Source organism: Oryctolagus cuniculus, chromosome 8 (assembly GCF_964237555.1).
Source record: "Oryctolagus cuniculus chromosome 8, mOryCun1.1, whole genome shotgun sequence".
NCBI lineage: Eukaryota > Metazoa > Chordata > Mammalia > Lagomorpha > Leporidae > Oryctolagus > Oryctolagus cuniculus.
In genome coordinates this window covers 96,986,983-97,059,071 of record NC_091439.1, presented here as the reverse complement: position 1 = coordinate 97,059,071, position 72,089 = coordinate 96,986,983, and the positions used below count along the sequence as shown (strand labels likewise).

Genomic DNA, 72,089 nt, shown 5'->3' with positions numbered 1-72,089 from the left:
CCAATATCGTATTGAATGAGATTTGGAGCAAGTCAAGGATGTCCATTTTAATCATTCTTATTCAATACAGTTTTAGAAATATTAGCAAGAGCAGTTAGGGAGGAGAAAAAAATAAAGGGCATCAAAATTGGAAAGGAAGAAGTCAACATACCCGTATTTGCAGATGACATGATGTTGTACATGGAAAAATCTAAACACCCAACAGAAAGCTGTTAGAATTGATAAAACAATTGAGTAAAGTTGCAGGTTACAAACTAAACATACTAAAAACAGCAGATCTTTTGTGCTGATGATGAGCTTGGTAAAAGAGAAATAAAAAACATTCCATTAACAGTAGCCAAAAATATCAAATATTTAGGAATAATGATTAGAAGAATGGATTAGAAGAATGAATATTAAAATATCACCTAAAGCAATTTACAGATTCAATGCAGTCCCTATTTTAAAAATGACATTCCTTACAGAAATGAAAAAAAAAACCTAAAATTCATATGGAATCACAAAATACCCAGAATAGCTGAGCTATTCTGAGAAAAAAAATCAAGCTGGAGACACTAAGATACCTGAGTTCAAAGCATACTACAAAGCTATAGTAATTAAAGCAGCATGATACAGGCTAAAAAATGACACATAGATCAGTGGAATAGGGAGCCAAGAAATTAAACTACAAACATATATCCAACTGAGTTGGGACAAAAGTGCTCAGACCATCCATTGGAGAAATGATAATTTTTTTCAATAAACATGCTAGCAAAATTGTATGCTTGTATGTAGAAGAATGAAATTAGATCCCTACCTCTCATTATATATAAAAATCAACTTGAGATATATCAGGAACCTAAATTTAAGACCTAAAACTGTGAAGTTACTAGAAGAAAATGTAGAGAAAACACTGTAAAACATTATGGAGATTTCTAGAAATAGACTTGCCATATGATCCAGGAATCCTACTACTGAGTACATACTCAAAAGACATGCACACAATGTATCAAAGAGATATCTGTCAAACTATGTTTCCAACATCAGATGAATGGATAAAGGAAATTATATACACAATGGAATATTATTCAGCTATAAGAAAAACTGAAATTCTACCATTTGCATCAAGATGAATGCAACCAAAGGATATAATGTCAATAAAATAAACTGGACTCAGAAAGACAAGTGAATTTTGTTCAGTAACTATGGTCCATATTAATTGTTATTTTCTAAGATGAAGTTTCACATATGATATAACAACTATTATTTATTTAAATTTTATTTAAGGTATGCAAATTTCATGCATTTCATATACATAGATTTAGTTTCATGGTAATTCTTTCCACCATATCCTCTCTCCGACCCTTCTTTCTTCTCTCTCTTGTATTTCCAGCCTTTTTTAAAAAAATATTTTTAAATAAATTTTTTAAATAAATCTTTTTAAAAAAATTAATTTATTTGAAAGGCAGAGTTACAGGGAGGCAGAGGAAGAGGCAGAGAGAGAGAAAGAGAGAGAAAGAGAGAGAGAGAGGGAGAGAGAGAAAGAGGGAGAGAGAGGAAAAGGGAGAGAGAGATATCTTCCATCTGCTGGTTCACTCCCCAAATGGCTGTAATGGCCAGAGGTGGGCCAATCTGGAGCCAGGAGCCAGGAACTTCCTAAAATCTCTCACATGGGGGCCTGCTTTCTCAGGCCATAGCAGAGAGCTGGATCAGAAATGGAGCATGTGGTACTTGAACTGGCACCCATATGGGACGCGGGCACTGCAGGAGGTGCTTTACAAACCACACCACACTGCCAGCCCCACATATTCCCACTCTTAATATTTACAAAGATCTATTTTCAGTTTACTTTATACTTGTAAGATTAACCCAAAAGTAAGTAAAGAGTTAAACAAGTAGTATGGGGGGGGGCCACTGTTCCTCAACAGCAAGACAAGAGTTGTAGTCATTGAATATCAAAATATCAATTTCACTCTCTATACATTTCATTTTAGATACTCTATTAGTTACCACAGATCAAGGAAAACATATGGTATCTGTTTTTTGGGGACTAATTTCACTAAGTATAATTGTTTCCAGTTGCATCCATTTGTTGCAAAAGACAGGATTTTATTTTTTTTTTAATTCTGAGTAGTGTTCCATAGTGTATGCATGCCATAATTTCTTTATTCAGTCATCAGTTGATGGACATCTGAGTTGATTCCATATCTTAGCTCTTGTGAACTGAGCTGCAATAAACATGGGGGTACAGATTAACTCTTTCAGATGCTGATTTCATTTCCTTTGAGTAAATTCCCAAGAGTAGAATAGCAGGGTCATATGGTAGATCTATTTTCAGATTTCTGAGGAATTTCCATATTGTATTCCATATTAGATGTACCAGTTTGCATTTCCACCAACAGTGGATTAGGGTACATTTTCCCCCACATCCTAGCCAGCATTTGTCATTTGTTGATTTCTTTATGAGAGCCACTCTAACTGTGGTAAGGTGAAACCTCATTGTGGTTTTGATTTGCATTTATCTGATGGCTAGTGTCCTGAGCATTATTTTCACATGTGTGTTAGCTATTTGGGTTTCCTCTTATGAAAAATGCCTATTCAAGACTTCGGCTATTTCTTCACTGGATTGTTTATTTTGTTGTTGAATTTCTTGAGTTTTTTATAAATTCTGGATATTAATCCTTTATCAGTTGCGTAGTTTGCATATATTTTTCTCCCATTCTGTCAGTTGCCTCTTCGCTTTGCTGAATGTTTCTTTTGCAGTGCAGAAGCTTTTTGGCTTGAGGCAATCCCATTTGTCAATTTTGATTTTGATTGTCTGTGCTTCAAGGGTCTTTTAGACCCAAGAAGTCTTTGCCTATGGCAATGTCTTGTAGGGTTTCCCCATTGTTCTCATTGATAGTACCTGGTAGTAGATTTAGGTCTTTGATCTGTTTTGAGTAGATTTTTGTGTAAAGTGTAAGGTAGAGGTCTCGTTTCATAGTTCTGCATGTGGAGATCCAGTTATCTGAGCACCAGTTGTTGGAGACTGCCCTTACTCCCAGGATCACATATCAACTATTATTGTTGTTCTATTTGTACCATACTAGTTTCCCCAGGTAGATTATTATCTCATGAAGTATATGGCTTATGTTATGTTTTCTACTAATTTTTGAAATAGTCCAGATTCTCAATATGCTGCTGTAGGTTGATTATCCAATTTTTTGGTGTCTCAAAGTTCAAGATAATGCAGGCCCCATAAGTCCAGCAATCTGATGAGGCTGGAGAATGGCAGAGTATGTGCAGAGGAAGGATCACATGGAAGGAGTGACTAGGGCCAATTCAGTTTTTATAACCAACTTTCTTGCTAGAACTACTTTCTGAGGCCATGCTCCCAATGGTCTAGTGACTCCTGCTGGGCCAACCTCCTAATATATTACTATACATAATAAAAACATTATTGCAACAAGCCTACATCCTTCACTTAATGATCTTGGGATTTAAATATCTGCATGTATACAGCGTTCATAACCTATTCAAACCATAGCAATTTCTACAAAATATTTGGTTCATGTCAATACTATTTTCTTTTTCACTTATGATGATATTTTGAGTTAACCTGACTGGCATGATAACAGAGGTCATTTGAAATTTGTTCTTCTTAATGGACTTTGTTTTTCAGAGCCCTTTTAGGTTCACAGTCAATTAAGTAGAAGGTACAGAGATATCCTTTACACTATCTGCCTTCATACAGATAACTCCCCTCCCCCACCACCAACATCCTCCACTGGAGTGGCACATTTGTTATAACTGATGAATCTATTTTGACAACATAATTCTCACCCAGAGTCCATAGTTTACATTTTTTTCTGTTGATTTTGTCCATTCTATGGATTTGACAAATTTTTAATGGCATGCATCTGCCATTATCATATAGAAATGTTTCACTGTCCTAAGAATCAACAGAGGCCTTTTTGATTACACTGTTCCTTAATAATTTTATTTCTTTTTTAAAGATTTATTTTTATTTATTTAAAAGGCAGAGCAAGTGGCAGAAGGAGAGGAGGGAGAGAGTCAAAGAAAGAGATCTCTATCCTCAGGTTCACTTTTGAAATGACCACAAAAGCCAGAGCTGGGTCAGGCCAAAACCAGGAAAACTCCCCCTTGGTCTCCCACATCGACAGTAGGAGTCCAGAGAATTGGGCCATCTTCTGCAGCTTTCCCAGGCACATTAGCAGAGAGCTGGATTGGAAGCAGAGTGTCTAGGACTTGAACCAAACTGGGGATCTAATGTAGAATTCAAGCATCGTAGGGAGTGGCTTTGCTTGATATACCACAATGCCAGCCCTGATCATCTCACTTCCAACAGGACTTGGTTCCCAAACCCAAAGGATAGAGCTCCATTTATCAATATAGTCCCCCAAACTCATGTTGAAATTTAATTCCTCAGGGGGTGAGTCTAGAGGGAGGTGTTAGGATCATAGGGTGTTAGGATCATAGCTCTTGTGAATAAAATAATGCTTTTCTCCTATGAATTCTTAGTCTTTTATTTTCTTTCTTTCTTCGTCTTTTTTTTTTTTTTTTTTGACAGGTACAGTGGACAGTGAGAGAGAGAGACAGAGAGAAAGGTCTTCCTTTACCATTGGTTCACCCTCCAATGACTGCTGCGGCTGGCGCACCGCGCTGATCTGAAGCCAGGAGCCAGGTGCTTCTCCTGGTCTCCCATGCAGGTGCAGGGCCCAAGGACTTGGGCCATCCTCCACTGCACTCCCGGGCCACAGCAGAGAGTCGGACTGGAAGAGGGGCAACCGGGACAGAATCTGGTGTCCCAACCAGGACTAAAACTCTGTGTGCCGGCGCCGCAGGTGGAAGTCTTTTCTTCAAAAAGATTTCTATATTTACTTGTGAGTCAGAGTTACAGAGAGACAGGGAGATACTGAGAGAGAAAGAGAGATTGCATCCTCTGGTTCACTCCCCAAATGGTCACAATGGCCAAGACTAAGCCAGGTCGAAGCCAGGAGCTTCATCTGTGTCTCCAACATGGGTGGCAGGGGCCCCAGCATTTGGGCCATCTTCTGCGGCTCTTCCCAGGCCAGTAGCAGGGTTCTGGAGCACCCAGGACATGAACCAGAGCCTATACAGCACACCAGTGCTGCAGGCGATAGTTTAATCTGTGCCACATCACTGACCCAAATTCTTATTCTTGTGGTCTAGATGAGCTACTGTGAGAGTAGATTGTTATAAAGGGCATTGAATCCCTCAGCTTTCTTTTGCTTCTCTGCCACAGCTCTGGTTGCCTGTCAGCTTTCTGGCATGAGCTGAAGCAGCACGCACTCCTCACCAGAAGCTGAGAAGGTGCGCAGGTCTTATTCTTGGACTTCCAGGCTCTGTAACTGTGAGCCATAGTCACCCAGTCTCAGTTATTTTGCTATAGCAGCAAAAAAAAGTACTAAGACAGTCATGAATCAGCTCAGGGGAATTGTTTCACATTTACCAGATGCATGAAACACATCTATATAACCAAGATGTCACTTGGTTAACTAAAAATGGAACTATCCCTTTCCATATGTATAGAATGCATGACTTTCTAACATGGGAAGCTTTATGGAACCTAAGAAATGTTCTCAATAGGACTGTTTGGGAGCCTGACTTTCCATTTCCAATAAATCTAAGTTATATCACCGTTTCTCTATATTTTTACAAATTTTAGTTAATAAAAAAAAACGGCATTCCCAATCCTTGTGATTGGTAGTTTTACACTGAGGTCTTTTCAGTTTTCCAAAAATACTATTTGATACTAATTTTCTTGGTATTATATTAAATACGGGTGCATTCTCACATGAAAATTAATTTATGTTCTTTTATTATTATTTTTAAATAGTTATAACTATACTCTCAGAATTGTATCATCTGTAGAGACTGATCTTTTGTTCTGGCTTAAGCTCTGATTTCCAGATTAGTAGCGCCATCTAGAGTCCTACTTACACATTTCTCTATAGAAAAGCATCTTCTTAATGACACACTAAGTGGAATTTATATAATACAATCTTCAAGACAATTGAGTTCATAGAATATCTATAGGTATTAATCATATAAGCCAGCTCTATGGTGTAGTGAGTAAAGCCGCTGCCTGCAGTGCCGGCATCCCATATGGGTGGCTGTTCAACTCCTGGCTGCTCCACTTCCGATCCAGCTCTCTGCTATGGCCTGGGAAAGCAGTAGAAGATGGCCCAAATCCTTGGTCCCTTGAACCCACATGGGAGACCCAGAAGAAGGTCCTGACTCCTGGCTTTGGATCGGTGCAGCTCCGACCTTTGCGGCCATCTGGGGAGTGAACCAGCTGATGGAAGACCTCTCTCTCTCTCTCTCTCTCTCTCTCTTTCTTTCTCTCTTTCTTCCTCTGCTTCTCTGTAACTCTGCTTTTCAAATAAATAATAAATAAATCTTTGAAAAAAGTATTACAAAACTATATTTGCAGCAATACTGATACAAACAGAAATTTCTTTTTTTTCTTTCTTTTATTTTAATTTTTTTTTTTTTGAATTTTAACTCCCACATACAAGAGAGAACATGTGGTATTTGTCTTTCTGGGTCTGGCTTATTTCACTCAACATGATGTCCTCCAGCTGCATCCATTTTTTATGCAAATGGTGGAACTTCATTCTTTTTTGTGGCTGGATAATATTCCATTGTGTATTTATACCACATATTCTTTAAGGACACCTTCCTTGATTCCAAATTTTGGCTATTGTGAACAGTGCTGCTGTGAATATGGTGGTGCAGTTAATTCTTTGATACAATATATTCAAGTCTTTTGGGTATATACCCAATTATGGGATTGGTGAATAATATGGCAAGCCTATTTCTAGTTTTTTAAAGAAATTTCCACATTGCTTTCTACAGTGGCTGCACTAGTTTACATTCCCATCAACATTGTATAAATGTTCACCTTTTTCCACATCCTTACCAACATTTATTACTCTCTGTGTTTTGGATTTTAGCCATTCTGACAGGGATAAGGTAATATCTCATTGTGATTTTGAGTAGCATTTCTCAGGTTTTAATGTATTTGTTGGCCATTTGTATTTTTTCTTTTGAGAGCTGTCTGTGAAGTCCTCTGTCCATTTCTCAACTGGATGGGTTGGTTTTTTATTGTTGAGGTGTTTTTAAGTTGTGGATATATTTAGGATATTAATCCTTTGTCAAATGGTATTTTGAAAATGTCTTTTCCCATCCTGTCAGATGTCTCTTCACTTTATTTATTGTTGCCTTTGCTGTGCAAAACTTCTTTCTTACTTTTTGAGGTAACATTTCTAATTTACATTATAGCCAAGGGCTAAATATTCCACCAAATAAAAAGTTTAACAGGTAAAGGAAAAATGACCCTAGTTTCGCTGGAATATCATGCCAGTGGTGAATTATTAAATCAATTCTTTCTTAAGATTTACTTATTTATTTTTAAGGAGAGAGTGGAAATATTCTATCTACTGTTTTACCCCCTCCTTAGCCACAGTTATCAGGTCCAGGCCCGGCTGGACCAGGTTGAAGCCTGGAGCCAGGTAGTCCATCTGGGTCTCCCACATGGATGGCAGAACTCAAGTATTTAATTCATCATCTGCTGCTTTCAAGGCACATAAGCAGGGAGTTGGATTGGAAGCAGAGTTGCTGAGACTCTAACTGATGCTTCAATATGGAATGTGGGCATCACAAGCAGTGGTTTAAACCACTGAACCACAATGCCTGCTCTATTAAGTCAATTCCTGATTAGCAATAAATAAAATATAAAAGCATTTCTAATAATACATCAGTTTTTAAAAACATTTTATTGGATTATAGTTAATCATAGATCAATTTAACAGAGTATTATGTGCACTTTCAAATGATTAACTGTTGACTGCTTTTTTTGTTTTTTTTTTAACTTTTATTTAATGAATATAAATTTCCAAAGTACAGCTTTGTGGGGAGCAACTTGGACTAGACTGTTACTCTAATTAAGACTTATTCTATGCATCTGCTCTCCCACAATATGGCGCTGGGAGAGGAGTAAACAGCTTCTACGCAGCTGCCTCTCGCCAACTTGAGTGATGACCTGCAGGAGCTGATCCTGCTCCTGATTGGAGGAGAGCAGAGTACTCGGCGTGTGGGTAGCAGAGTTGGGATTGGTGGAAGAGGACTATAAAGGAGGAGAGAGACAACATGCACCAAGAACACCTGAGGAACACCTGAGAAGCCCCCGAGAGAGCCGGCCGGCGGTGTGCCACTCCCCCACAGAAGTGGGGAATGTGGCAGGGGGAACCGCCCTTCCACGGAGGTGGAAGGGACAGTAGCCAACCTGGGAAGAACCAGCAGCAAACCCGGGGAGGGCCGAGCAGACAAAAGAACAGCGCAGGGTCCTGTGTCATTCCTCCACGAAGAGGGGGAGCGACAGAGCTTATGGAGTACAATGTCTTTTCCCCCCCATAACTTTGCTCCCACCCGCAACCCTCGCAACTCCTGTTCCCTCTCCCCTTCCATTCACATCAAGATTCATTTTCAATTCTCTTTATATACAGGAGATCAATTTAGCATATATTAAGTAAAGATTTCAACAGTCTGCACCCACACAGAACATAAAGTGTAAAATACTGTTTGAGTACTAGTTATTGCATTAATTCACATTGGACAACACATTAAGGACAAATCCTACATGAGGAGTAAGTGCACAGTGACTCCTGTTGTTGACTTATCCAATTGACACTCTGTTTATGGTGTCAGTAATCTCTCTAGGCTCTAGTCATGAGTTGCCAAGGCTATGGAGGCCTTTTGAGTTCGCTGACTTTGATCTTATTTAGACAAGGCCATGGTCAAAGTGGAAGTTCTCTCCTCCCTTCAGAAAAAGGTACCTCCTTCTTTGATGGTCTGTTCTTTCTACTGGGAGCTCACTTGCAGAGATCTTTCATTTAGGTCCTCTTTTTTTTTTTTTCTTTGCCAGAGTGTCTTGGCTTTCCATGCCTAAAATGCTCTCATGGACTCTTCAGCCAGATCCGAATGCCTTAAGGGCTGATTCTGAGGCTAGAGTGCTGTTTAGAACATCTGCTATTGTATGAGTCTGCTGTGTATCCCGCTTCCCATGTTGGATTGTTCTCTCCCTTTTTTATTCTATCACTTAGTACAATATTTTTCTACTGATCCTTCTTTAGTCGGAAATCAAAGATGCAAAATATCACCATTGGACAAACTCTGTAGGAGTTTTGGTACAGTCCAGAATTACCTACGACTGGATGCTAAAATGAAAGGACAAGATTATCATGAAAACAGGATAAAGTTACAGTGTCAAAGCTTTTCATCATATCATATTCATTAGTTCCAAAAGGGAAAATCATAACTTTACAGAGAAGAGCCTTCAGACATAATTCAATTAACAAATCAAAACCATCCCTCTTACCCAACCAATCGTGAGAACTTCCTCCTTTACAGCGTATAGAACCCGAGACAATCAGCCTACCAAATGGCCCTCTCCTTCAGGGGACCCTCCTGATATTGCCAGGAACTTTTTCCTTTGTTTTTCTTTAACTTCACTGCTTTCATTCTTCATAGACATGAACACAGCAGAGAAGAAGAAATGCAATAGCTGCAGATTCCAGCAACACTGAGACAGATAGTCATCATCCTTAATGGCACAACTCTAAATCCTGTAATCCTGAGTGTGGATTATGATCCAATTATGGTCCCTAAAGTCTAAAATCCAAAAAACCACAATCCTAATTCAAGTCTCAAATGTTCAAATCCCCAAAGCTGAAATTTCCATTTGAAGGAAAAAAAGAGTTGGAGGGAGGGTAGTGCTATGTACTGAAATCCTTATAAGAGCTTAGTGCACAAAGTCATGTTAATGGTATGAAGAGGAAGGAAACGATTCAATTGTGATGTTCACAAATGGGAACTTTGGATGGTGGTTAGGTTAGAGTAGGTCATTAGGGTAGAGCCCCCATAACTGAGTCCTGGTAGCTTTGTAAGGGATCACAAAGATGTAGACAGATATATGTTCCTTGTCTCTTGTCATATGATGTTCTGTGTCACCTGGGACTCTGCGAGCAAAAGTACCATCACCAGTGGCCAAACCAACAGGGCCTGCCTGATCTTGAGCTATGAACCACCAGAACAATGAGCCCGGGTAGACTTCTTTATAAAGTTAAACTTCCTCTAGTATTACTTTATGGTAACAAAAAGTTCATTGATACAGATAGTAAGCCAAATTCTTGGGGGAAGTATTAGTATGTTTTTGGTTATTTACAGGATGATTATAACATACTAGATGGAATGAATACCTGGAAACCCAGTAAAATATTATTCTTGGTGTGTCTGTGAGATGTTTGAATATTTAGTGCATGAGTATGGATGTAGTAGTGAGGAAGATCTGCTACATAGAAAATGTGTGAAAATATTCTCCAAAGGAGAACCATGTGTTAAAAGGGAAAAAAAGTAGTTATTTAAGGTGATGCATGACTTCAAAATATATTTAATGAAGGTGAAAGTTGGCGAGCTCTTACAGAGTAATTGTGCAATTTCCTATAATCAATCTCTGTAATACACTTTTTCATGTCAAATTGAATTTTTAGTTTTGTAATTTTCTATCAGTTATTTTGTTTTTATGTTCCCTCACTATTTTAAATTGATAGCATTTTTTCAGTTCACTTTGCTATGTATTTCACCTTCACATTATTTCTAGCACTAGAAGTATAGACTGTATGAAGAACTTTACAGATATAATTTTATGAATCTTTTTTCAAATTTGACTCCACAAAAGTGTTATGCCAATGTTGACTATATGTGTATATGTAGAAATGTTGAAACTTCCTCACTAATGAAGAAGTTTCATCTTTTTGTACAGCTGCATTTGGTAAATATAAAATCTCTTGGGATCTCAGCTCCTTGTGTGACTGTGTAAACAGTGGTAAACAGCCATGGTTTTTCAGCAATCTTGCCAAAAGACAGGTATTTACCTGTGTGTGTTTAAGACTTGGAGGATTTAAACAAATGGTTTAAATCATATAGTGGGGGCTGGCGCCGTGGCTCACTTGGTTAATCCTCCGCCTGCGGCGCCAGCATCCCATATGGGTGCCAGGTTTTAGTCCCGGCTGCTCCTCTTCCAGTCCAGCTCTCTGCTGTGGCCCGGGAGGGCAGTGGAAGATGGCCCAGCTGCTTGGGACCCTGCACCCGCATGGGAGACCAGGAGGAAGCACCTGGCTCCTGGCTTCGGATGGGCGTAGTGCTGGCTGTAGCGGCCATTTGGGGAGTGAACCAATGGAAGGAAGACCTTTCTTTGTCTCTCTCTCTCTATATATCTCTCTATCTGTCAAATAAAAAAATCATATAGTGTAAAATCTGGACATATTTATAAAAATAAAATGTACTTACAACTATGCTTTGCTTACTAAAGTGGGGTATGTTCTGGGAAATGCACATATGGTCAATTTCTTTTTTTTTTAACTTTTATTTAATGAATATAAATTTCCAAAGTACAGAATATTGATTACAATGGCTTCCCCCCATAACTTCCCTCCAACCCACAACTCTCCCCTTTCCCACTCCCTCTCCCCTTCCATTCACATGAAGATTCATTTTTGATTCTCTTTATATACAGAAGATCAGTTTAGCATACATTAAGTAAAGATTTCAACAGTTTGCTCCTACACAGAAACATAAAGTGAAAAATACTGTTTGAGTACTAGTTATAGCATTAAATCTCAATGTACAGCACACTAAGGACGGAGATCCTACATGAGGAGTAAGTGCACAGTGACTCCTGTTGTTGACTTAACAAATTGACACTCTTGTTTATGGCATCAGTAATCACCCTCGGCTCTTGTCATGAGCTGCCAAGGCTATGGAAGCCCCCTGAGTTCACTGACTCTGATCATATTTAGACAAGGCCATGGTCAAAGTGGAAGTTGTCTCCTCCCTTCAGAGAAAAGTACCTCCTTCTTTGATGACCCATTCTTTCCACTGGGATCTCACTCGCAGAGATCTTTCATTTAGGTTTTTTTCACAAATGGTCAATTTCATCACTGTTTGAACACTGACATCCTACTGTGTATTACACAAACTTGGATGGTATAGGTCAATGTGGCCTCTTGATGCAATCAGAAGATATGGTAAACATAAGATGTAAGAAGCTCCTGCTGGCATTATGAACTGCACCTAATTGGATGTGCTATACATCTTATACACTGGTTGTGTAGTAGGCTTGTTTGCGTCAGTATCACCACAAACACATGAGTAATGTGTTGTGCTACAACCTTAGGACAGCTAGGACATCACTAAGCCACAGGAATTTTTCAGTGTCATTATAATCTTATGGGACCACTGTTACAAATTCAGTTCTTCCTAAACAGAAATATCTTTGTCACTATGGCAAGAAATGTTCTACATGAAGGACCTCTGTGAGTGAGAACCCAGTGGAAAGAAGTGGCCATCAAAGAAGGATGTTTCCCTTTTCTCTGAAGGGAAGAGAGAACTTCCACTTTACTTATGGTCTTGTCCATAAGCCTTATGGCCTTGTGTGCTCAAAAAGCTTCCATAGCCTAGGCAGCTCATGTCCAAAGCCTAGGGTGGACACTGACATCATACCTAACAGTGTTAATTATTAAATTAGCAACAGGAGTCACTGTGCACTATCTCCCCATGCAGTACTTCTGTCCTCAATGAATTGTATTGAGAGTTAACTGTAAAACTAGTTCTCAGTTTTGTGTATGTGTGTGTGTGCACAAATTGTTGAAATCTTTACTTAGTATAGAGTTGGTCTATTTAGTATAGAGTTGGTCTTCTGTGTACAAAGTTAACTGAAAGGAATCTTAATGGAGAATGGGACTGGCAAGGGGAGAGGGAGGAGGAAGAGGAGGGTCAGGAATGTGGGCAGGAGGGCTGGTATAGTGGGAAGAGTAACTATATTCCTAAAGTTGTACTTGTGAAATTTGTATTCCTTAAAAAATGAATTTAAAAAATAAAGTCTTTGTGTGATACATGATTATAATATTAAAGCTACATTTTCTTTATAATGTAAAATAAAAGTCATTTAACAACACTTTTGAAAGAGTAATGCACATAGAAATATTTACTAGATGCAAGAAAAGTGGAAACTGTCTGCCCTCTTGTAAAATTAGTCAATATTATGACCATGATTTTTACCCTTCTCCAATGAAATAGTCAACACTGACAAGCTGAAGAATGCTTAAACTCATTATACATTACTTTCCTTTAATTAAAGATTTTATTTATTTATTTATTTAAGAGACAGAGTTACAGCTAGAGAGAATGAAGGACAGAAAGAAAGGTCCTCCCTGCACTGGTTCACTCCCCAAGTAGCCGCAACCATCTGAGCTGAGTTGATCTGAAGCCAGGAGCCAGAAGACTCCTACAGGTCTCCCACAGGGGTGCAAGGTCCCAAGCACTTGGGCCATCCGCCATTGCCTTCTCAGCCAATAAGCAACCTTCCCAGCCGACAATCAGAGAGCCATATAGGAAGAGGAGTAGCCAGGGCATGAACTGGGGCCTATGTGGGATGCCAGTACTGTGGGCAGAGGCTTAGCCTACTACTTCACAGTGTTGGCCCCTATTATACATTGTTTTCAAAAGAAGTAACTTAAAAAATGCTGTTATCTATTTCTCTATGCATACAAAGTTTGAACTATTGCTCATATTTTCAGTGAACTAAATCTCTACTTCTAAAATATTTTATAGAAGGAAATACCAAAAATATTTCTTTGCAGAATATGAAGTGAAACAAAAATTGAACTTATAAAATTTTTTATTAATTTAAATCCCCTCAAACTTGTTTGAAGAGAGAGTTTCTCCCATCATGGACCATAAATTTTTAGTTTGGACTCTAATCTCCAGAAATCTGAAAAATACTAATTATGATTCCAGTTAATGTGAATTCAGCTTAAAATGTATTTACAAACATGAATTATATTCTTTTAGTTTTGCAAGTCCCTAATACTGAAATTTGACTACAGTTTTCATTAGTTCCTAAAGACCCCAACAAACTTCTCAAATCCAGAAATGCTTTCTTTCACATACTAAGAATTTTCACGAAATTTATGGAAAACGCATTTATGACAAATCTATGAATGAATTTCAAAGTTTTTCCCACCAAGGTAAATGTCTAATTCCATTTTCTATGAACTTTTTGAAGTCCTCTTGTATCTTCCTGCAGTTTGAAATTACTATCTCAAGGCTCAGTGCAAGCAAGCATATGCTGAAAGGAAGGGAAGTGATCATTAATGGAGTGCTGAGTATAATTTAGATTGAGATGTACTTAGATATTTGTTTAAAATTCTTTTTTTCTTTTCTTTTCTTTTTTTTTAACTTTTATTTAATGAATATAAGTTTCCAAAGTACGAATAATGGATTACTATGGCTTCCCCCCCATACCGTCCCTCCCACCCACAACCCTCCCCTTTCCCACTCCCTCTCCCCTTCCATTCACATCAAGATTCATTTTCGATTATCTTAATATACAGAAGATCAGCTTAGTATACATTAAGTAAGGATTTCAACAGTTTGCTCCCACACAGAAACATAAAGTGAAAAATAATGGATGATTTTTTTTTAATGATGATGAAATCAGATCAGACCTATTGTCATGTTTAATCCCAGTGAGAGTCAAGTTGGGAGTTGATAGTTTCTTTTCTTTTCTTTTTTTTTTTTTTCAGAGGATCAGTTTAGTATGCATTAAGTAAAGATTTCAACAGATTGCACACCCATAGAAACACAAAGTGAAATATATTGTTTGAGTACTCGTTATAGCATTAAATCTCAATGCACAGCACATTAAGGACAGAGATCCTACATGAGGAGTAAGTGCACAGTGACTCCTGTTGTTGACTTTACCAATTGACACTCCTGTCTATGGCATCAGCAATCCCCCTATGCTCCAGTCATGAGTTTCCAAGGCTATGGAAGCCCCCCGAGTTCTCTGACTCTTATCTTGTTTAGACAAGGTCATAGTCAAAGTGGAGGTTCTCTCCTCCCTTCAGAGAAAGGTACCCCCTTCTTTGAAGACCTGTTCTTTCCACTGAGATCTCACTCGCAGAGATCTTTTGCCAGAGTGTCTTGGCTTTCCATGCCTGAAATACTCTCATGGGCTTTTCAGCCAGATCCGAATGCCTTTAGGGCTGATTCTGAGGCCAGAGTGCCATTCAGGACATCTGCCATTCTATGAGTCTGCTGAGTATCTCACTTCCCATGTTGGACCACTCTCCCCTTTATTTATTCTATCGGTTAGTGTTAGCAGGTACTAGACTTGCTTATGTGCTCCCTTTGACTCTTAGTCCTTTCATTATGATCAATTGTGAACTGAAATTGATCACTTGGACTAGTGAGATGGCATTGGTACATGCCACCTTGATGGGATTAAATTGGAGTCCCCTGGTATGTTTCTAACTCTACCATTTGGGGCAAGTCAGCTTGAGCATGTCCCAAATTATATATCTCTTCCCTCTCTTATTCCTACTCTTATGTTTAACAGGGATCACATTTCAGTTAAATTTCAACACTTAAGAATAACTGTGTATTAATTACAGAATTAAACCAGTCATATTAAGTAGAACAGACAAAAAAACTACTAAGAGGGATAATGTATTAAGTTGTTCATTAACAGTCAGGGCTATGCTGATCAAGTCACCGTTTCCCATAGTGTCCATTCCACTTCAACAGGTTTCCTTTTTGGTGTTCAGTCAGTTGTCACCGATCAGGGAAAACATATGGTATTTGTCCCTTTGGGACTGGCTTATTTCACTCAGCATGATGTGTTCCAGATTCCTCCATTTTGTTGCAAATGACTGGATTTTGTTGTTTCTTACTGCGGTATAGTATTCTAAAGAGTACATATCCCATAATTTCTTTATCCAGTCTACCGTTGATGGGCATTTAGGTTGGTTCCAGGTCTTAGCTATTGTGAATTGAGCTGCAATAAACATTAGGGTGCAGACCGCTTTTTTGTTTGCCAATTTAAATTCCTTTGGGTAAATTCCAAGGAGTGGGATGGCTGGGTCGAACGGTAGGGTTATCTTCAGGTTTCTGAGGGATCTCCAGACTGACTTCCATAGTGGCTTGACCAGTTTGCATTCCCACCAACAGTGGGTTAGTGTCCCTTTTCCCCCACATCCTTGCCAGCATCTGTTGTTGGTAGATTTCTGCTTGTGAGCCATTCTAACCGGGGTGAGGTGGAACCTCATTGTGGTTTTGATTTGCATTTCCCTGATTGCTAATGACCTTGAACCTTTTTTCATGTGCCTGTTGGCCATTTGGATTTCCTCTTTTGAAAAATGTCTATTGAGGTCCTTGGCCCATCTCTTAATTGGGTTGTTGGTTTTGTTTTTGTGGAGTTTCTTGATCTCTTTGTAGATTCTGGTTATTAACCCTTTATCTGTTGCATAGTTTGCAAATATTTTTTCCCATTCTGACAGTTGTCTCTTCACTCTCCTGACTGTTTCTTTTGCAGTACAGAAACTTCTCAATTTGATGCAATCCCAATAGTTGATTTTGGCTTTGACTGCCTGTGCCTCCCGGGTCTTTTCCAGAAACTCTTTGCCTGTGCCAATATCTTGAAGGGTTTCTCCAATGTTCTCTAGTAACTTGATGGTGTCAGGTCGTAGATTTAGGTCTTTAATCCATGTTGAGTGGATTTTTGTGTAAGGTGTAAGGTAGGGGTCTTGCTTCATGCTTCTGCACGTGGAAATCCAATTTTCCCAGCACCATTTATTGAATAGACTGTCCTTGCTCCAGGAATTAGTTTTAGATCCTTGATCAAATATAAGTTGGCTGTAGATGTTTCGGTTGATTTCTGGTATTTCAATTCTGTTCCATTGGTCTATCCATCTGTTTCTGTACCAGTACCATGCTGTTTTGATTACAACTGCCCTGTAGTATGTCCTGAAATCTGGTATTGTGATGCCTCCGGCTTTGTTTTTGTTGTACAAGATTGCTTTAGCTATTCGAGGTCTCTTGTGCCTCCATATAAATTTCAGCACCAATTTTTCCAGATCTGAGAAGAAGGTCTTCGGTATCTTGATTGGTATTGCATTGAATTTATAAATTGCTTTTGGGAGAATGGACATTTTGATGATATTGATTCTTCCAATCCATGAGCATGGAAGATTTTTCCATTTCTTGGTATCCTCTTCTATTTCTTTCTTTAAGGTTTTGTAATTTTCATCGTAGAGATCTTTAACGTCCTTGGTTAAGTTTATTCCAAGGTATTTGATTGTTTTTGTAGCTATTGTGAATGGGATTGATCTTAGAAGTTCTTCCTCAGCCATGGCATTGTCTGTGTATACAAAGGCTGTTGATTTTTGTGCATTGATTTCATACCCTGCTACTTTGCCAAACTCTTCTATGAGTTCCAATAGTCTCTTAGTAGAGTTCTTTGGGTCCCCTAAATAAAGAATCATGTCATCTGCAAAGAGGGATAGTTTGAGTTCTTCCTTCCCAATTTGTATCCCTTTAATTTCTTTTTCTTGCCTAATAGCTCTGGCTAGAACCTCCAGAACTATATTGAATAGCAGTGGTGAGAGTGGACATCCCTGTCTGGTCCCAGATCTCAGTGGAAATGCTTCCAACTTTTCCCCATTCAATAGGATGTTGGCTGTGGGTTTTTCATAGATTGCTTTGATTGTATTGAGGAATGTTCCTTCCAAACCCAGTTTGCTTAGAGTTTTCATCATGAACGGGTGTTGTATTTTATCAAATGCTTTCTCGGCATCTATTGAGATAATCATATGGTTTTTCTTCTGCAGTCTGTTAATGTGGTGTATCACATTGATTGTCTTGCGCACATTAAACCATCCCTGCATACCAGGGATAAATCCCACTTGGTCTGGGTGGATGATCTTTCTGATGTGTTGTTGCATTCTATTGGCGAGAATTTTATTGAGGATTTTTGCATCTATGTTCATCAGGGATATTGGTCTGTAATTCTCTTTCAGTGCTGCATCTTTTTCCGGCTTAGGAATTAAGGTGATGCTGGCTTCATAGAAAGAATTTGGGAGGATTCCCTCTTCTTCGATTGTTCTGAATAGTTTGAGAAGAATTGGAGTTAGTTCTTCTTTAAACGTCTGGTAGAATTCAGCAGTGAATCCATCTGGTCCTGGGCTTTTCTTTGTTGGGAGGGCCTTTATTACTGTTTCAATTTCTGTCTCAGTTATGGGTCTGTTTAGGTTTTCGATGTCTTCCTGGTTCAATTTAGGTAGGTTGCATGTGTCCAGGAATCTATCCATTTCCAATAGGTTTCCCTGTTTGCTGGCATACAAGTCCTTGTAGTAATTTCTGATGATTCTTTTTATTTCTGTGGTGTCTGTTGTTACATTTCCTTTTTCATCTCTGATTTTATTGATTTGGGTCTTTTCTCTTCTGTTTTTAGTTAGTTGGGCCAATGGGGTGTCAATTTTGTTTATTTTTTCAAAAAACCAGCTCCTCGTTTGGCTGATTTTTTTGGAATGCTTTTCTTGATTCAATCCTGTTGATTTCTTCTCTGATTTTAATTATTTCTCTTCTCCTACTAGATTTGGGTCTGGTTTGCTGTAGGTTTTCTAGATCCTTGAGGTGAATAGAAAGCTCATCTATTTGGTGCCTTTCCAATTTCTTGATGTAGGCACCTATTGATATAAACTTCCCTCTTAACACTGCTTTTGCTGCATCCCATAAGTTTTGGTATGTTGTGCTGTTATCCTCATTTACTTCCAGAAAGTTTTTGATTTCTCTTTTAATTTCTTCTATGACCCATTGTTCATTCAGGAGCATGTTGTTCAATCTCCATGTGTTTGCATATGCTCTAGGGATTCCTGAGTTGTTCATTTCCAACTTCATTCCTTTATGGTCTGAGAAGCTGCATGGTATGATTCTAATTCTTTTGAATTTGCTGAGACTTGCTTTATGGCCTAGTATGTGGTCAATCCTAGAGAAGGTTCCATGTACTGCTGAGAAGAATGTAAAATCTTTAGCTGTAGGCTTGAAAGTTCTGTATATATCTGTTAGATCCATTTGGGCTATAGTGTCGTTTAAATCTACTGTATCCTTGTTGATCTTCTGTCCTATTAATCTGTCTATTTCTGAGAGTGGAGTATTGAAGTCCCCCAGTACTATTGTATTGGGGTCTAAGTCTCCCTTTAAGTCCGTTAACAAATCTTTTAGATAAACCGGTGCCCTGTAGTTAGGTGCATATGCATTGATAATTGTTATATCTTCCTGTTGAATTGATCCCTTAATCATTATGTAGTGTCCCTCTTTGTCTCTCTTAACGGTTTTTGTGGTAAAGTTTATGGTGTCTGATATTAAGATGGTTACGCCTGCTCTTTTTTCATTTCTGTTGGCATGGTATATCTTTTTCCAGCCTTTCACTTTCAGTCTGTATGGATCTTTGTTGGAAAGATGTGTTTCTTGTAAGCAGCAAATAGATGGGTTTTGTTCCTTAACCCAATCAGCCAAACGGTGTCTTTTAACTGGACAGTTCAGGCCATTCACGTTCAATGTGACTAATGATAAGTGGTAACTTTGCCCTGCCATTTGCCAAAGATAAGTTCTAATATATGCTTTGAATTCCCTGTGATCTTTTGCTGTGAGCTTTCCTTCCTTGGTTTCCGTCCTTTACCTTCTTTCATATTGATGACCGTGTTTCTTTGTTTCTGTGTGTAACACATCTTTAAGCATCTTTTGCAGGGCTGGACGAGTGGCAACAAATTCTTTCAATTTCTGTTTGTTATGAAAAGTCTTTATTTCACCTTCATTCACAAATGATAGCTTTGCAGGATATAATATTCTGGGCTGGCAGTTGTTCTCTCTTAGTACCTGGGCTATATCTCGCCATTCCCTCCTAGCTTGTAGAGTTTCTGATGAGAAGTCAGCTGTGAGTCTGATTGGAGATCCTCTGAGAGTAATCTGATGTTTCTCTCTTGCACATTTTAGGATCTTTTCTTTATGTTTCACTGTGGAGAGTTTAATTACAACGTGTCATGGTGAGGATCTCTTTTGGTCATGTTTATTAGGGGTTCTGTGAGCTTCCTGTACTAGGATTTCTCTGTCCTTCTCCAAACCTGGGAAATTTTCTGCTAATATCTCACTAAAAAGGCCTTCTAATCCTTTCTCCCTCTCCATGCCTTCAGGAACTCCTAGAACCCGAATGTTGGGTTTTTTAATAGTATCCTGAAGATTCCCGACAATATGTTTTAGATTTCTAATTTCCTCGTCTTTTCTTTGGTCTGACTGTATCCTTTCCTGTTCTCTGTCTTCTAAGTCCGATATTCTCTCTTCTGCTTCTCCCATTCTGTTTGTAAGGCTCTCTATTGTGGTTTTTTTTTTTTTTTTTTGACAGGCAGAGTGGACAGTGAGAGAGAGAGACAGAGAGAAAGGTCTTCCTTTGCCGTTGGTTCACCCTCCAATGGCCGCCGCGGCCGGCGCGCTGCGGCCGGCGCACCGCGCTGATCCGATGGCAGGAGCCAGGAGCCAGGTGCTTTTCCTGGTCTCCCATGGGGTGCAGGGCCCAAGCACCTGGGCCATCCTCCACTGCACTCCCTGGCCACAGCAGAGGGCTGGCCTGGAAGAGGGGCAACCGGGACAGAATCCGGCGCCCCGACCGGGACTAGAACCCGGTGTGCCGGCGCCGCTAGGCGGAGGATTAGCCTAGTGAGCCGCGGCGCCGGCTTCTATTGTGTTTTTCATTTGATCTATTGAATTCTTCACTTCAGTCACTATCCCAGTTTCCTGTTGTACTAGTTGTTTCGTTTCATTTTGATTCCTCCTTAATATTTCATTTTCACGAGAGAGATTTTCTATCTTGTCCATTAAGGATTTGTGTAGTTCAAGAATTTGTTTTTGAGAACTTCTTAATGTTCTTATCAATTTTTTGAGATCTGCTTCTTGCATTTCTTCTATGTCATCATCCTCATAATCTTGAATTGGGGTGTCTTTTTCATTTGAGGGCTTCATGGTGACTTCCTTGTTTTTATTACCTTGGTTTTTGCGTTTGTTATTTGTCATATTGGAGATATTTGGTTTCTTCACTGTGGTGCTTTTTCTTGTTATACTATGACTCTAGATTAAGTGGACTATCTGTTTTTGATGGAGCCTTAGGGCTTGAGATGGGTGTGGCCTGAGAGCTCTGTTTGGTGTGCCAAAGGTGACACTCCCAGGTTAGGCGTGGTAAACCTCTCTCTCTCTCTCTCTCTTTTTTTTTTTTGATTCAAAAGGGAAGTTATTCTGCACAGCTGAACGAAGTTGGAGGTAGTTAGCAGGCAAATGATATACCCACAGGAGCCAGAGATCGGAAGCTCTTTCCCAAGGACCACACAGGGAATCTGTTCTGCCCTCAGAGTGGGCTCAAATTCTCCTTCAGTCTCCCACTGGGTTGCCAAAGTTACGGAATTGTAGCGTCTCTGGAGAGTGCTCACGTGAATTCCGTGAGTTCTCTCCCCCACCGTCTCTTTTTTCACAGTCTCAGTTCAGTAGCACCACAAATTTACTAGGTCCTAATCTCCTGTTAATTCGCCCCGCCCAGAGTCAGGTTTTTCTGCTAGGCTCAGGGCCGGTGCAGACCTGAGGTCGCTCTGCTTATGACGTATGTCCAAGATGGCGCCTGCTCTTTGTCTTGCTTGCCCTTGAGAGGTGAGCGGAGAGAGAGAAACCCGTGTCCGTACCAGTCACCTTTTTTTTTTCCCTCTCTCTCTCTTCCAGTTAGCTTGGTGAAGTCCCCCCCCCCCGGGGGTCGTTTCCTCTAGTCTCCTCTCTCCGCTTGCCTGCCGGTGTCTCGGGTTATTGAGGTTCGGCTCACCTCGCGTTCCAGCGCTGGTGTGTTGAGTCTGCCACTGGTGTCCCGAACTGTGGGCTCCCACGCTCTCCACACAGGTCTGCTCCCCTTCCAGCGCCGATGTGTGGACTCGGAGCCCTGGACGTCCCAAGTCTCCCCGCTGTTGCACTCCCCTTCGAGCACTTGCGCGCAGACCCTGCAGCTTGCGCAGCTCAGTCCCGCGGCTCGGTCCCACGGCTCGGTCCTGCGGCTCGGCTTTCGCGCGCGGTGGGCGACCTTGTTCTCCCAGTAGGTCCTCTGATTCACGCCCACTGGATCCAGAAGAGTTTCGTCTGCAATATTTTCCTGGTTCTTTTTTCTGAGGCTACCGTAACTCCCCTTTTATTAAACTAAATTTTCCCGGACTATCGGTGCGCGCCCTCACTATTCCGCCATCTTGGCTCCGCCCCTAAAATTCTTTTTTTCTACAAAATATTTAATTAAATGAAACAAATACTCTTGTATGTATTATGGTCAATTCATGTCAGCTTTAATATCTTTTTTTCCTTAACATTTATTTATTTATTTATTTGATAGGCAGAGCAATAAAGATAGTGGGAGAGACAGAGAGAAAAAGAGGTCTTCCATTCACTGGTTCACTCTCCAAATGTTCACAGCAGCCATGACTGTGCCAGGAGCCAGGAATTCCATCTGAGTCTCCCATGTGGGTGGCAAGGGAGCAAGTACTTGGCCATCATTGGCCGCCTTCCCAAGCACATGAGCAGGAAGTTTGATTGGAAGCAGAGCAGAGCAGCCAGGACTCATTGACACTCCAATGTGGCTCTACACATTGCAATCAAGTTGCAGCTTAACCATCTGCACCACAACACCAGCCCCCTAATATCATCTTTTAGCCAAGGGTCTGCATTTCATCAGTTCATATTCCAATGTCATTCACATTAATAAAAGTTCATTTTTTCCTGCTAATACAGATTTTCAAAGTGGTTATTGTACAAAACGTATCTCGCCTGATTAGCTGTATACAATTAGGAGAGCAACCCAAAGATTCAATGAAGTCATACCATTAACATGTCCTGACTTACTATGGTCTTAAATCACTTGAACATTGTATCTCTAATATTTCACTAATAATTTACCAAAATTAATATCATAAAGGTGGCCAGTGCAGAAAGTTAATAATTCAGTGTCCAAGTGGATGTGGCAGGGAGGCAGCTTCCAGGTTGTTTACCTGTCCTATCTTCCCATCTCAGCCCAGAGTCCTCTAATATAACCAATATCGTATGTGTACAGTGACAAGAGAAGCAGAGAATCTGCAATCATTTCAGCCTATGGGCTGAGTCCCAGCTACAGCTGCATGACCACAGCCAAACGGGAACACATGGTTTGGGAAAGCTTTAGATGCACAGGCACTCGGTAATAGTCCCATTTCATTCAATACTTTGAACTGATTCCCAATCACACAATTATTATTGTTGATACCGTTCCACATAAGGTATGCCAATGATTCTTAAATGAATTTCAATAAGTTAACTAGTAACCTTTTCCCCAAATTCTCCTTCTTCATGAGTTATCATATAATTATGTCAAGCAAATAGATATTTATTTATTTTATTGTGATTAAATAAGGACAGCCTCATAAGTGCAATGTTAAATAAATATTGTTTGCTTTAACTTGTCCAGGCCAAGTGCATTACAAAGTGTATGTGTGATTGCAGTAGGTCACAAGGAAACAGAGTCTTTCTCACTTTTGTCTCAGCGCTGTTTGGCTGAAAATGAAGGAAAAGCTAGATCGTCTCTCTGTATTTCCTTACTTTAGTCCCCATTCTCCATCATGAAGTATTTGGTATTCTGATGTCTCTGTTTGCTTGACCTTTCATAATGATTATGAACATCTTCCACATTCCACAGGGAGAAAAAGAAAACACATAATACTTCTGTGTACATAAAAAATGTAGTTTTTTCCTTTATATATTTTCTTTAATTCTTTATGCCACACCTTGAAAGTAGAAATTTACTGAAAGGCGAGAAACTAAGAAGATGAATATATGCATGAAAAATTTATGCCAAAAAGCCAAAAGTTTGAAGAATGAAAACTTCTAGAAAACAAATAAATGCAGGTTGGGACAGAGTCCATCTGGCAGAAGCAGGAAGCTCTGGCATGGAGCAGAGCTGGAAGAGATATGCATGCATCAAACATACACTTTGGAGAGATGGATCAGATTCCCGTGAATCACAAGGTTTCCTCTTCGATTCTCTATGTCTAAAAACGGCCTCCACACACAAAGGCATATTCCACTTCACTGGGTTTTTCTCTCTTAAAGGCCAGTTTTGGAAGTGATCCAGTCGCGGAGGGCAGTCACTCTAGTATAAACACCAGGCTTATTGGGTTGCCCGCATTCATCTCCCCAGCTCACAATCCCAGCAATGTACCAGATGTTCCTAGGATCTGAAGTAACCAGCGGTCCACCAGAGTCACCCTGTGGAGACAGGAGAGATTAGTATTTCATATTCTGCTAATTAATGAGGAATTTTGTATTTTTACAAGCAGAGATTGTAATGAGAACGATAGTTTTCATAAAAGTCTTCAGGCATTTTGGGGCCGGCACTGTGGCACAGTGGGTAAAGGCGCCACATTCAGTGCTGGCATCCCATTTGGGCACCGGTTCGAGTCTCAGCTGCTCAACTTCTGATCCAGCTCTCTGCTATGGCCTGGGAAAGCAGTAGAAAATAGCCCAAGTCTGTGGGCCCCTGCACCCGTGTGGGAGACCCAGAGGAAGCCCCTGGATCCTGGCTTTGGATCATCATAGCTCTGGCCATTGTGGCCAATTGGGGAGTGAATCAGTGGATGGAAGACCTCTCTCTCTCTCCCTCTCTGTCTCTCTACCTTACCTTCTCTCTCTGTGTAACTCTAACTTTCAAATAAATAAGTCATTAGGCATTTGAACTAAGAAGTGATTCCTTCCATATATGTCAATTATCCATACAGAGGAGGAGCACCCACATGTGGGATATTGTCTTAGTCCCAGGGTTCAGTGCATGGAAATTGAAGGCCCCATCTCCTTAGGGGAAAAGTACTCTAATCAGACAAAATAAACATTTTGTGCAGGGTGCCTCCTTATCAGTGTTACAAAACTGCCTCCAACCTACAATGAAGACTATTGCTCATAAGGATCATAGACATTAAGGTAGACACTCTGGGCCTTCCAAGCTAAGACCTTCAATTTACTTATTTGTAAATACTCCTAATAATACCTACCTATGATGATTATTTAGAAAATTACATAAGACAATAAATGTAAAGTGCTTATCCTAGCACAAAGCAGAACATAGGAAATACATAGATAAAATGACAAATTCAAACTTTTATATCTTAGAAACTCCAGAGGTCTGTTTCTTTATATGGTCATAAGAACAAAGTATCAGCTGATTATTCCTCAGGATCCTGGGTCTGTGCTTGTTGACTGCCCATTATGTGTTCAGCACCCTGTGAAGTCTCTAATTAAATCACATATTATCTTATCAATTCATGTGATTCTAGCAACAAAACATAGTTAGGTTTTGTTAGGACTGACCCAGAAATAAAAGCTAGGAAAAGGCTGTGGTGAAGCTGGCAGTGAATCCAGCAAAGTAGAGCCAAGGAAAGGGAAAAGCTTAACAGGGAAAATATGAAGAATTTTCAGGTCATCTTTAGAAATTAAGAATATACAATTTTGTGGGACTGGAGAGCATACAGAGCAGTATGGAATTTCAAGGAGCAACATGGGAGTTAGAAAGCACACCAAAGATAGTACCTGTCAAATACAAAACAATAATTATAGGCGTATTTAGTGACACACCCAAGGAATCGGTTATTGGCTCCCTCTAAGGTTTTGTCAGCAAATGAATGAAGACATAGAAGTCAATAAGTTAATATCTGCCAGAGACACAAGGTTGACAGCACACGCCTTCCTACTGGGAGGCAAATTTGGAGTTCACAAAGTTGTCTATATTCCAGTCCCAAATGGAATCGACTTACTAATTTCTTTCCCCTAAAGCTAACCACAGTTAAAACAAACAAGAACCCTGGACATTAGAAATAAAACAAATATCAAAAGATTCTGGAGCTAGAAGGAAGTGGAAGATGGGCTAAGAACCTCATGAGTCAAGGAATGATGTGGCAGTGACCATACTGGGTTTTATTTTTGTGTCATAGATTCTGGATTTGGAGCTATAGAAGCTAGCAACCTGATAACCTGCTAACACATAGAAAATTAAATACAAGCAAACAAAACAAAACAAAATGAAGCAAAACACCTCTCTAGTTAAAGAGCCAGACATTGGGAAGTTAAGGAAGAGAAAAAACCCTAGGAAGACAGCAAAATCTTAGTGGGGCAACTCCCATGCATACCAGGCTGTAACAAGGTCAATCCTGCACCAGACTGGAGGCCACGTAGGCTGAATGGGGAGCCAGACTTTCTTGCCTGTCAGGTAATAATAAAGACCTCTCTTATCTTCCTTGTGGTGGTGAAGTAGGGAGCATGAACTACCTACATTCACTGATAATGAAGCATAACCCTCCCTCCCACTACAGTGATGTTAGAAGAGATGTCATGGGGAGTGAGGACTTTCACCATTGCAAGTAGTAAAACTACTGCTCCCTGATGTCAGTGCACAAGGTGTTCTGTAGCTAGAGTGGTATCAGAAGACAGGTGGTGGGGAACCTGAAACTCTGAGTTCATGCAGCAGTATGGAGGAGCTAGCCCTCAATTTGAGTGTCAAAGGAAGATGACTGGGGATGAGCTGGCACCTTCCTGTATCTCCCCTCACCCAAACAACACAACATAGCAGAGGCCTGCCAAAAGGAAAATTTTAAAAAGACTTACAGTGCTCTAGCATAATATTCAAATTTCCAGGGATATATTTGAAAATCACTCACTATACAAAGAACCAAGAAAATGCCAAATCAAATGAGAAAAGATCATCAACAAATACTGACAAAAATATGACACAAATATAAGAATTATTTGAAAAAAATTTAAAGCATCATCCCAATAATGTTCCATAAGCAATTACAACCATGCTGAAACAAATGGTAAAAGTTAAGAATTCTCAGAAAAAAAAAACAAAGTAGATATAAAAGAAGAATGAATTGGGAATCTTAGAACTGAAAAACATAATAATCAGTATTAAAAACTCACTAAATGAGTATAATACAAGAATAAAAATGATGGAGGAAAGAACTAGTGAACTTAAAGACTGAATGACAGAAATTGCATGATTTAAGAAAATGAATGGAAAAAAAATCAGTGGAACTTCAAGAACATCTGGGAATAAAGAAAAGAGTTAACATTCCTGGCTCTGAAGTCCCTGAAGGAGAGGGAAAAGAAAGTGTGGCTGAAAAAGTACCCCAAGAAATAATGACCCCAAATTTCACCAATTTTGGAAAAGGACATAAACCAACAGATTAAAAAGGCTGAGAAAATCTCAAGCAGGATAAATCCAAAGAAACCCACAGCAAGACAAATAACCAGGCTTAATGAAAGCAACAACAATAAAAAACTACCTTTGAACATAGCAAGAGAGAAATAACTCCACCCAAAGAAAGAAAACAATTCCAATAACAGCAGATTCCTCTCAGAAATCACAAGGCCGTGATTTAAGTGATAGAAGAAGTATTAATCCTAAATTCTATATCTGGTAAAAGTATGATTCTTAAATGAAAGGGAAATACTTTTGCAGACAAAAGAAATCTAAGAGAAGTTGTCAGTAGCAGACCTACACTAAACGAATGGGTAAAGGATGTTTCTAAAACACAAAGAATATGTTCAAAAAAGGGAATCTTATAAAATCAGGAAATGGAAAATAACAAAACTATTAGTAAACAGACTTTTATTTCCCTCTTGAATTTCAAAGTTATGTTTGGCAATAGAAGCAAAACAGTGTCTGATGTGGTTCTCAAAATATATGGGAGATATTTATATTCACACAAGTACTTGTTAATATTCAATATTAAATCAGAAAATGACTTCAAGGAAGCTAAGTTTTCTCTCTAACACTCCACTCAAGCTAGTAAAATATAAATGTCAGGGGTCGGCGCTGTGGTGTAGTGAATAAAGCCACCGCCCACAGTGCTGTTATCTCATATGAGCACCAGCTTGTGCCCTGGCTGCTGCTCTTCCAATCCAGCTCTCTGCTATGGCCTGGGAAAGCAGTAAAAGATGGCCCGAGTGCTTGGCCCCTGTATCCATATAGGAGACCCAGAAGAAGTCCTGGCTCCTGGCTTCGGATTGGCCCAGCTCCGGCCGTTACAGCCATTTGGGGAGTGAACCAGCAGATGAAAGACCTTTCTCTTTGTCTCTCCCTCTCTCTCTGTAACTCTGCCTCTCAAATAAATAGATCTTTACAAAAAATAAATAAATGCCAGTAGACTTTGATAAGATTATATACACACATATGTTCACATATGTATGACTGTATTTCAAAATAAACCATGGAAAAATAGAATTAAAAGACAAATTTGTTTTTGTACAAAAATATTTGAAGTCCATGCATAGTTTTTTATCCATGCATAGTTTTTTTTTTAAAGATTTATTTTATTTATTTGAAAGACAGAGTTACAGAGAGAGGTAGAGAGAGAGAGAGGTCTTCTATCCGCTGGTTCACTCCCCAGATAACCGCAATGGCCGGAGCTGCGCTGATCTGAAGCCAGGAGCCAGGAGCTTTTTCCGGGTCTCCCACATGGGTGCAGGGGCCCAAGTAGTTGGGCCGTCTTCTGCTGTTATCCCAGGCCACAGCAGAGAGCTGGATCGGAAGAGGAGCAGCCAGGACTAGAACCAGCGCCCATATGGGATGCCAGCGTTTCAGGCCAGGGTGTTAACCCGCTGCGCCACAATGCTGCCCCCCCCCATGCAGTTTTTTATAATACACATTTTCTAGGAACACTGTAAGTTTCCTTGTACATAGTCATATAACAGAGAAACCACTAAAACTTTTCTAAAGAGATAGTCAAAACCACAAATAGATTTAAAAATCAAATTAGAATTCTAAAACATATTACTGTATGACTTCAATTATGTAACATTGCAGAAAATGCAAAAGTATGGAAATGAAGAGCAAATTAGTGAGTACCAGATGTTTGGAGGGTAGGGAGTGCGGTGGAGAGCCTTACACGTATAGATATTTGTGGTGATGGAATAGTTCCCCACATTAACTGCAGTGGTGGCTACACAAATCAACGTATGAGAAAAATGCCATAGCACTAGATACATGCTTTGTGCTGCTCTGAGTTTCCTAGGTTTTATATTGTTACATTATAGTTATGTGAGATGGAACTATTGGGATAACCTGGTTGACATGTATATATGATGTCTCTGCAGTATGTTTGCAACTTCCTATAAATCTTTAATTACCTTAAAGATAGTGAACAAAAAATCATGCAGCATACTAGTAGGCAAAACCACTTACCTGACATGCATCTCGTTTGCCTTGTAAGGAGCCAGCACATAGCATTCTAGGAGTTATGGCACCATTATAAACTTGTGGATCATTGCAGGTATCGGTGTCTATAAGATCCACCTGTACTTCTCGAAGGTGATTTTGACTGAAACCTAAAGGAGAAAAAGGTTTTGCAGCTATATAGGTACAGGTATTTTATAAATCTGAAGAAAATCCTCCATAATTATTGAATATGGTGACAATATATACTCCTAGTATATGTACTTTTTAGATGCAATAATGTTTGGAAACAGAATTATTTCCTAACTAACTGCTTTAAATAAAAAGGTAGATGCCTAGGAATAAATCTCAGTTGTTTAAATTATTTCCACTCCATTAAGATCAGAGGAAATTTCATTTGGGGAGAATGGTGGCTTTATGATTCTCTGATCTTCACAATTGTGTGTATTGATGATCTCCTCAGTGGATAATTGCCTAGTAAAAGGTTCAGTGGCTAGGGGACATAGTTTCTGTTTTAGACACCTTGTCCACACCACTGTTGACCAGTAGTGATACAATTAATAGTAACCTAAAGTAAGAATGAATTTTTCTGTCTTCTAAGTGACTTAGTTCATGCATTGGGCTTGACTTGACCCATCTCCATATAACCAAACACTCAACATATTTTGGCATTTATGACATTCTATTCTTTCAATGACTTAGACCATTGAATTAGGTTACCAAAATTTGAATTTTTCTGTGGATGCTCACCATCATTCTGTCGTGCTCCAAATCCTGTCACAAACATCTCCTCACCTGGGCGGAACTCATGACTTGCCTCAGGGAGACAGATTCTATGTACGGCGTTTGTGTAGGGAACAGGCCTAGAAAGCTCTGCCAGTGAAATATCGTAGTCATGCGTTGAGTGATTGTATTTCTCATGGACAATTATCCTCCGGAGGCCTTGTTTCATCTTCAGAGGATTTAGTGTTACTCCAAACGATGCCGTCCATCTGGTTGGGTCCTTATACCTGGAAAGAAATAAATGAAGGATGAATTCCAGCTTACTGTGCTACTGATCTAATAATGTATATTACATAATTTAGCTTGCAAGTATTGATATAAATTTTTCTTCTTAAAGTATAGCTTCTATGTGTAGACACAAACTCTTTTCAATCTGAGAATCAGTCTTGGGGGCAGACTGGGTAGAAAAGCCACCATAGGATTTTTCCTGGGATACACAAATAGATGTAGTCCTCCTGCCAAGCAAGTCTCTCCCTCCAGATCATAGGGACTCCAGGGATAGATGGAGACAATATCCTATACAAATGAGAGAAGTCAATGTATTCTGAGTGCCATGTATGTTCTACCCATAAACAGAGAGTTTTCCTTGAGAGCCAAAAAGGCTACCCAATGATTTAACAAAGCACCACTATTTTATATACTATAGATGTGTTTGACAGAAGATTAAAATGGCTTCTATTCCTTGGAATATAATTAATTAGCACATTCATTTTTATGGTTTACCATTTTCATATTTATTTATACATAATTATCCTTTTTTTGAACATTTTATTTATTTGAATGGCAGTTACAGAGAGAGGGATACAGGAAGAGAGAAAGAAACAAAAGAGATCTGCCAATAGCTGGTCACTCCCCAAAAGGTTTAATGTCCAAGGCTGGGCCAGACCAAAGCCAGGAGCCAGGGACTCCATCCAGGTCTCCCATGTAGGTGCAAGGTCACAAGGACTTGGACTATCTTCCTCTGCTTTCCCAGGCACAACAGTAGAGAGCTGACAGGAAGTGGACAGCCAGGACTTGAATTGGCACCTGTATGGGATGCTGGTGTTGTAGTGGTGGCTTACTCTACTGAGCCGCAGTGCTGAATCTCAAAAATATCTTTCTTGCTATCTGAAATTTATCTTTGGAATTACACCTATAATCCAACTAGGCTTCATTCCTGATAGAGATACTAGTAGAAAGATATGGTTCTACTTGTTGACATCAAACTCTATACATATCACACACATACTTATATGTATATACATTTTTTCATTTTTAATATTATAGAATATGCAATTATGTATATATTCATATGTGTACATAATATAATCATGTGTGTATAATCTAACTGTTGGGTCCATTTAGTCAAAAGTTCAATTTAAATCCTGTATTTCCTTATTTTCTTTTTTGTTGATTTATATTTTTCAATGTGGGTACTGAGATCCTCTACTATTTTTATATTGCTCTCTCTCTCCCTTCATGTCCATCAGTATTTTTTTGCCTTGTGTATTAGGTACTCCAATATTTACAGCAAGTATAATTAAAATGATATATTTTCCTGATGAATTGACTCATATCACTAATTAATAAATCAAGTTGTGTCTTAGTTGTATTTTTTTTTAAAAGATTTATTTAAGGGGCCAGCGCTGTGACTAAGCCTCCACCTGTAGCACCAGCATCCTATATGAGCACTGGTTCATGTCCCAGTTGCTCTTCTCCTGATCCAGCTCTCTGCCTATGGCTTGGCAAAGCAGTGGAAGATGATCCAAGTGCTTGGGCCCCTGAACTCATATAGGAGACCCAGAAGAAGTTCCTGGCTCCTGGCTTCAGATCAGCTCAGCTCTGGCCGTTGCAGCCATTTGAAGAGTCAACCAGCAAATGGAAGACCTTTCTCTCTGTATGTAATTCTGCCTCTTAAATAAACAAGTAAAAATCTTTGAAATAAAAAAAAAGATTTATTTATTTATTTATTTATTTGAAAGGCAGAGTTACACAGAGAGAGAGAGACCGAGAGAGAGAATAAGATCTTCCATCCACTGGTTTACTATGCAAATGGCCACAACAGCCGGGCTTGGGACAGGCAGAAGCCAGGAGCTAGGATCCTCCTGTGGGTCTCCCACGTGGGTGCAGAGGCCCAAGCACTTCTGGTACTTTCCCAGGTGCATTGGCAGGGAGCTGGACTAGAAATGGAGCAGCCGAGACTCAAAGTGGTACCCATATAGGATACTGTCATCACAGGAAGCAGCTTAACCCAGTAGGCCACAATGCTGGCCCCTAGCTGTAGCTTGTGATAGGTTTTGACCTAAAGTATATTCAATCAAACATTGGTATAACCACTCCTATTCTCTTTTCAGTTATTTTCATGGGACGTCTTCCATTTTTCCATTTTTCCACTGTCATTCTATTTGTATCTTTAAACGTTAAGTGGTCTCTTGTGGGTAGTTATCATTGGATCTTATTTTTTTAATCCATTCACCTACACCATGTCTTTTCTTTAGAGAATTTAATTTATTTACATTATAGGTTATTATTGAGTTAAGGACTTACTCTTTTTTCCCCCTACTCTCCAGGGCTTGCAATAGATCGCAATGAGGGAGCTGCTCTGCTAGGTATGGAACCCCGACCCACAAGCAGGTGGTCTAGGAATGGTTAAGTGCCAGGTTCCCCAAGAACGTGCTTTGCATAAAGGGCGAGAGTGCGGCCTCCTTTCCGGCTGCACCCTCTTTCACACCACGAAGGGCGCTTAGCACCAGACCCTGGTCCTGAGCGCTGCCGAAAGACTTAAATCTTACCATTTGGTTATTTGTTCACTTTCTTTGTTTTTGAAGGTCCTTTCTTCGTCTGTTGTTGTCTGTCTTTGTAATTTGATAATTCTTTACAGTGCTAAACTTTGATTCCTTTCTCTTTATCATTTGCATATATGCTAAAGCGATTTGTTTTGTGCTAACCATGAGACTTGTATAACAGTCATAGTATACTATTTTTAGTACTTCTTGTAGCTTTAGTTAATTGTGATCATTCTGATATTTAACTTTTCATGCTGGGGATACATCTAGGTATTTCCTTTTGGTATTTCCAGCGCATTTTTCTCACCCTCAATCATTAGGAAGGATCCGGACTTACAAGATAAAGCAGTGAGCAGCACTCAGAAGCCATGTGCTATTAATTAGAGTGGCTCCACAGCGATGGAACCCATCCCATTGCAGGCTGGCTTGCCACGGCCATTCTCCTTCTTCGACCTCTGTGCCACCAACTATCCTGACACTCTGACCTGCGGATTTACTCCTTCGTGTCCCACAACCTGTCAAAGAGATAGGATGCAGTAATTAGCAATGTTTTATGTATTCAATTGTGCTACTACATCCCAAATTTCTTGTACTTTGAGCTCCAGCAATATGAAGTACTTTTTCGAGTTGTTCCTTACACAGTAGTATTTATTTCATTTAGCTAACTCTAACTCTTCTTCAGCTTTTCAGACTTCAATCTGCCCCAACTTCTTCTGGAATGCTTTCTCTGACATTTCCCTTGCTTCCAAACTGGATTAGTTCTGACTTTCTTGATGCTTTAGTAGTAGTAGTAGTAATAATAATAATAATAATAATACTCTATATATGAGGATACTTTAAAGAATTCACAGAAAAATGAAATGAAAAATATGTATTTTCATGCAAAAATTTGTATTTATTTGTTTATTTATTTTATTTGAAAGAGAGATGGAGGGGGACAGAGAAAAAGAGAAAGAAAGATCTTTCATTTGCAAGTTCATTCCCCAAATACTCACAATAGCTGGTGCTAGGTTAAGCTGAAGACAGGAGCTAGGAACTCAACCTAGGTCAGTCACATGGGTGGCAGGGGTCCAGCTACCCAAGGCACCCCTGCTGCTTCCTAAGTGGGTATTAGCAGAAAGCTGGAATCAGGAGCACAGCTGGGATTTGAACACAGGCACTCCACTATGGGTTGTGGGTTTCATAAGTGGCATCTTATCCACTGCACCAAATGCCCACCATATAGAAAAAGGTTTTTCAGATCAATACAGTTATTTCAAAATATACATTTTTCATGAACTTTTTGAAGATTCCTCATGTACAAATATATGTACATATATGTATGTTTTACCCCAAAATAAGCTTCTCTTTTAATTATATTAGTTCATGAATTCTTTGAAGTATCTTAATATGTATTTATAAAGTTTTATTATTATTGAACCATCAAGAAAGTCACAGCTAATCTACTTTGAAGACATGGAAATTGTTGGAGAAGGCATCCTAAAAGTAGTAATGACAGGCTTAAATCTTATAAGATGAAAGGGAGTTAACTAAATTAAACACACACACACACACTCACACACACACACATTGTTCAACATCGCTTATTGCAGTTACTTAAACTTGGCACTATTCATGTTTTGGAGAATAGAATTCTTCATTTTGGAGCTGGCCAGTGCATCATGGTATGTTTAGCAGGATCCTGGCTTATACACGCTGGTAAAATTACCTCTATAATCATGACAAAAATGCCACAGTGGGAGATGACATTTCATGTATCAAAGTTGTCCTTGACTGAAAACTGTTGTTTTAGATGTGCAATCATGTGCCACACAGTGGTGTTTCAGTAGATGACAGATTACATGTACAATGGTGATCCCAGAAGAAAATAATGGAGCTAGAGACATCATATGCATTGTAACATTACAGTGTAATGTATTACTCATGCATTTGTGGTGATGTAGTTGCAAAAAAAAGCGTATTGTGGTGTAGCAACACAATTATGGATACTACATAATAGTTGGTAATGGTATTAAACCACTATGCTATTGACATATATCTGCTATATGGTCTTTTTTTTATCATAGTGTATCTTAGTTACAAAAAAGTTAACTGTAAAACAGCATGCCATCTTACCCTCATAGCAGCCTTATACAAATGTTTACCATATCTCTTGATTGCATCAACAGGCCATGTTGAGTAATTGACCTATGCCATATAGGCCTGTGTAAGCACACATAATGATATTCACACAACTATGAAATCACCTACATTTCTCAAAACACATCCCTCTGCTAAGTCACACATGACTATGTATTCATGTGCGTGTCATCCATCCAGTCCCATTAGAGTATGAGCTGTTCTAGGCAGAGGATATATCTAATTTATGACTTATCCCTATTGCCTAGTAAAGTACTAGCACATAGTAGATTCCTGATAAATATTGATGGAATGAGCATATGCCAGTCAAGTAATAGGATATGGGATTCTGTTAAGTTTATACATTAACCAATATCTGAGCTAATGAGTACCACATTTGCATCCATCTTTTAAGTTAAGTGTAATTTGCACTAATTCCATAGTGATTAAATGTATTCTCTAAATCATAGTGGAATACTATACTTTGAAGAAAGGAAGGTTTTAGACTAGGGTTATTGCTTTTAAAATATGTATAACATATTAGTTGGACCTTCAGAAATTTTATGAAAAGATACTCCAATCCAACAATTGCCTGGAATTTTCATAGCTTGGGGCTAATCACATCAAGAAGATTTTGGTTAGAATAGAGTAATAACAAGTTTTTTCTTCTAGCTGAAAAATTCCATCATTCAGATTGATTTTAGAAAATCTGTAGGAAACTTTATGAAAATATATCATGGAAATCAGCACACACAACATTGATAAGTGAACATTTGTGTCCCTTCTTTAAAACTTAACGTTCACTTCCACTACACGTTTGCCATAGGCACACAGACATCCACTCCAAAGTTCCCCCTTTTTCTCATGCCAGGTCTCAGACATGAGAAAAAGCACCATCAGCTCTGCAGAAACCAACAAAATTATATCCTGTCCCTGTAACATCAGCACAAAGAAAGCCTAAATGATGTAAAGTGTTAACAATTTGCATATACATAATGGAATTTCAATAAATGTATTAGACTTACAGTTGTTCAGAAATTTGTCTGTTTCTGTCTTGTTGATTTCTGAAACAGAGGGAAATGGTGACTAGAACAAGACCAGAACATCAGAATTACACTGTGCATCTAAGTATTTCACCTACTAAAAGACTGCTAAATTTCATTAATAAGCATCCTAGCTTATAAAGAAAGCAACACTGTTAATTTGTCATAAACATAGAATTTTCATTGCCTTGAGGAGAGAAGACAAGAACAGAGTGTTTGAAACTGTAACAGGGATAAGAGTTACATGGGAGGCGTCAGTGTGGTGGCATGGTGGGCAAAGGCATCACCTGCGACCCTGGCATCCCCTATGGATGCTGGTTGAAACCTCAGCTGCTCCACTTCCAATCCAGTTCCCTGCTAATGGCCTGGAAAAAGCAGTGGAAGAAGGCCCGCATGTTTGGGTCTCTGTACCTGAAAAGAAGCTCCTGGTTCCTGGCTTCGACCTAACCCAGTCCTGGCTGTTGTGGCCATCTAGAGAGTGAACCAGCAGATGGAAGATCTCTGTCTCTCCTTCTCTCTTTAATTCTGCCTTTCAAATAAATAAATAAATCTTTAAAAAAAAAAGAATTACAGGGGCTGGCACTGAGGCACGGTGAGTTAATGCCCTGGCCTAAAGCACTGGCATCCCATATGGGTGCCAGTTCAAGATCTGACTGCTCTACTTCCAATCCAGCTCTCTGCTAAGGCCTGGGGAAGCAGTAGAAGATGGCCCAAGTCCTAGGGCCCCTGAACTCACATGGGAAACCTGGAAGGAGCTCCTGGCTCCTGGCTTTGGATCAGCTCAGCTCTGGCCATTGCAGTCACTTGGAGAGTGAACCAGCAGTTAGAAGACTTCTACCTATGACTCTACCTCCCTCTGTAACTCTGTCAAATAAATTTTAAAAAAATCTTTAAAAAATAGTTTCATAGAAAGCATATTTATAGTGTAAACTCCTGTCCCCTTTCCCAGTACTTATGATTCAGCAGTTTTGTGTTGAAGCATAAAAGTCTGAATTTGGCCGGCGCCGTGGCTCAATTGGCTAATCCTCCGTCTGCAGCGCCAGCACACTGGGTTCTAGTCCAGGTTGAGGCACCGGATTCTGTCCCAGTTGCTCCTCTTCCAGTCCAGCTTTCTGCTGTGGCCTGGGAGTGCAGTGGAGGATGGCCCAAGTGCTTGGGCCCTGCACCCTCATGGGAGACCAGGAGAAGCACCTGGCTCCTGATTCAGATCAACGTGGTGCGCCAGCCGCAGCGCGCTGGCCGCAGCGGCCACTGGGGGTGAACCAATGGAAAAGGAAAACCTTTCTCTTTGTCTCTCCCTCTCACTGTCCACTCTGCCTGTCAAAAAAAAAAAAAAAAAAAAAAAAAAGAGTCTGAATTTTACCCCAGAAATAAGATACAGGTAGTCCATTGCCCATCTTTGGGAAATGCTAACCAAAACCATAGATTGACTGCCCCAATATGATTATATTTTTACTGACAAGAATTTGAGATCACTTTACTAAGCTGTAAGTAGAGTCATGTTTGTATAACACATTCAAATGGCATCTCCATGGATTAGCTTACACTCACATGTACATGGAACCTCTGCTGAGGTTTTATTTTATTTTTTAAAGATTCATTTATTTATTTGAAATGCAGAGTGACAGAGAGGGAAAAAGAGAGAGAGAAATTATCCACACATTGGTTTACTCTCCAAATGGCTGCAACAGTTAAGTCTGGGCCAGGCCAAAGCCAGGAGTCTGGAACCCCATCTGGGTGTCCCATGTGGGTGGCAGGAGCCCAAGCAATTGGGTCATATCTACTGCCTTCGAAGGTGCATTAGCAGGAAACTGAATCAGAAGTAGATTAGTTGGGACTCGAACCAGCATTCTGATAAGTGTGTTGCATCATTCAAAATGCCATATAAAATCAGAATTCTGGTGGACTGATAATGTGTATCAGAGTTCAGCAAGACTCAAAGCAAGTACAAGATAAGTGTGCTACACCTACCGTTAAGTAAGAAGGTGGCCACTGACAGACCCAGGCAAACATGTTTTTCGTTTGAACCAGATCTGATTTACATGAATAATGAAATGGTATTCCAATAAGCAGAAAAGAACCAGAGACTCTACCATATCCTTTCTTTTTCCTGTTACTTTGTATATGAACCAATACCCTTTGCTGAAAATACTGGGGAAACCCAGAGTTCCCTTTCTTTTGAGTCCTTTCTGACTCCTCAGTTAGCTAGAGAACATTGGTAGAATGTGCCCTCATTAAAAAGGGAAATAAAAGAGTCACGTTAGCCCTGTGTAATATTTCTATTGATCAAGCACTGAAAAAAAATATGTGCATGTCTGAGCTATAAAATACAGTTTGCATAATTTTCATGATCTACACACAAATTACATGTCCCTATATTTGCATTTAATATGGTATTGCATGATACAAAGATGAACAATAAAATTCATATTAATGATTTTAAAATGCAACTGTTTCATACTTAGCATAGCATTAATTAGCAAATAAAAACATGAAAATTGAGAGAGATTGTGAAAGAAAGAAAAGTCTTATGATTTGTTCTTTTTTTTTTTTTTTTTTGGACAGACAGAGTGGACAGTGAGAGAGAGAGAAAGGTCTTCCTTTACCGTTGGTTCACCCTCCAATGGCCTCTGCGGCCAGTGCTGCGGCCAGCGCACCGCACTGATCCGAAGCCAGGAGCCAGGTACTTATCCTGGTCTCCCATGTGGGTGCAGGGTCCAAGCACTTGGGCCATCCTCCACTGCACTCCCTGGCCACAGCAGAGAGCTGGCCTGGAAGAGGAGCAACTGGGACAGAATCCGGCGCCCCAACTGGGACTAGAACCCAGTGTGCTGGCGCTGCAAGCAAAGGATTAGCCTAGTGAGCTGCGGCACTGGCCACGATTTGTTCTTTTAACAATTTTTTCTTGCTTTTTTGGCAAAAATGTGACTGGCCTAGACTACTGAAGCATCATTCCTAAGCAAGTAGAGTTTAGGAGTCTACTTACATCTATAAGCTTTTATATTAGCACTGTGTATGCATTCTTTCTATCCGACCCCCTATTCTCTAGTTTCTGGTGCTGCCATATCTATTACTCTATTCACTAGCCATATGTAGCCAGCGAGCTGTTGGAAAGTGGGCAAATACAGCATATTCTTCATTATATGTGGGAGCTAAAACTAAAAAGAAAAAAAAATAAAAAAAAAATGAAAGAAAGGTCTGTGCGTATCAGTATTGGTGCAAATATAGTTTTGTCAAAATTTGTTTTATACCTTGTCAAACCAATGGTTAAGGATGTTCTACTACTGTGGTTTTAATGATGTGTGATTATTTTAAAATTTACTATATATGGGTAAAATAATCATCTTTCCATCTGACTTTTTCATAATTCTTGCTATAACCCCAGGAAACTAGGATCCTTTTTATTTTTACCAGTTGAACTCTTTATCTGCTAGAGAATTAAGCACATGACTGTAATGTAAGTTAAAATATATTATCTTAAAAACTTTTAAAAAGAGGCTGGTTGGGGGCTGGCGCCGTGGCTCACTTGGTTAATCCTCCACCTGTGGTCCCGGCAGCCCATATAGGCGCCGGTTATAGTCTGGTTACTCCTCTTCCAGTCCAGCTCTCTGCTGTGGCCTGGGAGGGCAGTGGAGGATGGCCCAGGTGCTTGGGCCCCTGCACTCACATGGGAGATCAGGAGGAAGCACCTGGCTCCTGGCTTCGAATTGGTGCAGCACTGGCCGTAGCGGCCATTTGGGGAGTGAACCAATGGAAGGAAGACCTTTTTCTCTGTCTCTCTCTCTCACTGTCTATAACTCTACCTGTCAAATAGATTTAGAAAGAAAGAAAGAAAGAAAGAAAGAAAGAAAGAAAGAAAGAAAGAGAGAGAGAGAGAGAGAGAGAGAGAGAGAGAGAAAGAAAGAAAGAAAGAAAGAAAGAAAGAAAGAAAGAAAGAAAGAAAGAAAGAAAGAAAGAAAGAAAGAAAGAAAGAGGCTGGTGTTGTGCCTTTGACACCAGCATCCTATATGGACACCAGTTTGAGTCCCAGCTGCTCCACTTCTGATCCAATTCCATGCTAATGGTTTTCAGAAGGCAGCAGAAGATGGCCCAGGTGCTTGAGCCCCTGCACCCATGTGGAAGACGAGGATGAAGCTCGGGACACCTGGTCTCAGCCTGGCCCAATCCTGGCAGCTGTGGCCCTTTGGGGATTGAACCAGCAGATGGGCGATCTCTGTCCCTCTCTCTGTCTCTCCTTCTCTCTCTGTAACTCTTTCAAATAGATAAATAATTAAAATGAATTATATTTAATCTGTTATAAAGTAAAAATCGATAAATAGAAAAGTGGCTAGTGTAAATTGGAACTGCTATTACTATTTAGGAAGGCATTGTGATACAACAAATAAAGCTGTTATGAGAAAGAAAGAGAGAGAGAGAGAGAGAGAGAGAAAGAAACGAAGGACAGAAGGAAGGAAGGAAGAAAGAAAAGAGGGAGGGAGGGAGAGGGGGTAGGAGAAAGTATCATTGTATTCTTAGAATTGTATCTGTGAACACTGAATCTGTTCTCTTTGTATTAATATCACATTAATATAAGAACTGATGAGAATTGTGTTGAAGTAATTATCATGCATTTATTGTGACCCTGAGAATCCAATGTACTAATAAATTCCTTAAATAAAAATAATACTACTAATTTAAAAAACAGGCCAGCACCGCGGCTCACTAAGCTAATCCTCCACCTAGCAGCGCCGGCACACGGGTTCTAGTCCCGGTCGGGGCGCCGGATTCTGTCCCGGTTGCCCCTCTTCCAGGCCAGCTCTCTGCTGTGGCCAGGGAGTGCAGTGGAGGATGGCCCAAGTGCTTGGGCCCTGCACCCCATGGGAGACCAGGATAAGTACCTGGCTCCTGCCATCGGATCAGTGCCGTGCGCCGGCCACAGCGTGCCGGCCGCAGCGGCCACTGGAGGGTGAACCAACAGCAAAGGAATACCTTTCTCTCTGTCTCTCTCTCTCACTGTCCACTCTGCCTGTCAAAAGATAATAATAAAAAAAAAACAATAAAGCATGCATATCTTACAAAAAGAAATAACATTAGAGGGAGGCAAAGAGGAAAAGAAGAGGAATATACAAAGCTGCTTTTCCTATTAGAACTGGATGCTATAGCCAATGCACAGGCCCAATTTAGAAGAACCTGCTTCGGAGTTGATTACGAGTCTGTATAGGAAACATAATAAGGGAGATGGTTTTAAAAATTAAAATGCATCATCTGCACCAATTTAGTTGCAAAGAAATGCTCTGTTGGTAGCAATACCCCAAAATTAAAGATTCAAAAGAAAAATTGTAAACGTGCACCCAAGCTGAGTCTTCACATGAATTTGTTCTATGTGAGAGAAGTCAGCTAAATAAAAGAAACCTACTTTTAATTTCAACTGATTCAGGATCTAGCTTAGGAGGTCCAGTAGCATCTTGTAGCTTTTCATTTAGAATACGCTGAATAATTTTATTGATGTTTTCAGTATCTTCAGTAGAGCGGAATCGAAAAATCAGCAGCATATGGGCCAACACTCCATCTTCCTCCTGACTGTGGACCAGAGAAAATAAATGGAATGAAGACTGGTAGTAATTTCACAATCCATGTTATTCTATATCATTCACTGAAACACATACAGATGCACAAACATGAATACAAATAAGCCTATAAGTGTTTCCTCCTATATTCTCATTTACCATGTACGGAACCCCCAGTTCAGTGTTCCTGATAGTAGTTCATGCTCTCACCACTGAAGGATCTAGTTAAGTGCATACCTATTAATGTAAAAAGGCACTCATCTTGTAAATCATTCAAAATTACCAAGCAAAATATGTGGAAAATATGAAAACAATTGTGGTTCTGGCTCTCAAATTTAATTCCTACAATTTAAATCTGCCAATATCTCCTAAGCTACTTTCAGACTCTTCTAAACCATTCCTAATCCTAAATATATTAGAAAACTTGACCGAATTGAATGCGTTCATGTAACTGCATTTTCAGGATATAGCATTAATTAACTTTAAAGCTATTTGTATGAATTCACAGTCAACTCCCAAAGAATCCTACTCTTTACTGTATATCACATCTACCCCTACTCTCATAAATTGTAAATGGGATATAAATTAGATTCTTATTATCAGAGAGCAATTTTGAATACCTATCCTCTCTGACACAGCATTTACCACTTTCCAAAATTAAATCTTCAAACATGACATGTTTTTAAAACAGAAGGATAACAATGCAATTGTCCATCAATAGGACATTGGCTATATCAACACTGACACACACCTGTAATGAAATACTATAGAACCAGCTAAAAAATAAAGTAGATCTAATACAGTCACTGGAAAGACATTCATAATAATTGTTAAGAAAATGTGTTGTTTCTGGAAATTGAATTGCTGGACAGAAGGCTTTCACTTTCTATTTACAGTACTTTATACTTTGTGTGTCTGTGTGGGTGCAATCTGTTGAAATCTTAGTATATACTAAGTTGATCTTCTGCATATAAAGATAATTAAAAATGAATCTTAATGAAGAATGGGAAGGGAGAGGGAGTAGGAGATGGGATGGTTTGCAGGTGGGAGGGTGGTTATAGGGGGGAAAACTGCTATAACCCAAAAGTTGTACCTTCAAAATTTATACTTATTAAATAAAAGTTTTTAAAAAATAAAAAATTTTTAAAAAATAAAAGTTTATAATGTTTTTGTAATCTGAAAAAAAATTGGGATTTAAAGAGAGTGTTGTTACGTAGCTCACACTCTCACTGTCTCAGCAACCCTGTACTGGCAATTACTTATTTCTTCTTCATTCTCATCAGCTAGTTCTATACTGGCTGGCTGATAAAAACCAAAACAAACAAAACCCTCTCTGTACTTGGCAACTTGTCTCTCACCTTCTCGTGACAGCAAACGTGCTGCAAAGGATAGATTACACTTCACCTTGTATTTACTTCACTGCAACCCACTTCTCCCTGCTTTCCCATGGAGCTGTTTTTCTACTTGAACACTAAAGGCTTCCTACTTCACAGATCCAGTACATTCTTTTCAGTGGTCTCTCGGGTCTGTTTGTCCATGTCATCCTCTTTCCCCTGAGAGTTCTTGTCTTCATACCTGTGGTGCCTCTCTCATGACTTTTTTTTTTTTTCCTGCTCCTTTTCTATTTTCAAGATTTCTATTTTTCTCTTGTTCCCTCAAATAACTTAAATTAACTTTAATGCAATTTTTTTTTTTGGACAGGCAGAGTGGACAGTGAGAGAGAGAGAGAGAAAGGTCTTCCTTTGCCATTGGTTCACCCTCCAATGGCCGCCGTGGCCAGAGCACTGCGCTGATCCAAAGGCAGGAGCCAGGTGCTTCTCCTGGTCTCCCATGAGGTGCAGGGCCCAAGGACCTGGGCCATCCTCCACTGCACTTCTGGGCCACAGCAGAGAGCTGGACTGGAAGAGGAGCAACCGGGACAGAATCCAGTGCCCCGACTGGCACTAGAACCCGGTGTGCCAGCGCCGCAGGCGGAGGATTAGCCTATTGAGCCGTGGCACCAGCTTTTAATGCAATTATTTAATATTAATTAATTTAAGTTGTTCTTCAAGCTTTCTTCATCATCTTTTTTCTCTGTGCATTACCGTTTTTCTGAGAAATTTACACCCAGGCTTTCTAAAATTTTGAGCTTACAAGGAGCAAATTTATGTCTTTAGCTCAGTTTCCTTTACTTCCACCAAGACAGACTCATTTTTCAGTTCCATGTGATTTCTCAATATCTTGCCTCAACTGCTCAAAAACTGACTGTATCTTTCCAGTAAACTTGTGCTTCGTATTATTGCAGTAACAGGTGATGGAGTAATGAAGAATAGGAGCAAGAGTACTGGGATGAGGAAGTGAACAAAGAGGAAAGTCATTTGGAAAACAGAATCAATAAAATTGTGTTATTCATAAATATGAGGGGCACAGGAAGGGGAGGAGAGTGTGATGATTTCTAGGTGTCTCATTAGTGTGATTGGATTCCCCTTGAGTTAGAGACTTGTCTATGGAACTTCCAGATGCAAATGAGCACAAGCAAGCATGTAACTACCAAAATCAGAAAAATAGCTCAGAATGGAGATAGAAACATGGATTTCAACAGTGTATGAGGCCATGTGGCTAGAGGTCCCCTTAAGATCTTAAGTCCCCTTTAAGGAACAGAGAAGCAGATGCAAATCCAAGCAAGAATGTTTTCTTAACAACTGGAGAGAACAGAATTTTTGGGAGAACATTGTCAAAAGTTATGCCTTAGAGTTGTCAGTGAAATAACAGACTGGAAGGAAACTCTTAGAGTTTTTTCAATGGAATAATACTGAAATTGGTTCTTACACTATTTTTGAAAGCTATGAATAATTGTATTAAGACTACAGGTTATTTAAAATACTCATAGAATTTTGCTAAAAATGTTATAGCTGATGAACAGATCTGAAGTCTTCTTAACTAAATGGTTGAGTATAAAGAGGTAGGATAGAACAAAGTAAAAAAGAAAAAAGATTTATAAAGAGGAGAACCAAGAGCTGAAGACAAGCCTTATCTATAATACTATTTTACACAGGATAATACTTGCTACTAAACCAAGAGATGTGTAGCAAGTACCTGTTTGTGCTACTTAGAGTTTCCAAAAAAACAATTTTGTAGCACAAGCACCAGTTACACCTTTGTCCCTAACAATCGTCTTATGAATGCTTATCTTTGGATTCAGAGAATGAGTAAGGGACATTGTAAATCATGACTTACACATAACAAGTGCCAAATAAATGTTGCTTGCATTGAATTACATCATATTATTGACACTTGAAAACATATTTATTGCTGACCATGTTAATAACGTCAGCTTTAAATTCAGAAGTCAGCATTTTAGATATACATACCTGTACTTGATAATGTGAGACTTGACAAATTCTCCCTTTAATGGAGATTTATGGAATGCATTTTTCACCTGTTTGAAAAACATTCAAATATGTCAGCAAGAACAATTTTCTGAAATTCTGTGAGTTAATTCAAAACTTTAGGAAAATTTAAAAACATACTTAAAACATCAAAGGTATTTCACAAAGTATGGAACTTAAGGAATTTTGAAGATTTTTTTCTTTTGGTATTCTACTCAATAACTTCAACTAAACACCTGAGAAATCATGGCAAAACAAGAGATAGGATCTGCTGTGCTATACTTCAAAAGAGACCAGGGAGAATGAATGGGTTCTTTCTTGAAAAGTGAAAGTGAGTGCTTGTGCCCTGAGATAAGAACTTGTAGTGCAGGTAGATAAAAGCAGTGAAGTAGCCTGCCAAGTGATAGATCATGAACATGAGTGTATGGCAGTGTCACATGTTTCCTAAACCCAGTGAAAAGGTTGCCAGGTATCCTGGCATAACAAGTACCCTGCTAGCACGTGAAAGGCTCTTAGATACGCCCATGTAAACCGAGATACCTAGCTTAACTCACCTGTGAGATTTGCTCTAATAAGATAGAACTAAGTATTTTGTGGAGCTATTTCTTACAGCTAAAAATAAGAATTCCAGCCAACTTATTTCTTTTTTTTAACTGGGAGTGTAGAAAGGGAAACACTCCAGATGTTTTCTGGTTTCAGGGCGTGGCTCTTTATCAAACACAGTCACTGCAATCTGGGGATTGACTGGCAGAAGCATTGAGCCTTTATATTCTTTTTTACATTTCATTGACTCCCGAGTCTTTGAACCCAGGACCAGCTCCCATAATGATGAGGCAAACCGGTAGAGTACAGAGAAATTCTCTAAAGAGTTATTCACTTGGAGAATTTTATCTAAGACTTCGTTTCTGCTAAGTAATTTTAAAACAATTATTAATTCCAAAGGTGTTGAAGATGTTGTCAGACTGGATCTTACATAACTAATATTGGGGGATGACAAAAAGAACATCAGAAATAGTTTTTTTTAACTTTTCTGGTTCCATTTGCTTTCCTTTATTTTATGTATGTATTTCGTATTAGAGAAGAAATTCTTTATATATGTCCCTGTCTTGCTGTTTACAAGTACAAACATAACCAGGATTTGACCTCCTCCCCAGTTAAGTGGCCAAATCCTCAGGCTTCTGGGCTCCTAGGCAGTTTCTGGAGAGCAGGGGGCCACTTCCATCCAGTTCTTACTCAGGATATTAGAACTGGAAGACAAATTTGGAAATTAATTGACTTTATCTAATCAAAATTACCTTACTTTTCATATAAGGGAATTTTTTCCAGAATGATACAGCAATGTGCCTAATGACAGATCATCAGACAGGAGATGGTACTACAGCTAGGAGTCCCTACCCCTAGTCCAGTGTTCTTTCCACCACATCATTCCGCTCATTACCTCATGAGCTATCAAGAAAAGCCCAAATTATTCCTTACGTAATCTGATAGTGATGGGAACTCATCAGTCTGGTCCATACTATTAATTTTTCCAATTTCTTAAATATATGATTCAGCCCTCAGTGTGAATGTGCAACTTCAATGTGCAAATGAACCACCTGGAGATCTTGTTAAAATGTATTATGGCTGATCCTCCACCTGCAGCGCCAGCACCCCGGGTTCTAGTCCTGGTTGGGGTGCCGGATTCTGTCCCGGTTGCTCCTCTTCCAGTCCAGCACTCTGCTGTGGCCCGGGAGTACAGTGGAGGATGGCCCAAGTGCTTGGGCCCTGCACCCATGGGAGACCAGGAGGAAGCACCTGGCTCCTGGCTTCGGATCAGCGCGGTGCACAGCAGCACGCTGGCAGCAGAGGCCACGGGGGATGAACCAACGGAATAGGAAGACCTTTCTCTCTGTCTCTCTCACTCTCCACTCTGCCTGCCCACAAAAAAAAAAAAAAATAAATAAAATAAAAAAATTAAAATTAAAAAAAATAAAATGTATTACGGATAGTGTCTTTTTTTAAAAAGATTTATTTATGTATTTGAAATAGTTACACAGAGAGAGAGGAGAGGCAGAGTGAGAGAGAGGTCCTCCATCCACTGGTCCACTCTCCAGTTGGCCACAATGACCAGAGCTGTGCCGATCCGAAGCCAGGAGCCAGGAGCCTCCTCCAGGTCTCCCACCTGGGTGCAGGGGCCCAAGGATTTGGGCCATCTTCCACTGCTTTCCCAGGCCATACCAGAGAGCTGGATGGGAAGTGGAGCAGCCGGTACTCAAACCGGCACCTACATGGGATCCCGGTACTGGAGACGATGGCTTTACCCACTACACCACAGCGCCGGCCCCAACGGATAGTGTCTTAAGGACAGTGGACTTAATGATGTCTTAAGGGCAGTGACCAGTATCCAGGAACTTCCTATAGATTTGTGTAGCAAAAGCTGACCCAACGTGGGGGATTTTTAAAACTAAATTACTGTTCAGGTTCATGCCGAATAGTGTCAGTATTGACAATCTTTTTTTTCCTGAGGGTCTCTTTCTTAGGAAGCATAGGATGCAGCAATCATACCAAAGACCACACTCACATTCTCAATTTCTGGGCTCTGCAGATCAAGAACATAGTGCTAGCTAGGAAGGCTGAGTAAGAGGGATACAAAAATGATTCAAGAGCTGGCGCCGCGGCTCACTAGGCTAATCCTCCACCTTGTGGCGCCGGCACACCGGGTTCGAGTCCCGGTCGGGGTGCCGGATTCTGTCCCGGTTGCCCCTCTTCCAGGCCAGCTCTCTGCTGTGGCCAGGGATTGCAGTGGAGGACGGCCCGAGTACTTGGGCTCTGCACCCCATGGGAGACCAGGAGAAGCACCTGGCTCCTGCCTTCAGATCAGCGTGGTGCACCAGCCACAGCGCGCCGGCCGCAGTGGCCATTGAGGGTGAACCAACAGCAAAAGGAAGACCTTTCTCTCTGTCTCTCTCACTGTCCACTCTGCCTGTCAAAAAAAAAAAAAAAAATGATTCAAGTTCATTTGGTTCAGCCTGGGCAGTATTATCAGTTTTTTTCACATCCCTTAGGTAAAGTCATTTCCCATCTTGCAAAGATAGACTAGGATCAGTTGAATGGATATTTTAGAAGTTTTTATACTAAGATAGTTCATATCCATCTTATACGTAATCTACAGTGACAGTAAATGCCCAAGAAGTGAAGAAAAGAAAATGCTTACCATTGATTCAATTCTCTGGCTCATTTCTGTGAAATTTTTAGAAGCCTCCTTTCCAAAGTCACCATATACTTTGTCACTTGTGAATAACAATGTGCTATAGTAATGGTGGGTCTCTCTGTGATCTATAAAGAGACAAAAAAACCCATCATGATTTTTGCCCAATGTGTGTAAAGCATAGTTATTTCTCCATGTGGGGGACTCCTAGAAAGAGACATGGAAGTCAGGCCCCATCCCAGGTCATCATCTTCATCACATTTTCTCAGGCTTTGATACTGTCTCAGAATGAAAGACAATGGCATTCATCATCATATGAGTACTAATGCTGTAATAAATGCTTGGTGTTCCTGGAGTAATGTACAACTACCCTGCAGCTGCGGGCTTGTTACTCATGTATTATCCATTCATTCCTGAATAAGCCACAAGAGATTGCTAGTCATGTCAACTGCACACACCTGTGGTGATAGAGTCTGAAGCTTCCCAAGGGTGAACGTATTTTCATATTCAAAAATTAGGTTATTCTCAATTTAGCAAACTATACATCAACTCTGGTCACAACACTCTGGTACAAGAAAATTAATTTTGGCTATAAAGGAGACGAAGGTAGGAATTAAAATGCTAGAGATTGGGTCCAACGCTGTGGTGTGGTAGGCTAAGCTATTGCCTGTGGCACCAGTATCCCTTATGAGTCCCAGCTGCTCCTCTTCCTATCCAGCTCTCTGCTTCTGGCCTGGAAAAGCAAAGATATCCCAAGTGCTTGTGCCCCTGCACCTGCGTAGGAGACCCGGAAGAAGCTCTGGCTCCTGGCTTCAGATTGGCCTGGCTCCAGCCATTGAGGCTATTTGGGGAGTGAACCAGTAGACAGAAGATATTTCTCTCTGTCTCTCCCTCTCTGTCTGTGACTCTGCCTCTCAAATAAATAAATAAATAAATAAATCTTATTAAAAAATGCTAGGGATTCAGCAAATAGATGTTTAGGCAGCTAGAGCAGCCACCTGACATCCCTTGTCAAGCCAGTTAGCTTCTTCCATAGCCACGTGGATGGCTTGTCTGCTCTTAGCCAGTCTGCCCTCTCTGCGCCTAGTTTAAACAGCCCACATGTTTTGCCTACTGGACAGTTAAAACAATGTAGCTTTTCTTCTAGCCTCCTATATATGATGCAAGCACGGAGCCCTCTGACGATTCATTTACTCATTCAAGGAATATTAACACTGTTTTGTTTTTGTTTTTGTTTTTTGTTTTGTTTTGTTTTTGGGTGAAAGATACTCTGCCAAGCCTTATTAATATAATAGTGGCCGCCGGCGCCGCGGCTCAATAGGCTAATCCTCCACCTTACGGTGCCGGCACACCGGGTTCTAGTCCCGGTCGAGGCGCCGGATTCTGTTCCGGTTGCCCCTCTTCCAGGCCAGCTCTCTGCTGTGGCCAGGGAGTGCAGTGGAGGATGGCCCAAGTCCTTGGGCCCTGCACCCATGGGAGACCAGGAGGAAGCACCTGGCTCCTGCTTTTGGATCAGCGCGGTGTGCTGGCCGCAGCGCGCCGGCCACAGTGGCCATTGGAGGGTGAACCAACGGCAAAGGAAGACCTTTCTCTCTGTCTCTCTCTCTCACTGTCCACTCTGCCTGTTTAAAAAATATATATATATATATATATATATATATATATAATAGTGGCCAAGACGGCTGTTTATGGAAAATGGAGTATGCCTCATCCAACCTAAACTTCTTTCCCCTTCTCTCTTCCTTTCCATTCATTTCCTCTTCATTTAAAGTCCAGGGGGATACTAACTAACTAACTTTGAGCACCACGTCTCAGAAATATTCACATAGCCCATTTAATTTAGAATAACTGCAGCATTACCCACAATCTCAGGTGGCAATCTCAGAAATGTACATAACTTGCCCAAGTGCAACAGAACATGTTTCCCATTAAAATGCAGATTCTAGTACATAAGGTCTCAAGTTGTACCTGAGATTCTGCATTTGTATTTTTTTAAAAGATTTTATTTGTTTATTTGAGAGGTAGAGTTACAGAAAGAGAGAGAGAGAGAGAGCGCGCTTCCATCTACTGGTTCAGTCCCCAGACAACAGCCAGGACTGGGCCAGGAGGAAGTCAGCAGCAGGAAGTCCATCTGGCTCTCCCATGTGGTTGGTAGGGACCCAAGTACTTGGGCTATAATCTGCTGCCCTCTTGGGTACATTTGCAGGGAGCAGGATCTGAAATGGAACACCAGTGCTCAGATATGGGATGCAGCTGATGACTTAACCCATTGCATCACAACACCAGCCATGTATTTCTTTTTATTATTATTATTATTTGAAAAGTGGTAATGGAGGGCACAGGAGAGATCGCATCCGTTGATACACTCCCCAGATGTACACAACAGCTCATTCTGGGTCAGGCTGAAGTGAGTAGCCCAGATTCCATCAGGGTCTTCCACATGAGAGGTAGGCATCCAAAGAAACTGAGCCATCATTTGCTGCCTCCCAGGATGCACATTAGCAGGAAGCTAAAATGGGAAGTGGAGTCAGCAGTCAAACAAGGCACTCTGATATGGGATGAGTGCACCAATCTCCTGCCCCAAGATTCTGTGTTTCTAACATGCTCCCAGGTGATGCACGCTGCTGGGACCTAAGCACAGAGCAAACAGCCAGGTTCTACAGAAGAACAGAGTACTCTAAGTCATGTTTGTTTTTTTAATTATTAGGTTGACTCATTTGAAATTGCTATTTGCATAGGTCAAAAAAGTCAGATATGGACAATTTCATATGATTCAACCAAATGAGCAATTTATTTATATATAATATTTTACTTTGCTCTATAAGCTTAACCAGGCACTAAGTGTCAAAACGTATTCCCAGTTACTAGAATTATGTGGCATGTGAGGCTATTGAAAAATACTGTTTGGAATATTAACAAAAAAGTAAGGAAAAGAAGGATGAACTTGAGCTTGTGGATACTTTTCTAACTGGTTTGTGATTATCTAACTTGCACTGATGTTGTTTAACAAATTAGCCAGATTACAACTAAATGACAAAGGGGCAGAAATGCAGCATTGAAGGACATGGACACAAATTATACAAAGAATTCTGTTCTGTCCTGGGCTTTATGAAATGAGAGTCAAAATGCTGTTTTCTCAAATACAATTACCTTCATCCATGTCTGGTGATTTCTGTAACAGACTGGTTTGCTTTGATTATTTTGGCATGCCAGTTCCTAAAGGCTCATGTGCTATATCCACTCTGTTGTGAGTCTATGTCCCCAAACAGACGCAGGTCTGGAAGCTGATGACAGCACACATCACAGCAATCACTGTGTATTCAGGTGTGCTCTGTGGGTAGCAGGAGTCGGTGTTTCATCTTTCTCAACTAATCATCCAAACAATGGGTTTAGGAAAGGTTACTGGAAGAACCTTGCCAGGTTTTCATGATATGTCTATGCAAAAGATTTATAAGCCTTATAAAACTCAGCTTGGGAAGAGGCAAAGAAGTAGTAAGGACCACTTTTTTTTCTCACCAAGGTGATCAGAACCCTGGCATTAACACAAATTCCTTGTGAAGTCAGACAAGCTAAAGTAGGCTCAAATAAGATACTGTGGTATGATTAACTGATTTGTATCACTCAATATTAACTAAATATTTGGAAATATATGAATTTTTTAAACTTTACTTAAGAGGCAGAGAGTTAAGGTGAGAGAGACAGGGAGTGACAGAGAGACTTCCCAAGCACTGGTTCATTTTTCAAATGCGTGCAATGGCCAAAGCTGGACTAAGCTGAAAATGGGAAGCTGGGACTCATTCAAGGTCCCCATGTGAATGGTAGGGGCAACCCACTTGAGGCATCACCTAGTGCCTTCCAGGCTGGAAGCTGGAATGAGGAGGGACAGTATTCAAACACAGGAACTCTGCCTGGGACGTGCGTGTCTCTGCTGCTGTGCCAAATAGTCACCCTTGTGAATGTTTGTAAAGCACCTAATATGGGCCTGGATTCTGCTAATTTGTGGAAATACAAAGTGAATGAAACATGGTTCTAGGCACCCATACTGAGGAGTGATGCTAACAGCAGCATTTGAGTCCCACTGTTACGTCGGGGCTCAGTATACTCCTGAGAAAACTACAAAAGTAAAACATTCTAGCAGTTCTTTGTAAATAAAACCAGTCTCAGAGAAATCTCTGATATCAAATGCAAATGCCCAAAATTTAAGGACCTGTATGTGGGTACATTCTATTGAAAAAAAACTTAAAAAATTATTTATTTAAACCACTCAAAACAATCCACCTAGCTGTAGAAATTGAGATTAGATTTGTGTGATAATAAAAGAAGATGGCCAGTTTATAGATCATTCTTCTCAGAGGAAACCAACTTTGACAAATCCCCAATTAAATTAGAATCCAGTGATTAACTTCTATGGTTACCAGACCTAGAGCATCAAAGCATTATCTAGGCACAGGGGGAGAAATTAAACTCACAGGTCATAGTGGAGTAAACTAATTAAAAACCCACGGCAGAGTAGAAGGCCACTTCAGAAGGGTGGTTATTCTCTGGATGAGCACTTTTGAAGTGCCCTTGAGAGTTTTCTAATGAAATAGCAACCAGCCATTCATCTGGCAGTGAGAAATCTGATAACTGTAGAGTGATCCCTTTATAATTAACCTTCTCAGCATATCCTATCCTCTTTAATCACCACAGTCCAAGGACATTGCAACATGAACATCTCAACAATAGAAATAGGTACTTATTCAACAATTTCCCACTACAGCATTTTTCCAAGCTAGGAGTCCAGAATTGTGAGGATTCAATGAGAAACAAAGCAGGTGAAGAGTTCTTTGCACCAGCTAAGCAAATGAGTCATTAGTATCAATCAACAAACCTGAGGCAAATCAAAACAGGAAGAGATGTGGGGAAATATTTGGGTAAATCATATGATACTGGGGCTGCTTATACTTACTGTGTCTCACATAATGAACAGTGACTCCAATACACACTGCCAGGACAATCAGAGATAGGAAGGTGATGAGGCCGATAACCCAGGGCTCCAAACAGGCACTTTTCCTGTCTTTCACCACAGCTGACCTGAAGACGAAAGAAATGGGTTATATCACAGGGCACACTGCACCCTCTCCTTAGGCAGAACAGATATTTCTGGGGGATAAAGGACATGATTCATAGTATTCTGTCTTCACATCCTAGTCTCTCTCTACTGAGACTAATCCTGGCTCTAGCTGTTTGACCTGTGGCAAGTAATTTGACATGACTTCTTTGTGCCACAATAATGTCCTCATCCATCAAATGAAGATGATAATACCAGTACCGATCTCATGGGATTTTTGTGAGGATTAAAACAAGTACTATCTGCAAAGTGCCTGTAATGGTGGCTGGCATGTTAGGAAGTGCCACTTAAGTGTAAGCCAGTATTTGATGACCTGACTTGTACAAGATACAGAATCAAGCTCTATACGAGCTACAACAATGTTTGAAGACTGTTTCTAGTACTTGCAATCTTTCAAAAATATTTATTTATTTATTTACTTATCAGAAAGTGTGTGTGTGTGTGTGTGTGTGTGTATGAGAGAGAGAGAGAGAGAGAGAGAGAGAGAGAGAGAGAGAATCCATTCACTGGCCCATCTCCAAATGGGAATGGACCAGGCTGAAACTGGGAGCCAGAAACTTAATCCAGGTATTCCACATGGGTGGCAGAAGCCCAACTAATTGAGTTATCACTTGCTACCCTATAGACTCTGAGGAAGCTGGAGTCAGGAGGGGAGGTAGTCACGCCAGTACAGGACATCGGTGTCTTAGCTGGCATTTTAACTGGCACACCAACACCAACTCCTAGCACTTAAACAGCCTCTGAAGTGTACTGCATCTTCTACTATACCAGTTTCCAGACACAGCTTCTAATTCCAGACTTCTAATTTTCTGACTTATTTCTGTAAGGGAAAGGGGCATAGAAACATCGTTCCCCTTTTCCTTACATTTGGTGCCCTGCATGAGGAAACACCAATTTTGCCCCCTTTTCCTTACAATTTCCAAACCAAACTTTGCGTAAGAGTTCACTAGAGGTCTCGTTCTGGAGAACCTGAGTTTCTAAGCTAATCTTTACATTTATGCTTCAGGGATGCTACAGGAACTCCTGTCTGCATGAGATTCTCTCAACCTCTCTCATTTGTTCTACTCCTAAAACATGATTATGGAAAAAAGTTAATCAACCTGGCTTTAGTTTGATTGATATTGTGTGCTGTTCACTGGATTTAAAATACTTGGTAAGCAAACTCATAAGCCAGAGAAAATGAAATATCAGAGTGGCTAAGGAGTTTGAATAAGACATTGCTGTTATACATTTCTTGAGTTATTTATCATGCAGATTATCTGTGTCCTGTACTTCTCTTTCTTTGGGCACTACCTGTGTGGTTCATTGAGACTGCGGTGAAATGTGGTATTGTGCTGGAGGGGAGCTAGATATTGAATCATAATAAGAGGACTTTACATCCAGCACTTACTTACTTTGATTCTTTGAAAGAAAACTTAGATTCATTTTTGTTTGTGATTAATATTTTATTTGTTTTTGGTTTTATAGTTTTTAACAGATTAAATATAGCTCATAGGTACAATTCTAAGAGTATAATGATTTCCCCTTCCTTCTCACTCCCTTCTTTCCTTTTCTTTTCTTTTCTCTCCCCTTCCTTCCTTCCTACCTTCCTTCCTTCCTACCTTCCTACCTTTCTTCCTTTCTTGTTTCTCTTGCTCTCCTTTCTTTTTAAATTTTTTTTTTGACAGGCAGAGTGAACAGTGAGAGAGAGAGAGACAGAGAGAAAGGTCTTCCTTTGCCATTGGTTCACCCTCCAATGGCCGCCGCGGCCGGTGCGCTGCGGCCGGTGCACCGCGCTGATCCGAAGGCAGGAGCCAGGTGCTTCTCCTGGCCTTCCATGCGGGTGCAGGGCCCAAGGACTTGGGCCATCCTCCACTGCACTCCCAGGCCATAGCAGAGAGCTGGCCTGGAAGAGGGGCAACCGGGACAGAATCCAGCGCCAGGATTGGGACTAGAACCCGGTGTGCCGGCGCCGCTAGGCGGAGGATTAGCCTGTTGAGCCGCAGCGCCGGCTTCTTTTTAATTTTTGAAATAAAGTATTCTCAGTTTACATTATCAGCCTTTCTTTATTAGTTCTGTAACTTAAATCATTTAAACTCTGAGCTGATTTTCTAGTAATTTTTCTAGTAAAATTTCTAGCTTTTCAGTAATATATAGGATACTGACTCTGTCTAAAGCACTGTAGAATGAAGACATGATTGGTAAAGTTGTTGCAAACTGCAAAGCATTTCACAGTGAGTAATTTTTTGCTCCAGAGATCAAGAGGACTCCATTTCCTAGTGATATAGACCAGGAAATGAAGATGTTATCCTATTGGTTGGTGTCACACTGTCCTTGCATCCTGGCTTTCCCGCCCACAGTGTGGGGAACATTGTTATGTAAAAGTCACAGGTGTCATCATCTCCACAGGTCTCTGCCCCTGCTGAAGGCTCCGGGATGCAGCACAGGGCTCCAAGGAGTCTACCAGGTCTCCTCCCTTGTGTCATGGTTTTCCCATGGGGGCTGTTGCTAGGGAAACTTCATATTCCTCCCTCCCTTCCTCCAACTCCAGTTCTCCCTTGAGTGGGATTTCAAACACCTGTTCCTAGAATGGTAATTACTGCAAGCTAAAAAGACCTTTCCACAAGAAGTATATTTTTATGTGCAACTGTGCCTAAGAAACCCCAAACTGACTCCAGTTCACCTCTGAATGCTTGCTGTTCATCTGTTGCAGGAGAAAGGAGATGCATATAGCAGACGTAAGCAAAACGGTGTGGGGATATAGGGAGGGAGGGATTTTTCAGTCAATGTCAAAGCATGCCGGGTGGAGAATATGAATTTGTACTGGTAGAAAACATGACATAATTATCAAAAGCATTTTATTGCTATGTAGAGTTGTAAAACATGACAAGTTCTATTAGTTCAACAATAACTTTTAATCAAGATAGAAATGTAAGCAATGCAGTCATGAAATTGATGAGGGAGAGCTACAGGTTGATCAGTGGCACTTTTTCATATAACAGAACACTATATGTGTGTGCATAGCAAAATATGCACCAGGCATGCCAAATCATTAGCAATACAAGGTGGAATAATAAATAGAAGAAAAATGAGAGTGTATTTCTGGACTCTGCTACCATCTTATTAATTGTAAAGTCTTATAGTGGGAGATTCAATTCGCTCTCTTCTCCATATGAAAAACAGGTAATAATTGCAAAAAACCCTCCTAAGCTGATGAGCAATGTGAAGATAAAAATGGTAAGATACTTTAGTACTTTGAGCTTCCAAGTATAAAATCATTGTAAAAAAGCAAAGATGTTTATGATTATCATCATTATTTTAATTATTAGTAATAATGGTATGACCACATTGCTGAGATGGTTGTCGTTTAAAACATTATCTCTTCCTTTCCTAGTCTGGATGGCTTTGCTTTTCAAACTGATTCGGTTTCTTTTATTTTCCAGCTTTATTGAAGTATAATTTACTCTGTTTCTTAATTGCTTTTTTTCTCAGCATGTGATTCAGTACTAAATCGCTTCAAATTACATGTGGTTAGGAAGTGTGCTCAAAAAAATTAGTGAAATGGAGGGATAAATCCATTTTACCTGTAAACAGACACTTGTATAATTAACCCCCTCCTACACATAAACAGTTGCCCAATCATTCTCTCTACCTGCTGGAACTTATCTGAACCACCTCATGCATATTCACCTTAACACAGACTGGGAGATTCCAGTAGCCTCACTGGTATCAAGCTGCTTTCTTGTTATAATTTTTTTCTTAGCTTAAGGACATGTGCATTTAGTGACAAGTCAGGTAAATATGACAGTTAGTGTATGGATGTATTTGTTTAGCTTCAAATTTCCAGAAAAAAAGTAATATGTCCAGAGCTGCATTATTATTATCACCTTTTCAAAGTTTATTATTTACTTTTATTTATTTGGAATGCAGAGTGACAGACAGTGCTAGATCTTTGATCCATTGGTTCCCTACCCAATGCCTTCCACAGCTGAAGCCAGGAGTGGGAACTCCATTCAGGTCTCCCACATGGGTGGCAGGGACTCAGGTACTGGAGCCGTTGCTTGCTGCTTCACATGGTGGGAAAACATATGGAGCAAGATCAGAATCAGGGGAAGGACTTTATCCCAAGCACTACAGAATGGGAAATGGGCTTCCCAAGTGACAGATTCATCTGCTGTGCCATAACACCCACCTCTCATTAGCACTTTCTGATGAGCTATTTTTGGAATAGTGCTTAAAAAGATCAACAATAATAGGAAAAGGGCAGATGAGTCTCATTCAAGCATGGGAAAATCACAAGGCAAGGCCCACAGAGCTGTAAAGGAAAGTTTGGCAGAACAAGTGCCAGGACAGCACCCCACCATGTGGTGAGGAACAGTGAGTCTCCAACTCTCGACTCCTTCTCCTGGCCGCACGCGGCACGGATACTCGCAGTAGCATGCTTCCCCAGTGCAGTCCAGAAAAGCTGCTATGAAAGAACATGACATCTATAAAGTTTCCAGTTCTGAATCATTGTCGTCAGCTCTTTAAGCCAGAGTTTAACAAGCCTTTATAAAAAGATCTAGATAACTCTTACAGGCTTTCTGAGCTGCGGTGTCACTGTTGCAGCTACTTAACTCTGCTACTGATGCACGAAAGCAACCGCAGCAGCACATGATCTAAAGATGATGGCTGTGTTCCAGTAAAACCTATATTTCTGTGTGCTGAAATTTAAATTTCTTTTTAATTCTTAGCTGCCATGAAAGTTTTTTTTTTCTTTTCATTTGTTTTTACCCATTTTAAAAGATATGGCCAGTTTTAGCATAACCACCACACAAAACCAGGTGGCAGGCCAGATTCGGTCATTGGGCTGAAGTTCACTGATGGCTGCCTTAAGCAATCGCCTACAAGGCAACACTGATTATGTTGTGAAACTATAATGATCTCTTCATTTTCTAGTCTCAGCCTCATGGCAAATCTAATGGAGTGTGTCTTAAATCCTACGGTCCCGAACTTGTTCTGGCATTTCTCACTAAAACTTATCCTATAACTCGATGACAGGTTTCTCGTCTGGCTCCCCGGTCTGAATCATGCTCTACTCCCATTAGCTGTCTCTCAAGAAGTGAAATAGAAAATGGCTTGAACTACTAAACCCCATGTCTATTTGCATTAGCCTAGCATTTCTCTTCTTCTCCAAGAGCTCTTTGCTTTTGCTCTTATTTCCTCCTATCTGGAATAACTTAAAGTATATTTTTTTACCTGCTTCATGGAAGCCTGTGTCTATTTAAGAGCCAGTTCAAAAACTCTCCTACGTAAGTCTGGTGTATTCACCCCTGAATCTCACCCTTAGGTATAAATTTGAGCTCCTTGGAGTTAGGACCTGGGCCTTATAACTATATTCTCTGACCATATGCTCAGGAAATGTTTTCAGAAGGAATTAAAATGAAATTGACAAAACCAAATTGGACCAGTCATTCATCAGCAGCACAATTTATGTTCCAGAATCCACCTTAGTCCTAGGAAAGAACTTGAAATATTACAAGGAATAACAAGACAGACACTGTGAAAAATAATTGCTGGTTAAGTAAAGCATGATTTAATAAAGCTTTTCATTAATAAGCTATCAGGTTACTATTCCTATTTAACCTATATTTAAAGCACGTGGGTTTCTAACTCTGTAGTCTGTGTTTCTATTATGAAAGTGTTTTGGTAAAGGATGTGACAAATCCAAATAAGGATACATTAATTTCAGGAAACACATATCAGCATAGTGCAAAATGTTGTGAGAAAATGAAATTAAAAGATAAAGTAGGGCAAGCATTTGGCACAGCAATTAAGATACCACTTGGGATACCTGTATCTCATACTGAAGTCCAAGGCTCAAACTCTTGCTCCCCTTCCCATTCAGCTTCCTGCTAATGCACACCATGTAAAGCTGCAAATGATGGCTCTAGTCCAGTCCCTGACACCCATGTGGGAGACCTGGATTGAGTTCCAGTCTACTGGTTTCTACCTTGCCCAGCCTCCACGTTGTGGGCATTTAGTGATTGAACCAGCAGATTCAAGATCTCTCTCTCTCCCCCTCTCTTTTTCTCTGCCTTTCAAATAAGTGGAAATAGGGCTGGTGCTGTGGCTCAGTGGGTTAAAGCTGTTCCACTTCTGCTCCAGCTCCCTGCTACTGTACCTGGGGAAGCAGCAGGGGATGGCCCAAGTACATGGGCCCCTAACACCCACATGGGAGACTCAGAAGAAGCTACTGACACCTGGCTTTAGCCCAGTCCAGCCCTGGATGTTGTGGTAATTTGGGGAGTGAATAGTAGATGGAAGATCTCTCTCTCTTTCTCTCTCTATAATGCTGCCTTTCAAATAAATAAATAATCTTTAAAAATAAATAAATGAATATAAAAAAGTTTTTAAAAATGTTTTAATGTGAAAAAGTTTAAAATTCTCTCACAGTTTTTTCATACTATGCATTCTTCATGAATTTTGAGAACTTTCATATTATTTGAGGTATCTACGTATTACAATACCAAAACAAAAGCACAAAGAAAGATACCAGAATGAAGTAATAGTATAGTAGTTTATTATATTGAAAATATCTCGCCAGTGGTTAAGATTTAAAAGGTCAATTAGTAAACACTCAGTATTTGTTTTATTGGACAGTAATTTAACTCATAGGATTGTGCCCATTGGTCCTAACCACACAAATATTTCAAAAGCATTTTACTTTGAGGACAGCTTATATCAGCAGGCATTGGTGAGACAGTCAATCTTTCTCATACCTTTTGGAACCAGGCTATAAAAATAAGCAGCTTAGAAAAAAATATTGTATATGTGTGCATAGTCATGATTTCATTGCTATTTCAAAGAAGTAGTAAAAATTACTTCTTAAACAATTGCAAATAACATATTTCTATTCTTTCCACTGATTTTTTTTAAAAAAAAAGCAAATCTACAAAATATCTAACAGCATCAGCCAGGCTCTAGACTGAATTAGAATGTCTACATTCCCTGCTATGGTAATTATAGACAGTTATCACAGAGAAGTCACAATTATAACACGGTAGTAGTATAATTACCAGACAACAATTTCCATGTTCTTTTACTAAGACAAATGATGGGAAAGTCATTGTTATTATTACAATGTTTTTATTTATATCTCACATTATACCAGACTGAGTTAGGGAAGCTTTTATGCACACACACACATTCATACATTTGTATTGCATGTGAGTGTGCATGTGTGTATAGTGTTAAATTTAGGAATGGAAACAAAGAAAAATATGTTAAAACATAAGATTAGAGGCCTGCGCCGCGGCTCACTAGGCTAATCCTCCACCTGTGGCGCCAGCACCCAGGGTTCTAGTACCAGTTAGGGCGCCGGATTCTGTCCCAGTTGCTCCTCTTCCAGGCCAGCTCTCTTCTGTGGCCCGGGAAGGCAGTGGAGGATGGCCCAAGTGCTTGGGCCCTGCACCTGCATGGGAGACCAGGAGGAAGCACCTGGCTCCTGGCTTCGGTTTGGCACAGCGCCAGCCATGGTGACCATTTGGGGGATGAACCAATGGAAGGGAGACCTTTCTCTCTGTCTCTCTCTCTCTCACTGTCTAACTCTGCCTATCAAAAACAAAATAAAACAAAACATAAGATTTGAATACTCCTGTAAGTCATAATTTCCTTAAGTCAGGCCACAAAATTGGTAGCTCTCCAGCAACCAACTGCAAAACAAACAAAACTGTGGGAAAAAAAAAAAAAAAACCCTACCAAAAACAAAAAGTAAATGAACACCTTCTTCATGGCATTCACAAGGTAAAAGCAGTGTAATTGTTCAACAGCAACACAATTATTTTAGGTCCTCATAAAAATAGTACTTTGCAGTATAATAGATTCTATTCTCTACAATATTCTTAGCACAGAATCAGAAATTAGCTTTTAGACTCTTAGTATATCCCTCAATATTGGCAAACAGCATCAGTAAGTACTGAGTAAAAATGATTTGGAGTGGTGTGGCTGTGCAAAATCATTCAGACAACACACTCCTGTGACACTTCCTTAATTACTTTCAAAATTCCTATAGAAGAGAATTGCCTATCGTAAAAATCTAAAGATTATAGGAAAAGTGGGCATAAAACTGGACTTTAAAAACATCACATTACTTGGTATAACAGTAAGCTCTTAATAAATATCAAGAGTGACAGGAAATCCTACCTTTTATTAATTGTTAACTTAGGATAAACCCATACTTAAAACCATTCCTATATTTAACCACCCATAAAATTCATGTGATAGTATGTCTCCTCCCACCTACTTTAACATCATATCTTGTTAGATAGGCGCATTATATAAACATGGGTAGCAACTCAACAGTAAAGAATGTCTCCTATCTCCATTGTGTTATCTTTAAAGTCTTTAAGTTCCCAATCAGATATAGTACAGCAAAGGTTACTACTACAAACCTACAAATTAATATTTAGGTTGACACTTTACCTGACCTCCAGAAATTTATAATTACAGATAGGTGGGGCACAGAACATTTAAAGATATTATTAAGCAATTAGATATGGGTTTATAGACTTATAAATTGAGTTATTGTTAAGTGTTAGCTCCAGTAATATAATAACTTTTTTTCCTCAAATGCTTTTCAATTCAAGGTAATAAATGATTCTGACCTGAGTAAGAAACTAAAAGCAGCAGTTTCCCAGAGCTAACTAAATCCAGTGAAGGGAATTGTACATGCCTAAAATATGGAAGAAAAATGAGAATGAGCAGGTAGTGTTCTGCTATGTATAAGAAGAAAATTAGTTGTGAAACCTGAGCTAGAGACACTCTGGGGACTATTAATATAGAGCTTCAAACTCTTGGAAACTTTTTTAAATATTATCTGTCATCCTACCAAATCTTTCTTGTGACTGTTTTGATGCCTCCTATGTGAGTTGGCAGAGTGGAAGTAGTTCTGAAATGGAAGATTAGTGACATGCATTTTAGATCAAGCAGATGAGAAACCTAAGAACATATTAAAAGGTGTACAAGTTCTAGCATACCCCCCAACCTGTATGATGTTGTGTGCTCTCATTTTCTTCATTTGTTAAAAATAATGGATATTTCGGCCAGCGCCGCGGCTCACTAGGCTAATCCTCCGCCTTGCAGCGCCAGCACACCGGGTTCTAGTCCCAGTCGGAGCGCCGGATTCTGTCCCGGTTGCCCCTCTTCCAGGCCAGCTCTCTGCTGTGGCCAGGGAGTGCAGTGGAGGATGGCCCAGGTCCTTGGGCCCTGCAACTCATGGGAGACCAGGATAAGTACCTGGCTCCTGCCATCGGATCAGTGCGGCTGCCATTGGAGGGTGAACCAACGGCAAAGGAAGACCTTTCTCTCTGTCTCTCTCTCACTGTCCACTCTGCCTGTCAAAAAAAAAAAAAAATAATAATAATAATAATGGATATTTCAATTGATTTAGATGCTTTTTAATTTTCACCAAAGCTAATGTTTCAAGCCTCAAATAATGCAGAAATGCTTAATATTATTAGAATTAAAGTTCAACATTTATAAATAATCAACCCTCTCATAATTTTTCAAATGCATTATCTTTCTGTGGGCAACAATGTCAGATAATTTGGAATAATTTGTAGTGAAACTAGGGTACCACAAATCATTTGAGATAATGCAAGTATTGTACCTATAAGAAGTCATACTTTTTTGCAACTTGAATCCTAAGCTAGTTTTAAAATCTCCAGAGCCTGATGGCCTGCAAAATTGGATTATGCCAGTAGGAAAACATGCTAAGACTCTGTGGTATCCCCCAGGTCACAGCCTGGCAAGTGCTGCAAGCTATACACCGAGAATCCTAAAAATAATCTACAAATTCCTGTAAATAATGAAATTATATCTGAATTAATTTAGCAGTGGAGGCCAATGGAAAAATATGTGGTTCCTCTCAATGTTTATTTAATTGAGTCAAAAAAATGAATTTTCTTGATTAATGAATTTCTTGCCCCAAATACTGACCTCTAGTATCTGTATGTAGTGAGTCTCAATTTCTAGAAGGAACACAAAATCTGTGAAGGCGATCATTATATATTCAGCTTAACTTAATTATACTTTGGCATTTTAATAACATGTAACAAAGAATGCTCAGACTCCTCTTAGAATCAGGTAGGATATTCTGTGCAAATGCCAGAAAAATGATAAGACAAGTATTATTTGATCCAAAGCATCTAAATATTTTAGTGTACCAATGGCTTTAATCCATATCAATTTGTTGACAGCTATAAGACCTGTAACTACAGCTCAGCTCACTTGCATCTGCTTCATACTCACATATCATCTGCCTGCTGTTCATCACAATCGGATGTATCTCTCATCCTCTAACACTGCATGCCTATGGAAAAGACTCCTAGGAGCCCATAGCAACCATCTGGGTTTTTTCTTTCCTTAACAACAGAATTCTTGATATTTGTTTAAAAGCATTGCTACTTGAAAAAAAATATCTGTAGGAATCACCATATGAGTAATTCTAGCCAATAGATGCTCTATTTTGTGGCTAAAATCTTGATGTACATTCCACAACTAGAATATATGTGTGCTGATTGGAGCTCAGGCAATCACATTAGGACATGCTCTGGAAGACACATGTTCATTTTGACAGGATAGTAGGAGCCCAGATTTCTAATTACTTTCTGAACCTTCTTATTAGCCCATGCCAATCTACCTCCAGACTTGTTCTATATTAAACAAAATAAAATTCTATTTTTTGTAATTGCTGTTTCTCTGGGTTTCCTGTCACTCATATATAAATCTTATACTAGCTATTAAAATATGAAAAAACAATTAGCTACAATCAAGGTAAATTGCCATTTTGGTGTATTTATTTTTGAGGAAAAATGACATCAAGAAACAATTGTCTCTCTGATTCTGTATATGGAAAAGATAACACAACATTTTTACTTAATTTTCTCTAGTATCAAGATTTTGTGATACAAATAATAAATCAGATAGTAAAAGAGCAAGAACTCAAGGTTCCAATCTCCTTATAATAAACTCTATGACATTTAAGCAAATGATTTTTTTGTTTGTTTGTTTAGTGGGTAAAGATCCAATTTTTGGTGTCAGACAACTTGGGTTTAGACCTAACTTTGCCTCTCACTAGCTAGGTGTTCATGAGAAAGTTACTGCCCTTCTCAAAATCTACATTTTCCTACCTACAAATGGGGTTATTTATAGGACCCATTCTTCTCAGAGTTAAGTGAAATAACACTTGCAGTCTATTGACACTCTGCCAAATAGTCAATAGTCAAGTATTTGGCCACTGACATTATTTCTTCCATCATAATGAGAAATAAATTTGTTTTTAAAGTGGATTTAAAAATCCCTCAATTTGTCTCATGTTTATCTCCAGGATAAAGACAGGTAGAGCAGTAAAGGCTCCTAGCCTCAATCCTACTCCCCCCACAACAACTCTGCTCCAGACATCAGGGGTTTGTGTTGGACCATCTATGCAAAATGGGATCCAGCTAGTAAAGAAAATGTAGAAATCAGTCATCTTTGGACACATCCAGTTCTAAGACTCTACAAGTCAGGCAAGTGCTGATTGTTAACCATGAAATACGCAGCTTGGTGCAAGGACTCCAAACTCTGATGATGAAATCTCAATCTAGCATTGTTGTTGAATCTATTAATAGGTGCCCAGGTGCTTCATACTGGCTTGCATTTGAAATATTTTCGATGAATTCATTTATTATTTTTGGTATTTTCTAGATTAGGAAAATTGAGACACCAAAAGTAAGTTAATCCCTTGAAAGTCAAGGAAAATTAGCCCTGCCAAACCAAGACAGTATCTGTGATTTGAGGGATCACGACATGATAGAAGCAGCAGGGAAGATGAACAAGCACAGGGTTGTTGTCAGAATACAGGTACTGAAGCTCCAACTCCACCAGTCACTCACTCAGAAATGTGAAGTCTCTGCCTTTCTAATCTTTGGTATTCCTCTCTGCAAAATCAAGGTAATATTAAAATTATCTGTCCCACAGGATTGATGCTAAATACCAAGTAAGAAATATATATATATATAATTGAGATATTTTTATTCCTGTTGTATATACTTGTTTTTAATTTTACTCACTATGATCTGACAATAACAATCAATAATTGATTTCAAAATATAATTTCAGTTAAATAGGGTAAATAAATCAAAAAGATTATACAACATAAAAACTATATCCGATAACAAAGTATTGTATTCTTGAAAAATGCTGAGAGTAAATTTTAAGTGCTCTCATCAAGAAAGAATGATATTTGAGGTAATTAATATTCCAATTATCTCAATTTAGCCATTTCAAAATATACATATATTCAAAAAATTGTACAATATAAGTATACATAATCTTTATTAATTAAGAAGGAGACACATACATAAGGTCAAATGGCAATAGTGATAGCAATATTTGTTGGGTGGTGTGGCCACCTATAATTTAACTCTACTTCACTATGCTGGACTCATTATATACATGAACTAACAAGAAAGATTCTATCTCTAGTACTGAGTGATCCACCTATTTCTGTGACTAAATGCAAATTATCTAACTTTGTTTTCTTCCCTTATTTTGTATATTGCAAATAGCAACACTGTTTGTCTCCAGCCTCAAGGTATATTCCAAAGATTATCTATTGAATAATAACATTTTCAGTGAAAATATAAATTTTATATCTTTTAATGCAATAAAAGGGTTAATCAGAGTAGTGGAAGAACCACCTAGACATTGTACGGAGAGTATAGACCTGGGCTAATTCTTTGTTCTTCCATTTATTACAACCCTGTGCAAATGTTACTTTTCTGAGTCTCAGTTTCCTCGTCTGTAAAACATATGGGATGATATGGAAATTAAATGCATATTATATTTTTGGATGGTGGTTGGCACATAGTACATTTGAAGCAAATGATATAAATTATTGTTTTATTCTGTATTAAATCACAGTTCAACTTAAGTGCTAAGCTCTTCACTGTTTCTGTAACTTCAAAAAACAGATATCATCTTACATCTTTAGATGAAAGTTTGTAAGCTAGAATTTAATGATACCTGTGTGGTACTTTAGATTTTCCTAAGACTAGTTCTGTCACCTTAGAATTACTATTCTAGGGGCCGGTGCTGTGGCTCACTTGGTTTATCCTCCGCCTGCAGCACCAGCAGCTCATATAGGTGCCAGGTTCTAGTCTCGGTTGCTCCTCTTCCAGTCCAACTCTCTGCTGCGGCCTGGGAAGGCAGTGGAGGATGGCCCAAGTGCTTGGGCCCTGCGCCCACATGGGAGACCAGGAAGAAGCACCTGGCTCCTGACTTCAGATCGGCGTAGCTCTGGCGGTAGCGGCCATTTGGGGGGTGAACCAATGGAAAGAAGGCCTTTTTCTCTGTTTCTCTCACTGTCTAACTCTATCTGTCAAATAAATTAAAAAAAAAAATTACTATTCTAAAAATCTCAGAAATTGCTTATCCACATAAGCCACATGTGTACCTGGGAGATGATTGGGTTTGCAAGTTCTCACATGACGTTAAAGCACATTTTTTGTTTCTCAACCTTTTAACATTTTAATCCACTCATTTCAAAACCTATTAAATAATGCATGAATCTGAAAGAGTATTCTTTACAATTCTCATCCACAGTCCTCTATAAGAGTAAGTCCAAGGAAGTGGGTTTGAAGTACTTCGTAGTGCAGTTTCTCTCAACCCTAATCCTGACAGAGCCATGACACAGGCCAGAAAACCCATATGCTCATATCTCAGCTCACAAGAACTGGTCCACAACTGCTCAACCTACCCTATTCCTAAGTGCTTAACTCCATAGCCATGCTTCCGAATCACAGTGCTGATACTGAGGAAAATGGTCATGCTATTTTCTCCTGAATATTTCTATTTATTCTTTGTTTATGTTGAAGAAATGGCACACTTTTAGAAGAAAGAAAACAACAATCCCAGAATACCAAAAGTCCATTAGACAATGACAGTCATTACAGATGAATGAATTAGTTCCAAAAAAGTCTACACTATGATGAACTTAATTTTCTTCATACAGCAAATGCAATCCTTTATAGAAAGTGATGGTGCTATGGTTCAGTTATTGATCAGCTTTGAGATGATGTGAAAAAATTAGATTATGTTACCTTGCTTAAATAAAAATTTTTAAGAAAACTAGACAAGGGAAAACAGTACAGTGTTTAAAATGTCTTAAAAACCTATGGATGGGCTGGCGCCGCTGCTCACTAGGCTAATTCTCCGCCTGCAGCACCACCACACCAGGTTCTAGTCCCAGTTGGAGCACCCGATTCTGTCCTGGTTGCTCCTCTTCCAGGCCAGCTCTCTGCTGTGGCCCGGGAGTGCAGTGGAGGATGGTCCAAGTCCTTGGGCCCTGCACCCGCATGGGAGACCAGGAGAAGCACCTGGCTCCTGGCTTCAGATCAGCGCGGTGCGCCGGCCGCAGCGGCCATTGCGGGGTGAACCAACAGAAAAGGAAGACCTTTCTCTCTGTCTCTCCCTCTCACTGTCCACTCTGCCTGTCAAAAATAAATAAATAAATAAATAAAATCTATGGATGAAAGAAAAATTATATATCTACCCTTCTTCCTCACCATACATGTGCATGAGTTCAAGCTTATCTTTATACTAGCTGTTTCTCTGTTTATACACTCACATTTTCTCTTTGTGGTATATGTGTGTATTTATGTTTTCCACTTCTCTGGTAGTATATAAACCTTACTTTTTACTTTCCACACATGGTAGACAGTGTTTTCCAGGAAAACAATGTATATTTTAAAGCCAGAGAAACCAAGGTCAGATTCGAGGTTCAACATTTGCCAATCCCGGACATTCTAGTCCACAGTTTCTTCATCTTTTAAAAGCAGTGATACAATAACCATTTCTCAAAGTAACAGCAAGGTTTAAACACACACCCTATAGTAGGTACTCAATTTCCTCCCAAAGAACTTGGTGGGCAATGAGAACTCACTAAAATGATTGCTCTTCCATGACAGAGAAGTAAGCACTGGAGCATGAATAGGAAGCAGCTCTGGGCCTCTGCCTTGAAGAATTATCCCTCAGCTAACTATTGACTAACTACAGGTCAGTTTGTCACCAAGGCTTTTCCTATGAACAAGAATTTTAAAATTCAAATAAGATCATCCCTCCCATTTGACATGAGCTACCCACTAATGTCTGTCCTTTCTTCAGTTGCCCAGACATTCTGAGATTATTCTTTCCTCTTAATCATCGCTACATTGCATAAATGAGAAGCCTCCTCCCTTGGAGGGAAAAGACTAAGGAGGGAAAGGTGACTAGGGAGAGAGCACCTCCCAATAAGATATAATTACAGCAATTTAAATAAAACAGGTCTACTTCTCCAAAAACATGACATTAGTGTTTAGATTGTTTTAGTCTTAGAAGTTCCTCTCTTTTTTAGTTTAATTTATTTATTTTCATTTTATTTGCAAGGGAAAGAGAGAGAACAGAAAGAAATCTCTCTGTTAGTTTACTCCCCTAAAATCCCCCAGAAGCCAGGCCAAAGCCAAGAGCACAGAACCCAATCCAGATCTCCCACACGAGTGGTAGAGACCCAAGTGCTTGAGCCAACACCTGCTGCTTTCCAGGGTGCGTGTAGCAGGAAGGGTCAGAAGCAAAGGCGCTGAGGCTTGAGTCAAGCACTCTGATTTGGGATGAGGCAATCCCAAGCAGTGTCTTAACCACTGCACCAAATGCTGATCCCAGTTTTTTTGTATCTTTACACTGTGTTGATTCTTCTCAAATGCTAGAGTGAAAAACGATTATCTCATGTAAACTTTAACAAATATGATTCCCATGTTTCAAACAGAGATCTATTAGAATTCCTGGGATGGGAGTTGGACTTCTCTATTTTTAGTGAGCACTCATTAATTATAATACAAGGGGTCCATGGACTACACTGTGAGAGACAGTTCTTAATTTAGTGAAAATTAAGGTTGTGCGTTTTGTTTCATTTGAATATTATTCATTTTGACCTTCATCTATTTAAGTATATATAAATATTTTAAAGATTTAATAATTTTTAAAATTTATGTTCACTTTATTGGAAAGGTAGACAGTCAGAGAGACAGAAGGGGATCTCTAATCCTCTGGCCCATTCCCTTAATGCCAGCAACAGCCAGGGCTAGCCCAGGAGCCTGGAACTCAATCCAGGGCCCCCACATAGGTGGCAGGGCCTAAATACTTGAACCATCATCTGCTGCCTCCCAGGGTAGCTGGATCAGATGTGGAACAGTGTAACTGAGCCAGGCACACCAATATGGGATCTTGACTGTTGCATCAAACACCCTTTTCTATATAGATATTAGTTCTAATAAATCTAGTCTTTTTATCTTTAATTCTTCTCAGGGGTCATTGTTAATTATGAGTATATATTCCCACTGCCAGTGGATATATTTAACAAACATATTTTTCATTTCCCTATTAACTTATTCCTGATAAAGTTTTATTTAACCTTCTGCTCTGTGTATGTATATATGTGTGTGTCAACAAAATTTATGTTTTGATTTCTTTATGCTCAAAAAAATAACACAGGACAAGTGTTTCTGGAAAACAGCAACATACGAGGAATAATGTTCACCTGGTCCAGATTTTGTTTTTCTATCCTTAAACTCTTACAAATATGATTTTCCAGTCAGGTGAAATAAAGGAGGAGCTATCAGAAATTTTGCTGAAGGGAAAGAACTGTGCTGCTGAATCAAAGTTCTCATCTGTTCCTTAAGTGATTTCTCAGTTGCAAGCCAACGTCTTTAAAACTAAATTTTGTAACTTACATTCCAGAATGTCAATTACACCTCTCTTCAGAGTTTCCCTGTTGGCACACTTACTCCAGCAAAGACGCACAGTAAACGTGACCCCTTCCCGCTCTAGCCTGTCTTTTAGCAACTCATCACACAGAAGCCCACTTTGGACACAGACATGCTTCATCTTCCCTACAACCTGCAAGTCAGGAAGGTGTTTTTATTGGTTGGTTGGTTTGGCTTTGGTTCATGGTTTCTTCCTTGGGAGAGAACGTCCATGTATTCTGAAGTAGGAATTTTAAAAATCAGCACATTGCCTTCAAATTAGGGATTACTCTCAGAAAAAAATTCACTCCAATATCCCTATATTATATTGTCTCTGTACATTTGCTATTAAATTTCTTACTCGATCTAGCACAGACAAGGCCTGGAATCTTTTTATTATGATAAGTTTGGGAGAAGGTTTCTTCAAGTGCTGTTTTCTATAGTAATATTGTCAGATATAATGAGAGAAAACTTAGGATACAAAACTCTTATAGGTTATAGAGTATTATTCATTAAAAGACAAGGAGCCTCCAGGAGTCTAAAAAATTTGTAATGTTTGTGGCTTATAATTACTTCATTACCATGTTTAAAAGAGTATTAAACTTCTGACACAAAGTATGTAGAACTTTCTATCAAGGCTGCTTTTCCATATTAAACAAAAGTCAGAGATTCTTTTGAAAGTTTAACATTTTTCAAACATTTTCCTCAATAATAAAATAAAAATAATATGCCAATACGTGAATCAGAGACAATAAATTTTGAAAATAAAATTATTTTCAGCGTCTCAACTGATACACTAAAAATCTTATAACTGGTTAACTTTGAACATTTTGAAACAAAACAACTTCAAAATAATTATGATTTATCTATTATAGAAGTTTATCATGATCAGGTGTCTTAACACAGTTATTTTTAAAATCTGACTATTAAAATTTACATCTATTATTGTATTAAACTGTTTCTATTCTTTCAAAACATCCATAATTTTTAAATTTCAGACTATTTTCCTACAGAAATGATTTTAGATTAATTTTTCAGTCATCAGTGCCTTATAAAATTATTTTCTCAGTAAGGAAAACAAAATCTAAGCTGGAAACACATTATATTCTACTTGAGACAAATAAGAAAATCAAAAGGCAGTTGTCTAACACTACATACCTTTACATCCTGTGGGCTCCTTCAAGAACATGGGAAAACACTCTGGTATAGCACAAGAGAGGATGGAGGCCACTAACACAGCAAGAACAGAAATTTGTTTCTTGACAAATTCAGGTAAAATCTCAAAAGTATGTTCTATATTGATAATACTGAACTGGAGGTCCACATGTTCCTTGATATGTTGTATGTCATTTTAAACAAGTTACCCAGAGACAGAAAGGCAAAGGGAACTCACCGATACATCGCTGACCAGCAAGGAGGAGTCCTGTGGACACAGAGGTTGGCAGTCAAGTGTGCGCCTCCAGCTCTGTCAGTGCATCCAGCTTCTTGTGGGCTGGATTGGGGTGAAGAAAGAAGTCACCGATCATCTAAACAGAACCAGTCTGACGGGTCCTGGCTAGTGAGGTAGCGACTGGTTGTGTGACTAGTGAGACAAAGACAAATTTTATAGAGAACAAGACAAAAATAATTTATAAGCACTTTCTAGGAGTGGAAACTTAAAGGCTGTTGTCTTAAGATAATAAAAAGGTATTAGCATAAACCAGAATTTTTAGAAAAGTCAGGCATATAAATCTACAAGGAAATTTTAGAACCATCTTGCTCACCCTTCCCATGTTTTAATGAAGAAACTGAGATACAATTATATTAAATAGCTTGGTCAAAAATCACATAGTTAATGAACCACCAAAGCAAAACTAACACTTCTATTTCAAAAACTAATCAGACACATTTTCCACTCTGTCATCCATATAATGAAAGTTTTTGTTTGGTATTAGCTAAGTCAACTGTTGAAAATACATTAGAGATTTAAAAAGCATTAATATGTTAAGCTTATGTGGATCTTTGTTCTTAGAAAACAACTTCAAGAAGTTTACAAATATTAATCTCCAATTTTACTGGAAACAGGCAACTAAATGAACAGAGTTACTACTATTTCATTTCTGGAAAGTAAATAATATATATTTTTAAAATGTGTGTTTACACACCATATGCAAACATCTGTGCATTTGTGTCAAGTAAAATCCTTAAATTGTCTTACCTAATCCCCTTAAACCAGATAAGGAGT

At 39.5% G+C, this 72,089-nt stretch overlaps 1 protein-coding gene across 1 annotated transcript; it reads right to left on the bottom strand.

Moving 5' to 3' along the window:
• Positions 1 to 23,329: 23,329 nt before the first annotated feature.
• On the bottom strand, positions 23,330 to 71,406 carry LOC100354881 (transmembrane protease serine 11E). Its single transcript, XM_017347522.3, has 10 exons — positions 71,259 to 71,406; positions 52,926 to 53,050; positions 47,984 to 48,105; positions 44,773 to 44,840; positions 41,272 to 41,435; positions 35,859 to 35,897; positions 33,053 to 33,230; positions 29,918 to 30,177; positions 29,177 to 29,319; positions 23,330 to 24,210 (listed from the first exon to the last, which is right to left on the bottom strand). Exons 1-10 carry the CDS (start codon positions 71,264 to 71,266, stop codon positions 24,049 to 24,051), a joined length of 1,269 nt encoding a protein of 422 aa, XP_017203011.2. The 5' UTR covers positions 71,267 to 71,406; the 3' UTR covers positions 23,330 to 24,048.
• Between the last annotated feature and the right edge of the window lie 683 nt (positions 71,407 to 72,089).

Bases quoted from the DNA above. Each gene is read 5' to 3' on its own strand.
- LOC100354881 (XM_017347522.3), bottom strand. The intron at 48,106-52,925 runs GTAAGTATAAGC...GTCTCTTTATAG, and splicing joins TGTTCATTATGTGAGACACA to ATCACAGAGAGACCCACCAT. The intron at 24,211-29,176 runs GTAAGTGGTTTT...CTGTCTCCACAG, and splicing joins GCAAACGAGATGCATGTCAG to GGTGACTCTGGTGGACCGCT.